The following is a 72,089-nucleotide window of genomic DNA, read 5'->3' on the forward strand; positions in this document are numbered from 1 at the left end:
TCACTGAGCATGCGCAACACTCACTATACACTGGCAATATACTACGTACGCGCAGTAATTTTTTTTTTTCGTTTTCAGAAAGAATAAACAATTTTCTAACTGCATAAAAGAATTTGATTAGAAATATAAAAGTAGAGAGTGATCAAAACAAAAATGGACAAACCTATATACTTTTTTTCGCTTTCGGAAAGGAAAAAAAAACATTTCTGACTACATAAGAAATTGATTTAAAAATTTTTTTTTTTTTTTTTTTTTATGTGAACCCCAAACACGAGAGGTATTAGAACCTATAGTACTTAGTACCGTGCTTGGGTTGGAGGTTGAGAAGACGAAAGAAGATATTTGTTGACATTGGACTTGAACTTCTGTAGATTATAATTTTCAGGAAATACGGATGAAGGAAGGTTGTTCCAGAAAACGGCAGTTGAATAAATAAATGAGGAAGATGAAAAGTTGGTTCTGTGGGTTTGAAGTTGGACGGTAAATGGATGTTGGCTGGTGGCGGCACGTGTTCGGACTGTTTTGAAAGAGAGAGCGGGAATTACAGAAGCCAATTCAGAAGAACAGTGCCCATGGAAGTATCTGTAGATGAGGCATGCAGCAGAAACAGTGCGTCTATGAGAAAGCGAGTGGAGAGACTCTGTTAGAGATGAATCATTAATTAACCTAACTGCCCTCTTCTGAATGAAAGTAGACAAAGTATTCAAAGTATTTTATTATTTTATTTTTTTTTTTTTTGGCGGGCTCCAGGGTTTCCCCTATTCGCCGCTGAAAGTAATCTATACATTGTGCACAATTTATAATGATTAATTATACATGAAAAGTACAATGATTAATTATACATGAAAAGACTATTTACAGTGATGGTACATAAAAGACTATATACAATGATGGTACATAAAAAGACTATATACAATGATGATACATAAAAATACTATATACAGTGATGATACAGTGAAATACTGGGCTTCGGAGTCCAGCAGACTGATCAATACATCAGGTAAGTGTAATCCAAAGAAACAGTTTAGCATTTTACTGAACCTCAGGAGCAAGAATTCTTTTTCTCCGTTTAAACAATTTCTCTGCATAGGTGGAGAAGGCAGTGTAATATTCAGAACAGTTAACCAATCTCGGCAGTTCGGAGCAGTCAAATATATTTGTGAGAAGTTGAAAGTCTAGTCTTAAATCGTCGTACAGAGGACAATGAAAGACGAGATGCTCAACAGTTTCTTGAGCACCGCAACTACAGAGAGGAGTGTTACTTAATCCTAGTGAGAACAATTTAAAGTTAAGACTTCCATGACCGGTATATAAAAACGTAACGTATAAACCAGTACTGAACCAGTCCATTTTCTTGTCGTAATCAACAACCTCGGGAAAAAACTTAAAGGTCTCCCTACCCAAAGTAGAGGTGGACCAGGTATTTTGCCATGCTCTACAACATTCATTTCTCATTCTTTTAATGTCTACATTTTCTTGCAAGTCAGTATTATACGTTATGCCTTTTACAATCGCAGGAATATTTTTTCTTCTACAATATAAAAGATAATGTAACATTACTTCATATTGGATTGGCAGTCGATGACTGAGGACCTGGAGAGCAGTTGTAGAGACAGTTCGACAAGCTCTACTTACAGCGAGAAGGAAGAATCTTTGTGCTTGAGTAAGATATTTTTGAACAAGGGAGTTACCGATTCTGTATCCCCAGGCCCCAGCCGCATAACACACAATTGGTATAAATATACAAGAGTAGTATAATTTAATGGAAGATTTCTTTACACCAAAAGTACTCCTGGTAATCTTAATAATTTTATAGGTCATAGCTTTTATTTTCTGAAGTACATATTTTGCATGGTAATTGAAATTAAGACGGTCATCAAAATAAATTCCTAAGTATTTATGCTGCCGAGTGCTCCTAATCATTTCTCCATTCAACTTAATAACAGGTGGTCTATTCACATCAAGAGAGCCTTTTAGCAACATTTGTTTTGTTTTATTAGTAGAAATTTGAAGTTTATGTGTTTGACACCAGATATCCAAGTCCTCTAGAACTTCATTTGCTCTGCACTCTAGCTCCCGGCGGGAATTACCAAAAATCAGAATAGCAAGGTCGTCTGCATAAGCTATCTGAAGGATGTTGTCTCGATCAACCGAGAGCCACCCATCAAGGACCATGTTCCAGCACACAGGGCCAAGAACAGAGCCCTGAGGGCAGCCCCTAGAAACAGATCTGGAGACTGAACAGAATCCTGAGGAAACTGTGATGCTGCGAGAATCAAAGTAATTCGAAAGGAGACGGTAAATAGGAGCAGAGACCCCGGCCTCTCTGGACCTCGCCAGGACACTCGGCCACCAAACAGTGTCGAATGCCCCTTGGAAATCAACAAAGAGACCGAGGACATATTTAGAATTGGAATTTTGAACAGAACTCAAAACCTGACGAATAGCATCAACAGAAGACCTTCCACGTGTAAAGCCAAATTGAAGTGGGGAACTTAGGTTTCTGTCTAAATAGTAATTTAGAAGACGAGAAACAATTAATTTTTCCAAGACTTTGCCAAGGATGGGTAGCAGTGCAATGGGCCTATAAGAGGCCGGATCATTGGAGGGTTTGTCAAAGGACTTAAGCAGAAGTTTAAGTCTAGCCTGTTTCCAAGCCAGTGGGAATAATCCTGAAGACAGACAAGCATTCAAAAGATTTAATATAATTAATGGGCATTTTTTCCAAAATCTTTTAAGTACAGAAACCTCAAGGAGATCTTGTCCAGGACATTTACCATCCCTTAAAGTTGAGATAGCAGATTCCACCTCAGTATCCGTAAAAGGAGCTTCGGTTCGGGGCCCTTGGTAAGATAAATGATCTAATCTCATTGTAGTTTGGATGGTGTTTTCACAGGAGGCAGTGTCCTCATGGAGCAAGCCGTCCAAGATAGCATTTATGGACAAACTCCAGTCCAGGGTTTCATTACCATCTACAATAATAGAAGAAAGAACATCGCCGGGATGAACCTTGTTAGTAACAAGTTTGTAGGGTAATCCCCACGGATCTTCATTTATGTTATGCTGAACAAACCTTGCCCAGGCAAGTTTCTTCTCTTGGAAAATGGTATTGAAATAACTCCTTCTATTGGATTTATACAACTCACCAAGTCTGTCAATCTCATCTCTGGGCCTGTTAGCTCTCTTTGCCCTCTGAAAATTACGACGAGCATTTTGTAAGTTTCTTCTGAGAATTGTGAGATTTGGGGTCCACCATGAAACACTATTCATTTTTCGTTTTTTATTTTTTAGAGTGGACTCACAGACAGTGATTAGAATCTCTTGAACTCTAGAAACCTGTATATCAGCAGGAAGCGAGCCAAGTTGGACGATTATTTCTTCTGAAGTAAGCTCATGTACCTTTGCATCAAAGATATTCCAATCAATGTGTTTTGTCTTAAAACGCGGGAAATCAAAACAGCACCTAATAACCCTAGGATTGTTGCTTAAACTGATCATAAAAGTGATGACATTGTGGTCGCTCGAGCACCACGAAGTATGGCTAAGCCAGTTGGAAATGCCATAACCAAGAGTAGAGTTTGAAAGGGTAATGTCAATATAAGATTGACCCAGGGAAGAAACAAAAGTAGGCGGATGGCCTGGGGTATTCCACAGAGTGAGGTTATTGGACTGAATAAGCTCCTCCAAAAGCTCACCTTTAGAGTCTGTAGTGGGGCTATTCCAAAGCTGGGAGTGAGCATTAGCATCCATCATAAAAATGACGGGAAAACCAGATAAACAGATCAAAACGTCTTCCATGTAATTTAGAAATGGCTCTATGGCCTGCCCAGCCTGACTACATTGAGCGTACAGAGAAACCACATAAATTTTTCCAAAACAGCCTTCCAAGCATGCACATGCGGCATGTGTGGTGCAAAGACTAGAAAATTTTGTTACAGTAATGAGGGGGTCAGCAACCACCAGGGCGGCCCAAACCCTGGTGGCGTTACCACGGTCACCGACCGTAACAGGGTTTGAAGAGATAATGCGACAGCTGAGAGGGAAGCCCTTGACCACACCCTTATAAGAATACAGTTCTTGTAACCCTAAAAGTTGAAAATTGTGTTGGACCATTAACTTAGAAAGATCACTTAGAACCGATAAAGACCGTTGACAATTTAACTGTAAAGTATATACACAAGACTTTCCAGAGTTAGGTAAAGTCGGTCCGAATTTTTGTTACCTCTTGGGCTTTCACAAATTCAGGACACTTAACGTCCTTAAAGGAATGGTCCGCATTCCTCTTCTTAAGCCGACAATTTGGGCAAACAACAGGTTCCTCCATTTTAGGACAGTCTTGAATTTGATGACCCAGGTCACCGCAATGTCCACAGGTAAACTCGGACTGGTGGCAGTTTTTAGCCGTGTCCGTAGCCAAGACATTTAAAACAGCGTGATGCTGTGAAAAAATCCTTCATACCATGGACGGACCATCCGACAAAAACCTTGAAATTTGAAGCCAAGAACGCTTTCCTAATTTTATTTGGGACCTCAGGAACCCAATGTTGATTGTTTTTGTTCCGAGACCTGATTTTAAAACGAACCTTAACAGACTCGAAATCTTCCTGGGAAATCTCATGATCCACAAGGTTTTTATTGAATAAGTCCTCCAGAAAATCAGAATCATTGACATCTTTAGGTATGTCATGTATTATGACAGTGGGATTTAATTTTTTAGGGGAATCCACAGAGAATTTTAACTCCTTGAACTTAGGGCAGGATTTAAGTTTATTTAGATCCTTGCTGTTGTCAGTTTCGATTAGAACTCCCTTTTCTCTTATTTTTCTTATTGATTTAATCTTTAATTTTTTAAATTCAGGTTTAAGACTTTTAGAAATTTCAGCTTTAACTTCCTCACTAGTTTTACAATTACTATCTGCATTTGCTTTAACTATGAGTACGTGCTTTGTTTGAACATCCGGTAAGTTAACAATACTCTGAAATTGTTTGCCAGCGCCTAAGGCAACCACACCCGCATAGGTGGGAGCCGGAACGGTTGGCAAGACATTTTGTTGTTTCCTCTGAATTTTGAGATCATTTAATTTTGTTCTCAACTTTTCATTTTCTATAGTTAGATCTATCACTAACCTTTCCATATTGTTCCAATTTTTGGACATCTCAACAAACATAAGAGGTGTCACAGTAGAGCCCTCTATAAAAACATCAAGCATATTTGCTTTTAATCCAAAGAGATAGTCAAGAATAGCTGCACTACCAGTTTGTTCACAATCTTGAGAGTCATTAAACGTATGAGTAGTATTTAAAGGTCCTTTTATAGAGGGAAATTTGTCTTCCAGTGTTTTTTCCATTATAGCTAGAGGTTCCTTGAAACTGGTGTCTGGAACTTCAGAGAAAGTCAATTCACAAGACAACTCGGCTATTGAAGCACTACAATCCGACATTTTGGACGACAGAAATTTGTATGGGGGAGGATCGTCAAAGCTTTCCAGGAACACGAAGCCGCCTTTTCCATTAGGCACTGTGCAAGGGCTTTGTGACTGACGCTGTGCTTCGCCCTACGGCGAGACGTCACTTTAAGAGACTTCACCTGAGGGAAGGGGGGGATTATCACTCCTCTCTGGCCTTGACTGGAGCTGCAATCCAGTAGGCAGAAATCCGAACTGCTGAAAAACGACGATCTTCCACTGCAGAACGTGCCTGGTTCGATTAAACTTACACACAATTTAAAAGCGTTATAATAAACGGATCCGGGAGGTACTCACCTTGGGAGAGGTGGAACCATTTGGCCGTTGCACTGTAACATGTGAGAACCTTTTAACATTCACTTTTACTATAAAAATCGAGTGACAATCAGGAGCACTTAACACAACCGCTTCACCGTGTCCACGCCCGATGAGGAGAGCTGAAAGTAGATATTTACATTTATTTACACACACAATTCTATATACATTCTCAAGATTTATATACATCCATTTATATATACATGATACAAGATTTATATACAATTTATATACATTCTCACATATATATCCATTCGCGACATGTATACAGATAAAGTGTATTTGTAAGTTATTAGCGGCTTCCAGGGTTCCCCCTATATCCGCCGTTTGTTAGGCTTTTTGCCAAGTTGCCGGCTTAGAAAAGAACTTAAAAGAGCATCAAAATTTCACGTATATATTTAACACAAAAAAAAAAAAAAATTTCTTTAAATTTTTTAAGTTTTTTGAATTTTGAGAAGAAAAAAAAAAAAAAAAAATTCATCTGATAGATAAAATATGTAATTAGGTGTGCATTAGTGTTGTGTTTGCGTTGTGTGTTAGCCGGCACCTGGCATTTAGCAGTAGGGGGCTGTGGCAGGTTTGTGTCACAGCCCCTCACTCCCATCCCTAGCCACATGGAGGCAGCCAGGATCTACTTTATCTTAAGAGGACACGGACTGATCCGGTCCTGTGGTTAAGTTTTTGGACGTCTGATGTCCCATCAAGTTAATCCTGTGTGGCCGGGTAATGCATCAGGGAAGGTCCCCTCAGAATTACCAGGGCACACTTTTTTGGTTTTATTTCCCCTTAGATATGAAATAAAATAAAATAAAATAAAATAAATAAAACAATTAAAATAAAGTAAAGTAAAATAAAATAAATAAAACAATTACAATAAAGTAAAGTAAAATAAAATAAGATAATTAAAATAAATAAAATAAAGTAAAATATATTAAAATAAAATAAATAAAATAAAATAAATTAAACTATAATAATATAAGGACTATCATTTACTTTTCGATATCCCTATACCCCATCTCTCACAGGGCTCAGTCCTGGCCAAGAGTGGGAGGGATGTACTATTCCATCTCTTGCAGGGCTCAATCCTGACCAAGAGTGGGAATGATGTGATCAGTTCATATTGGTACGCAATCTGGCATGGTAGTGTCCATTTCTTCTTGTCTTTCTTTTTCCCCTCTCTTTTCCATTTTCCTTCTTCTTCTTTCTTCCCTTCTTCCCTCCTTCTTCCCTCTCTTTTCTTTCCTCCTGGATATGTCCTTGTGTGTACCTTTTCCTATGCAGTCTTAAGCATGGGCACTGGGTATGTTGTTCAGTGTTATGCCCCTTGGTATTAGTCTTTTCTTTCCCTTTTCCTCTTGTTCTTCTTCTGAAAGTAGACAGTTATAAAACAATAAAGGAAATAAGTAATTATTGTTAATTTTTAATTATTATTTTCAAAGCCCCTAGTAGAACTCCACGTTGTCCGCCACCACCCCTGGGAGATGAGCCAGGCTGTCCACGGTACTCTGGTTACTCTCCATCAGGGATCGCCTGAGCTTCCTGACGGAGAACAAAAAAAAAAGAGAGAGAGCATTAGTGAGGGAGATAGCTGAAAGATGGGGATAAAAAGGAAGAAGGCGTCAACTGCGAACACTGTATTTTCTTCGCTTTAAACGTTTGAATTAACGAAATGCTGTTTTTCCCTAGGCTAGTGGAGAAAAGAAAAGCAAAGAATAAAGATACTTTCTTTGCCTTCATCGATTTAGAAAAAGGCTCTGTTTAGAAAAGACTCCGTTCCAAAAAAGGAATTATGCAAAGCCCTTCAAAATATGTCAGTTGATCCAGAGCTTGTGGAACTGATTAGGGAAGCGTTTCCCAAACTTTTTTAGTCACGGAACACGTTTCATCTCACAATATATTAACGGAACACTTAAGAAACACAAATTTAGTGGAAGTGAAAAAATTTTTGCTAATATTTTTTTACATACGACGCATTGGTTTGGTCGTCAGGAGCATTTTTTGTTTTTTACATTTGGATACTTTTCTCGGCAAACATATTTCCAAAAGTCTTTTTCTGGTGCCGTGCCAGAGTATAAACAAGAATATTTTTATTTGAATTTTGGCTTTACATGTGTTGGAAATAAAGATGCTCTTTCTGGACGACCAGTGCGTCGTATGACAAAAAAACTTTAGCCAACAGTTTATTATTATTATTACTATTATTATTAGCCACATGGAAGCCTGAAGCTTATGCTGCACCAGCCTAAAAAAAAAAAAAAAATTCCCCTTTTTTCCCTGAGAGAGAGAGAGAGAGAGAGAGAAGAAGGAAATCACCAAGAAAGCAAAAAAGAAAAGAATGATGATATCCAGCTCAGGACCCTGGGTCTGCCAAGCATTCACCAGATGTGATCCCCTGGGGTTTTCTTTGGCTTCCACTAAAAAAAACTTGTGTTTCGTAAATAGAAAAAAGAAATGCAAGTGAGATGAAAAAGAAAAAAAAAAGCGAGATGAAAAGTGTTCCGTGACTAAAAAAGTTTGGGAAACGCTGCCCTAATCAGTTCCACAAGCTCTGTATCAACTGACATATTTTGAAGGGCTTTGCATAATTCCTTTCTTGGTACGGAGTCTTTTCTAGGGGCTCATATCTGGTGAGAATGGGCTTGGCACACCCAGGGTCCCGAGCTGGATATCATCATTCTTCTCTTTCTTGGTGATTTCCTTCTACTTCTCTTTCTCTCTCTCTGGGTCACAGGGTATATCAATTTTTTTTTTTTTTTTGGCTGGTACAGCATAAGCCTCAGGCTTCCTTGCACCATACGGCTAATAATAATAGTAATAAACGGAGCCTTTTTCTAAATCGGTGAAGGCAAAGAAGGTATCTTTATTCTTTGCTTTTCTTTTCTCCAAAGCAAACAGTGTTCGCAGTTGACGCCTATATTTCAGCTATCTCCCTCACTAATGCTCTCTTTTTTTTTTTTTTTTTTTTTGTCCTCCGTCAGGAAGCTCACGCGATCCCTGACGGAGAGCAGCCAGAGTACCGTGGACACCTGGCTCAACTCCCAGCGGTGGTGGCGGACAACGTGCAGTTCTACTAGGCAGTGGTTTTCAACCGGGGTGCCGCAACGACATTCCAGAGGTGCCACGTAATTTGGGTTTAAGTTACTTAAACTTATTATTTTTTTAATTTTGTTTATTTCATTATAAAAAAAGTGTACAGTATCTTTTTTAATTTTGTGGTCATCTATAATTGATGTTTACTTAGTACCTCTATATAAAGAATAAAATTATATACTGTATATATATAATTTGTATTATCAAATGTCATTTTTATAATTATATTATTGTAATAAATATCATATAACATTTATATTTTTAATATTATATATATATATATATATATATATATATTGAGAAAATTGAGTAGGGGTGCCCCAAAATAAAATAAATTACTTAGGAGTGCCGTTATTAAAAAAAGGTTGAAAACCACTCCACTAGGGGCTCTGAAAATAATAATTAAAAATTAACAATAATTACTTATTTCCTTTATTGTTTATAACTGTCTACTTTCATTTTTAAAATCAATTTTCGTATGTAGTCAGAAATTTTTTTTTATTCTTTCCGAAAACGAAAAAAAAAAAAATTCCTGTGTGTACGTAGTATATAGTGAGTCTCGCGCATGCTCCGTGACAATTCGCAGCACATAGACTAGTAGATATAGTCTCGCGCATGCTCCGTGACAATTCGCAGCACATAGACCAGCAGATATAGTCTCGCGCATGCTCAGTGAAGTCGGAACTTCTCCGTCAGATATGGACCAGCAGAAACGGAGAGTGTCGCGCATGCTCCGTGACAATTCCTAACACAGACGAGCAGATACAGCTGCAGTCGGAAGAAAGAGTAAGTGTTGCGCATGCTCAGTCAAGTCGGAACTGCCCGTCAGAATACGATTCACGACAGTTCCGAGCTGCGGTGACTGGATGGCTGACCGTGACTTACGACACTAAAGTGCAGTACCATTATTATAATAATAGAAAAACAAATACAGAAATAATTATAACAATAGTAAAAAAAGACTACTTAAAACAAAATTTCATGTTCAACGAATACTAGAACTCGAGACACAGAAGCAATCACGTAGTAGCAACTTTATTAGCGTTGGGCATGCGCATTATTACTCAGTGAGTTTTGATGGTCACAGATCGCCTCGTTAGTTTTATGTCCTGAAAGTGAGGGCGCTGGGAGTAATTGAGTCCACTCTGTATCTTACTTCTCTGTGTAGTAACATATACTACTCTGCCAGTTACCTAGTATCATACTACTCTGTGCCTAGTATAGTATATCTCGATTTGTTACTACTCGGTGGAGTATACAAAAGTTTCTTATAAGCGATTTGTTACTACTCGGTGTAGTATACAAAAGTTACTTATAAGCGATTTGTTACTACTCGGTGTAGTATACAAAAGTTACTTATAAGCGATTTGTTACTACTCGGTGTAGTATACAAAAGTTACTTATAAGGGATAAATCAGTAATATCTGTGTTTCGTTGAATACTGTAATTTTTTTTTTTCAAATTTGATGCATAAAGTTATTAATATTTCGCTGTTATCGTTACACAGTATGATACTTCAGAAGTAGTAACTGAAATATTCTGCTCTCAGTATTGTTTAGCAAGGATTACTAGCTACTGCGTCCTTTGAATAATCAAACGACTGACTGTACAAATAATTCAGTCTCAAATCTGTAGCTCTGATTTGCTGTAAAGAATAAAGTAATTGTATTCGTGATATTTTTTGAATACTTATTGCAGTCTGCATTTTAAGTGAATATGGCTTTTCAACCACCTAGTGCGTTACAAGGTGATTTTATTTTGGTTATAGTTTTTATTGTTGATAATGCTAGATGTTAGATTTATGCATAAGTTAAAAACGTACCAAAAAAAAAAAAAAATGTAGAATATGATAATTCATATAACTTCTGCCTGTTTTGATTTGCATTTAAGTTTTTGTGTTGAATTATTATATTATATATATATATATATTTTTTTTACAGTGATTGTGAAAACCATTCTGAAAGAATTTCTTAACTCATTAAATAAAATTGTTTAGGAAAAATCCCCATTCTGTGTGAATACAGAGAGTCCAAATGAGTGAGGTTTTACAGTAAAAGGGATAAAAAGAGAAGGTGGGGAGTATACTACAGATCATAAGATCACAAAGAAAACAATGAAAGCAACTTTAATACAAATGGAATGGACAAGCATATATGAACATCCTGAAATAAGGGATTTCAATCTGTTTTCTATTGACTGGAACAGTTGGGAGGGTGATAATAATATCATTAAACCTTATTTGTCATTTCTCAGATAACTGTAAGTGGTCCAGTTCATTTTGAAGCAACATAGCCAGGTTTTGGGTCAGTAACCACTCTCCTACATCAGACTTAAAGGTCCTTCTGTGATAACAGAACAACCTCATTAAAGACAATTATGTAGGGGACTTAACATCACATACAGCTGGGCTTGACCACATTTTTGAAAACAATATGGTTAGCTTCAGGCAGGCAGGTAGCTTTTGATAACCAAAAGTCTGCTTTCCCTTTGTCTCACCCTATATATTCGGCATACTTTGTATCATTATAATGAAATTCAGACTTAACAGGTCCTTCTGTGATCACAGAACAACCTTATTAAAGACAATTAAGTAGGGAATTTAACATCACACAGAGCTGGGCTTGACCACATTTTTGAAAACAATATGGTTAGCTTCAGATAACCAGCTTCAGGTAGCTTTTGATAACAACCATTAGTCTGCTTTCCCTTTGTCTCACTCAATATCTACGGCATACTTTGTATCATTATAATGAAATTCATTCCTTATCTGTGATGCCAACATGGGTCAGCTAGCTATTTGATATCCCTATTAGCCATTTCAAATTCACATGGCCAGAATCTCAAATTCATTCATTTTGTAGTAGTAGTAATAGTGGCATGTGATGCAAGAAAGCAAGTGTATTTTTGGCTGAAGCTTCTGCAGCATCAGCCAAAAAAAAAAATTCACACAATCATTCCCTCTAAATGTTTGTCCAGTTCCTCCTTAAATGGCGCCTCTGTAGCCAGGTGGGCAGGAGCAGCAGTGCGTAGCACATGCTTCTTGATTAGACTGGGGTTCGAGCCCGTGAGCCACCAAATATGGAGAATGCGGAAAGGTCAGGGAATGGCCACCGCATATTCCCGGAGCAATATGGCCTTAGTTGCTAATGCTCCTAAAAACCAAATAACAACAACCTCCTTAAATTTATTTAACCTATCAACTTCCACAACGACAGATGAAAGTCTGTTCCACCAATCAACTACCAAAACAAAAGGCAAATTTCCGCACATCTATTCTACATCTGTCTTTCCTTAATCTGAATTTATGCCCCCTTAGGTTTGTAATCTGAACAAGTGAAAGAATCCCATCAGAATTCAGCATGCTCAACCCATTCAAGGCCTTATATACCTCAATCAGCTCACCTCACAGGTGCCTAGTCTCCAGCCATTGCAATTTTCAGAACTTAAGCCTCTCTTGATAAGAGGATCCCTTCATTCCCCTCACCAATCTTGTTGCCTTTCTCTGTACACGCTCAAGCAAATCTACATCCTTCCTAAAATGTGGCCTCCAGACCTGTATGCAGTACTCAAAGCGTGGCCTGACCATTGCCTTATACAGAGGGACAATCACCTCCTTTTCCCTGCTAACAAAATTTCTATATATCATTGACAAAACCCCATGACCTGCCCTGGCAGCCTAACTACATTGCTCAGAAAACTTCATATCTGACTGCACAATTACTCTCAGGTCTTTTTAATTTTCTACCATCTTAAGTGTAGTACCACACAGTTGGTACATTTCTATCGGGTTACTTCTACCCATATGCAGTACTTTGCATTTGTCAAGGTTAAACTTCAGTTGCCACTTCTCAGCCCATCTGCCCAATTTTTCTAGATCCTGTTGCAGTAGCACACTGCCATTACTGTCATTAACGACCCTGCCAACCTTTGTATCATCTGCAAACTTCGACACTAAGCCTGATATATACCTTCATCAATGTCATTGATAAATATACAAAACAACAGTGGACCCAACACTGAACCCTGTGGAACTCCACTAATAACATTAGTCCACGAAGAGCAGCACCCATTGATTATCACCCTCTGTCTTCTCCCACTCAACCATCCTTTTATCCATTGTAGCAACTTACCCTTAATACCATTCTGCTCCAATTTGTACAGTAGTCTTCCATGTGCAACAGTGTCAAAAGCTTTCATGAAATCCAAGTATATGATATCAAAATTATTTTTTGAATCCAGTTCCTTTGTAACTACATCATAATAACCAATCAAATTTGTCAGACAAGGCTTTCCCTTAACAAACCCATGCTGTGTCTGAATTACTGCTGCAGTCTTGTCTAGATGATCTTGCAATGCATCTTTAACCAGTGACTCCATTATTTTACCTGGAACAGAAGGTAAACTAACTGGTCTGTAATTATTTGTGTCATATAACATTTCCAGCATTACTGTATGTATAGGTTAAATTTTCATATTTTATTACTGTTTACTACTTTGATACAACCCTCATACTAAACAAGTTTTATAGTTATTTAAGCAAGTCCTAATTGTAATATTCCTAAAAAACAATTTTACTAATTGTGATTACTATTTAAGAAATTCGAACTAGGACTCCTACCTGCCACCATTTAAGTAGGTTATGTTAGGTTAAAGCTTTGTGTGCATGTGTTATTCGTTTAATATTGTGTAATGTGACAAGGTAAATGAGTGTAATATGATTTTTTTTTTTTAATAGAAATTCAGAATAGGAAAATCTTAGAAGAACTAGAACAACAAAAGAAGCAGTTGATGTTAAAACAAGGGCAGCCAGCACTTGGGTAAGTGATGTTGGAAATTTATTTCCATTTCTTCCGAGAAATTCACTGCTTGTAAGTCGTTTTTAAACTGGTTGTAGTTGTAATGAAAAAATTTCTTACCAGTCAGCTGTTCAATTATCATGTAACTAAGAGAAATTCCTGAAGCCACGAAGAAAGTTAAAATAAAAAAAATTACTAACAAGTTGCAACCTTAAAACATAATGATTTGGTTGTGGTTAAGGCTTTCTACCAAAATTTGCATACTCACTATATATTTTCTGGAACATGGGTAAAATCAGTATTGGTTCTTGAGGCTGTCACAGACATTCTCTCAGGTATGCCAGGCTACGTTTGCTACCTGGAAGTTTAAAATGCTGATGGAACCATTTTGCTTAGTGGAGGCATGAAGTGGTGGACCCCATGTTTAGTCTCCAGAGCAAAGCTCTGGCAACCCTCCCATCTCTTTCATCATGCAGTGTGGTTGTTACCTTCTAAGGTTATGATGGATATCATGGCAAGATACAATCTTCCTTACATTTCAAGGTTACAGACAGACAGATCTACAATGGTGTTTGCGGGCCAGCCAATAGATAGTTCACCAGACTGAACCTATTGGTAACTCTCTAGGAGGCTTCCGGATCAGCTAAAGTATAATCACACTGCCTCTACTCTGCCAGATAGCAACTGGAGGGAATCTGAACAGTGTGTGTATGTGGGGGGCATTGTTGAGGTCACTTTATGTCAATTAGCTGGGTATGTTCTTGCCATACCCAAAATTTCATTACTTCATACAGCATGTCAGGCCACACCCCTGGCGCCTCCGTAGCCAGGTGGGAAGGAGCAGCAGTGCGTAGCACACGCTTCTTGATTAGACCGAGGTTCAAGCCCGTCACCACCAAATACGGAGGATGCGGAAAGATCAGGGAATGATCACCGCATATCCCGGAGCAATATGGCCTTAGTTGCTAATGCTCCTAAAAACCAAAATAACATAACAGGCCACACCTTGAGTACTGTGTACAGGTCTGGAGGCCTCATTTTAGGAAGGATGTAGAGTTGCTAGAACGAGTACAAAGAAAGGCAACAAGATTGGTGAGGGGAAGAAAGGGGTGCTCTTACCAAGAAAGGCTTAAGTTCTGCAACTTGCAGCGCCTGTAGAGTAGGCACCTGCGAGGTGATCTGATTGAGGTGTATAACTCCTTGAATGGGTTGAGCAAGCTGAATGCTGATGGGATTCTTCCTCTTGCTAAGATTAAGAACTTGAGGGGGCACAGATCGAAATTGAGGAAAGACAGTTGTAGAATAGATGTGCAGAAATTTGCCTTTAGCCAGTGGGTAGTTGTTTGGTGGAAGAGACTTTCATCTTTTGTTGTGGAAGTTGATAGCCTAAATAAATTTAAGGCTGAACTGGACAGGCATTTGGAACGAATGGAGGGATGAAATGGGATGGGTTTTTTTTTTTTTTTTTTTTTTTTTTTTGGCTGATGCTGCATAAGCTTGCTTTCTTGCATTGTATGTCTCTACTATGCTAATGTCTTCCCCACCTTTTCTTACTACTAAGCACATCATAATAGAACAAACTTATATGTAAATAAGATCTAACACTTCTCAAACACTTCCTCATTTATTTCACAAATATACATGGTCTCAGTTCTAATCTCAATGATGTCAGTTTCCACTTAAAGTCTGCCAAACCCCATGTACTTTTTTCTGACAGAATCACAGTTATCAGTTGATTGAACCACTGCTCATCTCAGTTGTCTGAATTATTAGATGTATGACTCCTTTCGCTTCAGTGGTGGTACTTGCATGTGTCCATTCTGATATTTCCTGTCAGAGACTTAGTAATTTAGTATCTCCTCATCTTGATCTTCTCTAGCTTAAAATCTCTCTACCACATCCTGCCAAAGACTTAGTAATTCAGAATCTGCTCTTCTTGATCTTATCTATCTTAAAATCTCTCTATCACATTATGTGATAGAGAGATTTTACCCCTAGAGAGAGAGAGAGATCCCAGGGGCTCACATCTGGTGAGTATGGGCTCTCTCTGTGATTCGGGAAATTTTTTTTGGCTGGTGCAGCATAAGCCTCAGGCTTCCTTGCACCATATAGCTAATATAAATAATAATAATAATGTCAAATTCATCTGTTGCCTTTATCGTTCTCCCTACTCCACTAAACACCTGGAACTCTTTAATGTCCTCTCTTTGAAACTTTACTTTCTCCAGTCCAACTTTCCTAACAGTGAGGTAATTTTCCTTGGTGATTTTAATGCTCACAACTCCAGCTGGCTTTCATTTTCTAGTCAGAGAGATCCAGCCAGCTGAGATGCTGAGACTTTTGCAATTACTAATGACCTTACACAGATTGTTCATTTACCTACCAGAATACCAGACTAACCATGCAGCCAACACGCTTGAGCTTTTTCTCACAAACAACCCTTCTAAGTACACAGTCAAGGTAAGTGGTCCTCTAGGCCCCTCAGATCACAACTTGATGATCTCTTCTCCAGTGGAGCCTTTCTCTTGTGGCCATTCTCTTGGTATTCTTGCATTCTTGGTATTACAAGAATGCAAAATAGGATGGTCTGCAAGATTTCTTTTCTTTGGTCTGATTGCTGTTTTGAATCTTCTGATGTAAACGTTTGCTCAGATCGTATCAGTGAAATTATTCTTGTAGGGATGAAATCCTTTATTCCACACTCCACCTTAAAATCTCATCGTTTACCTAAACCTTGGTTTTCCAATAAATGTGCTAAATCTGTTTAAGATAATGTTGTATATCACAATTGGCTTGTATCCAAATCTCCAAGTTCATTTTCTGCCTACACCAAAACTCGCAACACTTGTAAAGCAGTTATGTCCAAACTTGATTTCGAACAGGCTAAGAGTAGAAAACTCTCTTTGTGCCCAAATGGTAGTCAAGCATTCTGGTCTCTTGCCAAAGCTGTTGGCTGCATCTTTTGCCCATCTCTATCAAAACCACTTGGTTCTTTGCCACTTCAGCCAAGAATAAAGCTGACCTGCCAGAATCCTACTTTTCTTTCAACTCATGCATTGATGATCTTGGTAAACCACCTCCTACCATTCCCAGTACACTCCATTCCATGCCTTCTGTAATCTTCCGTCAAAAGGATGTCAGAAGGATTTTGAACAATCTTGATGCTAAGAAAGCTCCAGGCCCCTGATGGTATTTCTCCACTTGTTCTCAAAACCTGTGCTCCTCAGCTTACTCCTGTTCTATGTTGCCTATTTTCTCTTTCTTATTCCAAACGTGTTTTCCCTTCTGCTTGGAAATTGCTGATATCCAACCAGTTCCTAAAAAGGGTGACAAATCCCCCCCCATCCAATTAACATCCCCATTGCACTTATTTCTACTCTTTCTAAAATAATGGAGAAATCAGTTAACCACCAACTCTTAAACTATCTAGAAACCTTCCATCTGATCAATGATCACCAGTATGGATTCCGTCAGTGTTGATCCACTGGTGATATTCTGGTTTGTGTTATATATCTGTGGAAAAGTTTGGTGAAACTCAAGCGGTTACGCTTGACCATTCGAAGGTTTTTGATCTTGTTTGGCATAAAGGTCTTTTAAATAAGCTTCCATCTTATAGTTTGCCAACTGTCTTTTGTAATTGGTTATCCAGTTTTCTCTTGGACCACTCACTGCGGGTGATGGCTCTCTGTCTTCTAATTTCTCCACTAATGCTGGTGTTCCCCGAGGTTGAGTTCTTTCTCCCACGTTTCCATTGACCAGAAATCCTATCCATATTTCTGCTGATGATAGCACATTGCATTCGACCTTTCAGTTTGAGAATGTTTGCCCTGCGCAAACAGCTTCAACTTCTCAATTGTCTGCTACCAATTCCTTAAATGCTGATCTCCAGTGGGGCAAAGATAACTTAATTGATTTTAATCCTTCTAAAACTCAGTCTTTTCTTATCTCGCAAAAAAAGGATTCTTCTGCTCCTATTCTTATCTTCGATGACACTTTTGATTTCTAGGCAAGATCATATATCTTTATTGGGGATTACCCTAACTTCTAATCTCTTTGATAAGCACATTACAAATATTGCTTCCTCTGCATCTAAAAAACTGGGTTTTCTTCTTTGCCCTCAGCATTACTTTTCTTCCAAACAGCTGTTTACTCTGTACAAATTGCAAATCCACCCTACCATCGAATATTGTTCCCACATTTGGGGCAGTGCCCTAAAACCTCTCAGGCATCTAGATTCTATTCAAAAGAGGGCAGTTGGCTAATTAATGACTCATTTCTAACAGTCTCTTCACTCTCTGTCTGGTAGGCATTCTGTTTCAGCTGCATGCCTTTTGTGTTGTGACTTCCATGGGCACTGTTCTTCTGAGTTGGCTTCTGTAATTCCCACTCTCGTTTCCAAAGCAGTTCAAACGTGTGCCACAACCAGTCAACATCTTTTTACTGTCCAACTTCGAACTCACAGAACCAACTCTTCTTCCGCATTATTTCAACCTCTGTTTTCTGAAAGAAGCTTCCTTCATACGTATTTCCTGAAAATTACAATCTACAGAAATTCAAATCTTTTATCAACAAGTATTTTTTTTTCATCTTCTCAACCTTCAGCTCATGTATGGTACTAAGTACTATAGGTTCTAATACCTCATGTTTGGGATTATCAAGGGAAAAAAAAAAAAAAAATATATATATATATATAAATTGAAAAATTAACTAATTGTGATAAAAGGAAAATTAACATCATTGCTGCAATAATGCATAATCCACCACATGCTGCTTATAATAATTTGAATAAAAATAAATAAAACAAATGCCAGTAGCATGGCAAATCAGTAGAGTGAAAATAAAATAAACCATACATAACCAAATGAAATGGGAGTGATCAAGTAAAGGATATTGCAGACTGAAACGTTCCTAAAATAATTTTGTATAATATATATATATATATACGTATAGGAAGTCTTTGGTGTATAATTATGATAGTGTAAAATAGATGGAATAAAATATAATTAAATAGGCCTATAAAGGCTGATAATATGCATATATCCTTGAATTAGAGCTTGCTCTAGTTATTACAAAATAAAAATTGAAAGGAATATTTTTTTAAAACTAAAAATTTTAATCTCACTGTGAATATAAAAGATAATAAAAAAAATATATGTGAAATCCATTAAAAGTTTTAAAACACTATGAAAAACTACTATAGCTTTCAACTACCCATATAGTCTCTCCCAATGACAATAAGACTACCTTTTCTGGTATGCTGTTAAGCCCAGATGACAGTATCACTAAAAAAAATAAATACTAAACTCTCAGTGTTTCTGAAACTTGGCAGATGTAAATTCTGATCTGCCATTTGTGGTTGTATGCTAATGAAGGGAGAGATATATGTTGTCTTCTCAAATTAGTGGCACACGAGAGAGAGGAAAGATAAATTTGGTATGTTTAACTACATTTTACGATCTGTAATTTTTATTATTATTGAGAAAAATTATATGGGTAGTTAGAAGTTATAGCAGTGTTAAAAGTGTTTTAAGATTAAAGTTTTTAACAGATTTATCATATACAAGGTTTAATCAAAAAGTTCAGTGAAAGTGGCAAACCTTAATTTTATTCAGTGATTAATGTTTATTTTCTTCATATTATAATCTCCTCCTCTTCAACCACACACACACACGCACACACACATTTCTGTTTTGCCTGTCACTGATCAAAACGTTTTTGGAGGCCGCCTTTTGTAAATTTTTTAGGTAGTCCATCGTGTATTGACTCATCATTTTCCTTTCATGTCCTGCTCTCTTTTTTTTTTTTTTTTTATGAAAAAATTTTAGGATAGCTAAAAGTTGCATCTTATTCACCAAATTGAGTGAATAAGATGGATGCAGTACAGTAGGAATGTTTGTGCATTGTCATAGTGAAGGAGCCAACTGTTTCACCATTTTTTGGGTCATTTAAACTGGATTGCATCTAGTGGAAAGTGGAAAGCTTCATTAACATTGACACCCCTCAGAATGAATTCTGATAACACCCTCCATTAGGACATTCTTGTGATTTTGGATTCCGCATCTTTTTTTGGCCTTGGGGACAACATTGTTTTCCATTGAGGACTTTGAACTTTGATCTCTGTGTCATATCCATACATCCAAACCTCATGACCTGTTATAATTTTTGTTAAAAATGCAGGATCCAACACATCTTGCTGAAACAGCTAAGATGAAATGAGGACTCTATTGCTGTCTTTGATCTTGAGTCTGAATGTGTGGAATAAACTTGGCACTCAATTGCCTCATGCCCAAATCCTTAGTCAGAATGGCTTTGAACAAACTAAAAAGACTAGTTTTATTGCAGGCTAGTTTATATCTACCATAGGCTTCTGTATCACCTGATAATTTATATGCATCCCACGCATTTTTCTTCTCTACCACAAGTCTCATCAGTTCATCTGACATCCATCTAAGTCTAAGCTTCGAACAGTATTTCTTAGTTGGTATGAAAATCCTAGCAGCTTCTACAGTTAGTTCCCTGAATGCTTCACTATTTAGAATTTGCTTTTGGCAACATCACCAGGTGGTCCCACTGTACAGAATTTAAAAACTGTGAGACCACTGTAGTCACCCTTATAAAAGCAAAAGCCCTTCCCTTTGCCTTTGACAGTAATTATGTCTTTAAGTAAATCCCACATCAGCATACTGTGAGCACTGCCACCCAGAGGATCTTTTACTTGCATGTTCTTTATTCATGAAGAATCACTGCTGTTAATCAGATCAAGAATACTGCTTCCTCTTGTTTGAATCTCTAACGTGCTGCTAAGAAAACAGTCATTCAATAAATCCACAAGCCTTGCTAGTGTGTGAGTGACTAAATTTCAGTCAACATCTGGAAAGTTAAAATCTCCCATTATAAGATATTCTGATTAACTGGCCCACTCTGTTTCTCTGTATAGTTGTTTGTTATGCTCATCACAATCATTAGCCTATAACCGTTGCCACCATAATAATAATGCCTGATCACTGCGTGTTTGATGTCATCATAAGAAGTACATAGAGCTATATCACTGCACAGAATTGAGAAAAGCAAAGTTGAATGTAAACCTACTTTATTTTCTGTGCATAATGGGAAGATAATATATGTTGCAAGGGACAATATAAAAAAATAAATGAATAAATAAAAAATATCAGTTTTGATACTTAAGTGTGATAATTTTTGTTAATCATAACATTCTGAAAAAATGAAGACACCGCATTTTATAGTTAACTATTTTATTATATTTTGAATGTTTTAACATGTAATTTGTAATCCATCTAATGTATGCATTTATTCTTTAAATCTAATAATTTGATTACTATAATTGAATAGAAATGATTTTACTTTTAAATTTAGCTCATTTTCAATGTTTGAAGTTTACGTTTATGTGTTGCTTTTAATACATCATTTTTCTTTTTACAATAATTGTTGAGAAAAATATTGATAATGGTATTAATTAGAAAATTTTAAATTATTTCTCTGAAATACTTTTTCTGTTAATTTAAATATTATCGCTTACAATTGCTACAACATTATAACCAATTTTCTTCAAGCCCACAATATATTTTTTCAAAACTGAATGTAATCATTCTGCAGTAATTTTTTTCATGGATAAAATATAAATAACATCTTTGTAATTTGACAATAAGCTTTGAATCATAAATACATATGCACTTGTAGCTGCATCAGTACTATCAAAAGAATTTCCTAGTGTGTTTCCGCCTTTGTAATCAATATAGAGTTTCAGATGAATTTCATCGATCATTAAACTAATTTTGCATTCTGAAGAATTTAAAATAGCCAATTTCTGTTTAGCAGCATACATCAGAAAATGATTCTCTTGCCGGTCATCTGGAATTTTTGGATTTAAAGAAGAGCAGAGCCTACGAATAGTACTTGGATGAGGAAGAAGTAGGAATGCAGAATGCTGTAGAAATTTGTAGGCATGTGGAGATATCAAAAACACCAAAGACGAAAAAATTAATACTTTGGTGGAATATCTGTATGCATTCTTTTCACAGTGTAACAAATGTAATTGTTCGCATATGAATTTAAACACTGATGCTCTCTTGCTATTAATGTTTCCCACAATTGAATTCAATAAACTACAAGCAGCATTTAAAACAAAAGAAATATTATTAACATCACTTCTGTTGGCAATTGCTGGTATCTGTTCTAAGATATCAGTAATCTGATTGAAACTGTTCACCTTCATAGGAAGTTCCATTGACTTTGACTTTCCTAAATTATGAATTTCAGTGCACTGTACAAATGCTGATAACATCAAATCTTCACTAATTATGACTGAATAGGCAATGGAAGGCACTGGCTGAAATATTAAATATAAAAACACAATACAGTTATTTTTTGAAATAACTTGCCAACATTCAAGTGCTGTGTGTCTATTCAGGCACTCTGCTAGTTGTGGGACGAGCTTTTTCATAATCATGTTTACTCTTAATACTATTTTCCCAGGGTCTTCTCAAAGTTTTTTTTTTCATCTAATCTTTGCTTCTTCTTTTCGGGACTGTCTGTAAATGCCTGTGATGACAAATAGCTTGGACAGTTCGGAAAATGTGATGGAACAGCTCCGTGAATTAATTTTGGATGATTGAAATCTATGGCGATTCTCTTTTTTTCCCTATCAAATTTAGATACCCGTCTAACTATCTGGGATTGCTTGAAATGAATCTCACATACCTGTAACAATATGAAATATATAAATAAAATGTTATGCTCTCTTCCGAATTTTACTTTACTTGTTATTAGCATTTCAGAGGCTTAGACAATTGTTATTAGCTATTACAACTAAGGATACCTCAGTCCACGTACACAGGCCTATAGTTTATCAAAGGTTGCATATAATTACATTTTGTGTACTAAAACTTTCAATAAATAAAATTAATATTACGTATCGTACAAATATTGAGATTTTTTGATTTCTTAAACAAGCACGCACGCACTTTTCTTCAGTGTATCCAATACATGAAAGGAATATTTTATATATAAATGAAACCACAAAAGCCGAAATTCTGACAAAAATTTACTTCTGTATTCTGAGAAGAATATATGTTTCATATTCTTATATATTATCATTTCGTTATTGTTAAAATACTCCTATTTAAGATAACTGCTATTAACATACACAACTTATTTTAGCAAACTTTGAATGTTCAGATGGCACAAAGTCTTTCCTTGGTATAGCTTTCAACCATTTGTAATTGTTAAAACAGTATCCTTCAACGGAAATCCAAAGATGTGTACTTTCAGACAACCTTTATAATTTCCACAGTATCCAGGAACACAACATTTTCCAGGCATTATTAAAAATTTCAAAGCACTTTTATAAGATGAAATAGCACAAGGCACAGCCACACTGAAACAGCAATGCTAGTAATGAACAAAGGCAACGAAGGGGCTTAAGCTCTATCTACTAGAATTACTGTAGTTCTTGACCCTTACCTCTCAGCCCACTTAGAAACAATGGATTAACCCACTGATGATTTATTGATAAGGCATTATTGTTTCAGTGGCGACGTTATAACACACTCCTACTCTCACTTTTTTTCTCCAGTACTTATATCCCTACAATGTCTGCATTTGAATGACTTAATACTTCAAATTCTTCCACCCCTTTTATTTAAGTGTATCCCATCCCTGGGAGAGAAAAAAAAGTCTCTTCTATTAACAAGAACAAACCTTGCTGAGAAAAATTCAACCCCATAAGCCTTGCACAATTTCTCCAGTGCCAAATTGATTGGCAAGGCTCTCAACGTATACTGCCTACTATTATGTCTGGGCAGAATTGCAGACACTTTCAAATTTAATTCTAACTCACGACTTTTTCCCAACATTGCCCTGTACTCGTTCATCAAATCCTCAGATCTACTCTTACTATCATTAGTGCCATTGTGCACAGCAGTATCACCTTTTGTGAACTTAAAAGATATCTGCTCTACAATGTCATCTACTTTCTAGTATTACCTATTGTTATCTGGAAATGTTCCATTTTACAATATACAACTAGCTTATGATTGCAATTTCTTGAAATAAAATTCTTCAGAATAAATATTAAAATTTATAAATTGTAAAATCTAAATAATAATAACACTTAGTCCACTTTTAATATCAAAGTCAAAAATTTCAGCCCAAATATGACAAAAAAGGCCTAGACAACAAATAGCCTAATCTAAAAATAAGTGAGATAGACTCCAGTGCCTTCTAAATGAAATACCCTGCATCTTGAAGGGCATTATAAAAATTATAGTTATAAATCAAGGCTTATCACTGGAAAAAGAATTTATGGGTAAAATAAATTAGCCACTAAACATTATATCTTGTTTGTAGTGTAATTTACTTCTTCAGCAGAATGTCAGAAATTCTGTGATCAATAATTTCTCATATATCTAATTTGGTAAGTCATATAATTTTGAAAAACCAACTATATTCAAAGATATTTCAAAATATATTGTGACAGATATTAAGAGTTTACTATGATTATAATAGTATTGTGCTTACTATTGTTTAGTATTCTTTTAATAAAGTTGACATTAACAGCATCAGCTTTACTGTTACTCAGCATTGTGCCAGGTTCTGTGATCAATTTGTCAGGTATGTTTCTTAAGTAACAATGTATCTCATAACTTTAGTCTGTCTGTACACATAAAAATCAGTTTCACTCTATATGAATAGATTTAGAGAATTTGATAGAGTGCAACAGTATCAAAAGCTTTCCTGAAATCCAAGTATATGATATCAAAATTATTTTTTGAAACCAGTTCCTTTGTGACCACATCATAGTAGCCAATAAAATTAGTTTGACTAGATTTCCCCTTAACAAACCCATGCTGTGCTTGAAGTATAATTGCAGCCTTGTCTAGATGACCTTGCATTACTTCTTTTACCAGTGACTCCATTATTTTCCCTGGAACAGAAGTTAAACTAACAGGTCTGTAATTACTTGTTGCCCTTTGATCCCCTTTGTGAATTGGGGATATATTTGCACATCTCCAGTGTGGAGGAACCTCTCCTGAATCCAAGGATGTTCTCATAATTATGGTTAAGGGTTTGCTTACTTTCTTTGCTGCCTCCCTTAATATAATTGGATAAATCCCATCCACCTCATGTCCCTTTCTTATGTTTAACTTCAATAATTTCTCTTCCAGTTTACTCTCATTTATAAAAAAAATCATTTAGCTCCCTTTTAGAGTTTGATAAACTTCTGGCATCTGCTTCCCTAAAGAATTCTTCATGTGTGGATGCAAAATAGACAAAATAGTAGATGCAAAATACTCATTCAGTTTGTCAGCAACCTGAGCAGGATCATCATCTGTCAATAGTTGATCAATCAATATCAACTGGGCCAATGTGATTCATCACCTTCTTTCTACTCTTTACATAAGTAAAGCAGTCTTTGCTGTTTTTCTTTGCATCCTTTGCAAAAGATTTCTCATTATCTGCCTTAGCTTGCTTAACCTCCTTTGTGGCTTGATTAGAAACTAGTCTATAATCAAGTCACAAAGTTTCATCTGATAATTTATATGCGTGGGATATAAATCTGTGTATCACCTGATAATTTCTTTGCATCCCATGCATTTTTATTCTCTGCCATGAGTCTCATTAGTTAATCTATTTAGGTCTAAACCTTAAACAGTATTTCTTAATTGGTATGAAAAGCCTAGTAACTTCTATGATTATTTCCTTCACTGCTTCCCATTTAGAATTTGTTGTTGGTCCCACTTTATAGAATTTAAAAACGGTCTGAGATCACTGTGGTCACCCTTATGAAAGCAAAAGCCCTTCCCTTTTCCCTTGATGGTAGTTACATCTTTAAATAAATCCCACATCAATACAGTGTGATCACTACCACCTAGTGGTTCTTTTATCTGCAGACTAGCAGTAGAGACAGAAAGAGAATGTGGGACATAATGGGTTACTGTAGCAACATATGAAGCATTATAAGGGTGAATCAAAGAAAAACAGTTAACTATAGCATATTTTAATGCCTTATATTTCAGGTAACCTTACATTATTTCTTAGTATTCTCCTCTTTTTTAAGTATAGTTCTTTCACTGGTTCACCAATGACTATGATGGAAAAATTTGGACTTCTTCATTGCATATTGCACATCATGTTCACAATGAACCCAGGTTCTGCCCTATTTCACTTCAAATATCTAGGTGGGTGATGGCTACTTAGTAGATATTGGGGTGATGACCTCTGTGAATGGGCTTAATTGTTGACAATCACACATGAGATTTTGAGCAACAGATGTGTCAAAACAGGTACATTAACCTTGATGGTTAATGTACCTGTTTTGTAATGTATGAATATTTGAATTTAAAAATTCAAATATTCATACATTACAAAAGATGCTTCATGGTCTTATTTGTCTGTGTGCACACTTAAATCAGTGCCACCCATGCTGTACTTCACAAATCTTTAGCATTGATTCTTCCCAATATCTATATTTTGAACCACATAAAATGAAAAATACAAGAAGACGAGTAAAATAAATTAGAAAATACTAGTTAATAATTAAGTACTATAGATAGACTGTGTATGTATATGTGATTTCTTTTATTTTCTTTGGAAAAAAATTTTTATTGTATTATTTTATTCCAGATCCTCTGTTTTGCCATCTACCATTGGAGTTCCTGTGGTAAGAAATTTCTTGTATTTTCATTTAGTCTCTCTCTCTCTCTCTCTCTCTCTCTCTCACACACACACACACACACACACACACACACACACACACACACACACACACACACACACAGTGTGTGTGTGTGTGTTAAATTTGGCTTCCAAATAGTCATACTGTCCTGCTTCACATTTTTTTTTGTTGAAGAAATGTGTTGGAGAACATAATCTTTGCTAAGAAAATCCATATTGGGTGTTGTAGTATAATTCATCACAGTTGTATATGTTTTGTTTGTTTTTAAGCTTAGTTGTTCTTTTCTGAAAGATTTTAGTGCAACAGCTATTCTAATCATGGTGTGCCAGTTTCAGTGGTGTCTAGTAAAATATTTAAGGGCAAAGGCCTCATGCTATGAGGTAGAATGACTAACATGTAGGTTAGTGCAAAAGCATCATTTTAACGTAGCCATCTACCAAAGTACTGTAGTTTAATTAATTAAATTGGCATTGTTTTGGTTATATCGCATATTGTGAATGCCTTCACGAGTTGCCATGGTATTGTACTATCTTGAATAAATAACACTTCACCAGTGGAGAAGACTACTGTTATTTATTCTCAGTGGATACCGCCACCCAGACAGCACCGTTTCAAAGCTTGTTGGCTTCTCTTCGGTGGGTGGGCAGGTACCCTGGTGTTGCAGTAGCGACAACCCAGTTATGAAGTATAACTTCTCAATATGAGAGATGCCTGATGGTGTGCAGTGATATAGACTATAAAATATGCTGACTACGATGGTGGCTACGTTAAATGTAGATATCAGATATGATGCTTTTGCACTAACCTACATGTTAGTCATTCTACCTCGTAGCATGAGGCCTTTGCCCTTAAATATTTTATAGTCTATATCACTGCACACCATCAGGAATCTCTCATATTGTGAAGTTATACTTCATAACTGGGTTGTCACTATTGCAACACCAGGGTACCTGCCCACCCACCGAAGAGAAGCCAACAAGCCTTGAAACGGTGCTGTCTGGGTGGTGGTATCCGCTGAGAATAAATAACAGTAGTCTTCTCCACTGGTGAAGTGTTATTTATTCAAGGTAGTACAATAACTTGGCAACTCGTTGTGAAGGCATTCACAATATGAGATATAACCAAAATGATGCAATTTAATTAATTAATTTAACTTCTTTGGTAGATGGCTACGTTAAAATGATACTTTTGCACTAACTACATGTTAGTGGTGTTTATCTAGTTTATGTGGTTTGTTGCATATTATATTTGTAAGTGTTTGCAAGCTGATTTGCATGTTGTGTGAGATGGAGAAGGGCCTAAAAATAACTCACAGGTATAAAGAGAACTTTAAGGATTCCTCCAGTCTCCAACTGGATTTGAACTTAGATCTCTCCAAACAAGTAACATGACCACTATTTATCCATAGAAGGTTTTGAGCTTGGTAAATTTATTCCAATTTAATTTCCTTTTCAGTGATGCTTCTATAAAGCAGAACATATACTGGATTCATGGGATTACATGATCAATTAATGTTAAAGATACATTAGACCATATTATGATATGATATGGCAAGAGCAATCACCTTGCTGCTCCCATAAACAATCTTCTCCCCCAAATCACTTGGGAGCAACAAAGCTTCAATGATGGGATGGATATGATCTTCCCACCCCTAATGATATCAGGTTTTGAAGTACAGATATGATGATGTTAATATTCACCACAGTCCACCATTTCCTGCTAGTTATTTTTTTATGCTTTATGTGTGAGATATTTTTAGCAATCAGAACTGGTGTACTGTGACCAAAGTAAAAAAAAAAAAAACTGTTTATACTCTGGCACCGACCACTAGATTAAAAGACTGTACAATTCACAGTTACTCATTTTTACAATGAATGCAATTGTTAACTGTATCATACAGACTTGAACCATGGTCCCCTGAAACTCATGTGTGTTGCTTCTGCACTACCATGCTTGATCACTTGCTATGTTGGGTAGTCACTATTCCAAAATATCTATAAAAATCAACTAGTTGCTATAATGAAGCATTTTGTGGCAAAGTGAAAATAAATATTTTCAGTGATTTTTTCCTATTTACATATCTAAATATAAAATATTTCTATAAATATTTGTAATATTTACAACTGTTTCCATTTGCTTTATGGTTGATATGGGTTGAGTGCTACTTACGAAACATATTATATCAATAAAAATTATATCAATTATATCAAAAATTATATCAAAACAAATTATATCAATAAAAATACACTTGAATCCTTCTATAATGAACTTCTCTATAAAAAAAAAATTGTCTGTGATGAAATTTTCTGGCAAGCCAGAACATTTTTAAGAAAAATTTTCTGATTTTTAAGAAAATTACTCTTAAATTTACCTCTATGTAAAAATATAATACATAAAAGTTTTTGACTGTGAGTCTTCTTTGTTTTCTAATTATGTTAGGTAGGCTTTCTAAATATGATTGAGTACAGGTGGCACTTCACCTTTCTTTGTTAAGTCTGGAAAGGTTAAGAAATTTGAAATTGGCAATCAGTTCAACAAAAGTTAAGAAAGAATCTATGAAACTCTACTGGAAACCTGTTTACTCAGTTTTAGCAATTTTATAGTCTGCTCAATCAAGTGGATTTGTAACCTTATTGGATGTTGTTAGATATGGCATTAGATTTTATACTACAGACCTGAGTGCATTCTATCAGTGAACAAATTGCTGCCAGTTTTTATTAGCCATCAGAGCTCTTCTTCATTTTGTGATCTGCCGACAGTCATGTGAATACTTCCATTCAACAATTTAGTGATATTGCCAACTGGAAGGTTTTGTAAGTTGTACACCACTGTTTACAAATTTTATATTGCTAGATGCAGGAAATTCCCCTGAACAAGGAAATTCCTGTTGTGTTGAAATGTCAGTGAGTGTAAAACATTTGCAACAATAACAGTTTTCTATTATACTATCCTTTATATTTCCAAATGCAGGGAATTCACTGAAACAAGTCAGTGAGTGAAAAACACTTCTTGAAACAATAACAGTTTTCTGTTATACCACCCAACATAAAATTTAAACACTAGTGCATTCTGATGTGTATATGGGTTCTGAACACAGTTCTTCTTGTCTTTTGTCCTGTGATTTTCAAAAAATTCAGTAGTTTCTCTATAGTGAAATTCTTCATAAGAAATTTTCTGTGATTTAAGCAGTTTGTTACAGAAGGGTACACCTGTGGTTTTATTCATCCATTTAAAAAAATGAAATATTACTTGCATTTTACCCCTTCTTGTCTTGTATATAAAAAATCAATTAAAGGATGGATTTATTCAAGTAAAGTGAAGTGAATATAAAGTTTTTGTTCCCTGGACTAAACACATTTCAAGTATTTAAATGAATAGACTGATTTTTGTTTGATATATTTCACAGACTGGAGTAGAATCCCATGCATTAAGTTCTTCTCAGCGAGCTGCTTTACAGGTATGTAAAATTAACCAAAAATGAAATATGTCCTTTTGATGCATCCGTGATAAAATTCTCTCACTTGTAATAATATTCTTATAATATGTAAAATGTTTTTTAATAATTGCAGATAAATCTGGCATTAAGATTTCTTAAACATTGTTTGGTTTTAAATTGGGTCTCTTAGAGGAATTCAAAAGTCTCATGACAAATTTCAGGTGCATGTTAAGGGATCAATAATTTAAAAAAAAAAAAAAAAAAAAAAAAATTATTTATTAATATATTTTTTTTTGAAAGGCAAGTCCTGTGCACAAAAGTACAGTACAACTATGTTTTTCCATTTCTCAATTATCCAATGCTCCAGGTTATATGAAGGTTAACCTTTTGAGATCATAACAAGGTTTATCAAAGGGAAAATAATAGATAAAGAGAGATCTGTCTGTTATTAATTTCAACATGACATTTTCATTGAAACCAGAATTTTGGTGTGACAAAACATTTTCTGCTAATGAGGACTGGATAGATAGCTGGAGAAGAGGCATGGTGTTCAACAACTAACAATCACTGGGGTCGTGGGGGGGGGGGGACTTCCATGGAATATCCCTGTCATCCAAAAATTTATAAAACAATTTTTTAAAATTGTTAAAGAAAGCAATTTCTCTCATCATCAAAATTTTAATTACAATGAAACCAACCTCTGTTTGTAAAATAATGTCAGATAAAACCTTGGCAGCTGAAAGAGAAGCAGCAGTTCTGAATATTAGAAAAGCAAAAAACATTTAAGCTTCCATTAATGGTTGTAGGAAAATATGCAAAGCCAAGAGCATTTAAAAGTTTCAGCAATATCAGTTCTCTTTTAGTGTACTACCATAATCAAAAGAATGGTTCTTAGACCAATTTATTCCTAAAGTGAAAGAATTTCTCAAAAGCCAAAATTTTATCCTCAAACTCTTCTCTTAATTGATATATTATTTGAATTTCCAAGAAGGTGATATTAAATGTTTATTTCCCCCCAAGTAGTATTGCCCTTATCTAGCTAATGGATCAAACAGGTTCAAACTCATCACTTTTGTCTTGAAATACTCTCAAGATATGACTGAATCCCTGAAATATATAAATGCCAAAGACATCATTTACTGGCGAGGAGAATGTTGGGACCAAATACAACCCAAAGTCATAGTGGAAAATGCAGTAAAATTTGGCAGAACTGTTATATTCATCAAACAACTAATGATATCACAGAGGACCAATTTTTAAATACATTTTAACAAAAAAAGGTTGGGAAGGTGTAGATGAGTCTGATGTGATGAAAGATTGGCTTACAAAAGACAAAAATCAAACAGTTATTGATAAAGAAAATTTTTAACTTGACCAAAAATGAAAAAGAACATACCATGACTTTGTTAGTCCCTTCAGTGTAATCCAATGGAAGGTTTTGAAGCAGCTAATTATTTACATTATGGCAAACAAAAATCTCTCTCTCTCTCTTTTTTTTTTTTTTAGAGTAAATTATGTTGAAAAGATGAAATTCTACCAATTATCATTTATTTTTTATTATTTTTATTTTTTTATTTTAGTATTTGTTTGTTTTTGAAATACATATTTTGTTCCATAAATAACATGTAGGTACATATAATATTTCAGTGATAATAAACTTGTAAATTACTATGTTATAACTGAAATAACTCAATTTTGCTTTCCAGGTTATCTGACACTTTCACTTATGTGACAGTTTGTTGGTCCTGTAATAGTCATACAAACAAGATTGTACTGTTTAGTCCTATGCATTCTAGTACTACTGACACAGGACATTAATTTCTATAGATTGTAATTTTCAGGAAAACATATGAACAAAGGTTGTTCTAAGGATTAGAAATGGAAGGGATAAACAAAGTAAATATGATGAGCTTAAAGTTGAAATATGAATGGAAGTTGTCTATTTTGGATTTGGTGGGGCAGAAGAGATGAAATTAAAGATGCCAGTTTAAAAGTGTCCATGGAAATATCTATAAAAAAGGCATGCATAAAAAACTGAACATCTGTGTGATAGGAAGTGGAAAGAGTTTATAAGTGAGAATCATTACTTAACCTGACTGCTCTTATTTCAGCAGAGGCTAGGAGTTTTAAATGTTTTGGGGCTGCCACTACAGATATGAAAACAGTATTCCATGGTAAGATGGATTATGGACCTGGAGCTGCTGTTCTCAATTTGTAGTAGTGTTTCTGTGCTTTTTGAAAATTTGGTGTTGGTCCAACTTTTCTTTTTGAAGTAATCTTGAAAGTCTGTAAATGGAGGCTGGGGATAGTGGAATCAGAATTGCTTTTGAACCTTCCCAGACACTAATAGAATACTTGCTGGAAGTTTGGTACTAGTCTAACTTTTTCTCATCAAGTAATGCCCAAACATACTTGTGTGCGTGTGTCCACAAACTTTACAAAACTAAAACATTATTATGTGAATAGGATCACTTCCAGGTGATAAGATATCTTAAAGTTTTTATTTACTAATTGAAAAGATGCACACTGCAGCAGATAGCAGAATGATTGTAAAACTAAATTGTTAAAATATTGCAAGGCTGAAAGTACTAATTTCGTACAAAAAATACTTTCTTAATTCTAAAACCTCAGTAATTCAAAATTACTTTTAGCTCTACAATCAAACATTTTTGTTTGATATAATTAAAAAAAAAATTGTAAAAGCAACCAGTGAAATTCTTTAAAAAGAAGGGAGCGAAACCAAACATTTGGAATTATCCCTATGAGAAACAGTTTAGATGTGCTCTTCAGAGCTTAGGAAATAGATACCTTTGGGGGAAGGGAAATTTATTGAAATGTATAAAGCCCTGAGAGAAGCAGTAAATGAATGAGGAAAGAATATTCTCACAGGTGAATGAGACAAGAATCAGAGGGCACAACTATAAAACCTTAGGAAAGAACAGTAGGCTAGATCCTGTGAAATTAACCTTTGGGTAACATGTTTTGTGGAATGTTGGAATAAGTTACCCACAAGGGTTAGGACAGAAAATTTGACAAAATTTAAAGAATTGAACAGATTTTTTGACAATGAGAATAAAAGTTTTTTTTTTTTTTTTTTTTTTCCCCAGATGCAGAATAAGTTCACTTCCTCTCATTATTATGCCATTTTAATACTAATTGCCAAGATAGCCAGACATACCACACACTGGACTACAGGTAGTTCCCCCTTTACGAGTTCCCTGGTTTACGAGGTTTTTTTTTTTTTTTTTTCAAAAGTATCAACAAAATTGAAAATATGAACATTAATTGCAAAAAATGAATGTTAAACATTCATAAATATTGCATTTCAAACTATGCGCGTAGCTATACAATACAGTGTACTCTGCTTTACGATATTAATCCGTTCCAGAGACACTATCCTATGGTGAAAATGTCGTAATGTGAACCCAATAACACATTGTTTTTTGGTAATTCGTTCCATGACCTCGGAAGTTGAAATTTGGTTATATAACTCTCTAAAAGGTCATTTTTATAGTATAAATTGTATTAGTTATCAAATCATTAAAATGCGCTACATTTTCATCATCATCATATGTTCTGTTATAAGAACCAATTTTGAACGGCTTTGTGATATTTTTGTCAAGTACATTTCTGGAGGTCACGACTATAAAACAATAAAAACAATTTGCACTTTCCAGTTTATTGGGCTTTTCTATTAGTGCAAACAATTATAAACAGGTAGTAGACTCGATTTATTGTATTTGCAAAAATCCCGATAGCTGGAATTCTGTGGGTTTTTACGCTATTATGGTGTTTCCCCTTTACAGAAATCTTCAATCGTATAAAAAACATAAACAAATTTTCAGAATCTTCTCTTCATTCTTTTTTTTTTTTTTTTTTTTAAAGCTTTGTAAACTTGTTGCTCCATGCAAATTGTGTTAGTTGCAATTTGTGCTTTACGTTAAAAAATGCTTATGCAATCTCTTGAAATTTAAAAAGGAAAGAGAAGATTATCTTGGAAATAAATGCCTCTTGAAGCATTTCTCAAGATGACTCCTTGTGCAACAAACCAACGAATGCCGAGTCAATAATGAGTAATCAACGAGTGTGCATTTAGTCGATGATGGTGAAGAATAAACATTCTTTAACATTTGTAAGTCATAAATAATTTCTCTATTATTATAATTTGCTTGATTTTACAGGCCACGTTTTCATTTCTTTGGATAAATCAATCATTGTTTAAGCAAACTAATTAGCTAATTTCATTGTTGATAACGTAACCCCTATTTTTAACATTATGTCTACGGGAAATAAATTCCCACTTTACGAGCGGGGTACACTGTATTGTATAGCTACATGCGTGGTTTGAAATGCAATATTTATGAATGTTTAACATTCATTTTTTGCAATTAATGTTCATATTTTCAATTTTGTTGCTTTTGAACGAATTAACTCGTAAAGTTGGGAACTACCTGTACTTGTGGCTTTCGTAACTGGTCTCCTGCAAATGCCTGCATTTTTGTGTCAGTTCACTACCATTGGGCAATTTTCATTAATTGGGTCTAGTGCTTACTGAATCTAAATACCAGCCACATTTGACTGATAATCGTCATGACTGTCTGTTTAGCTGTGAGTAATAAACCTGATTGTTCGAAAATAGCTGGCAATTTACATTGTCACATTTCCTGATAATCCCCCTATTTTAATAAATATATAACTGAAAAATTTTCTTCATTGTCTTTCTTTTAATCATTAATTTGAAAGATATTTAATTAAAACATAAATTTTTAAGCAAAAAAAATTAGAATTTTTTATGAATGTGGCAAGGAAAAGTCAATTTTCTCAAAAATTAAATATGAAACGTAGCTTCCGCTCTCAAAGGTTAGCCACCCCTGATATACAGCATGCTGTTTGAAAGGATATTTCACAAGATCGGGCCTTCTGTTACTCCAAGATTTTATTTGCTCGCCAGTTCTTTTCTCCTGTTGACTATATACTTCCTTTGTTCATTTTACTAATGCCCCTCCTCCATTGTTTTATATCTGATTGTACTTCTCTCCCAAGGTGTTTAATTATCAAGGTTTGCAGTCTACACCTTCTAACTTATGTGCCATTCTTCATATGGACATCATTTAGTGCTCTTCATCAATCTGGTACCTTCCAGATGTCATTGCCTCTCTCGCTCTATATCAGATGATGATGAGACTGCATTTGAAATATTATAATTAGATCTGAAGGCTGCCTCTCTCTCTCTCGAAGCTCTAGAGCTTCGAGAGAGAGAATGACATCTTACTTGAGCTGTGACTCGGGGGAGAACTGAGGGGGAGCCATTCTCCAATGCATCACAGCCTAAAAAAATGTGTAACTTGTGAAATGTTTGCCGAACTCTCTGGAACGGAACATGACATTGCCATGGGGGATGTCTTTGTGTGTGCACGATGTAAGGAGGAGTGTAAGGAAATCAAGCGACAACTCAGCGTTGTTGGGCCTATATGAGAGTTTGAAGGACAGGGTGGATGCCCTCGAAAGATCTAAATTGAGGGGCCCATCAGGCTCTCAGCTGCCCACATCAATGCCAGAGCTTGTACTTGGTCATCACGCAACACAGCGGCAACCCCCAAGGCAGAATGCGCTGTTCCCTCAGGAACTAGTAGTTGTTGGAGACTATTATCAGGGAAACGGGAAACATGCTTTGTAAAAAGGATAGGTGGAACAGGACCCGGGGTATGTCTGCCAGGGGCAAAGGTTGATGACGTTGTAGAGCGGATATCATCTTTTAAGGGCACAAAAGGTGATATAGTTGTACACGTTGGCACTAATGATATTAGGAGTAGGAGACCGGTAGAATTACTTAACAAGTACAGGTCACTGTTGAACAAAAGCCGAGAATTAGGGTTGAATTTGAAAGTGTCTGCAATTCTGCCCAGACACAATAGAAGGGAGTATATGATGAGAGCCTTGTCGATCAATTCGGCCCTGAAAAGAACGTGCAAGGCTCAAGGGGTAGAATTTTTTTCAGCCTGGACTGTACTTGTTAACAGGAGAGACTGCTTCTATAGGGATGGGATACACTTAAATAGAAAGGGTGCAAGAATATTTGCTGATGCTATCGAGGCAGTGTTAGGTGGGTCGGAAAACTGCTAGCTTGGGGGATACAAGGACTAATAGTTTAACAGTAGCCATAGGCAGAGGTGAAGGTGATTCTTGCACAACTTCTATTAGAATAAGTAGCGACCTGGAGCATGGGGTGTTGGGGGTTTCAGGGACGGATGGCGTTCATCCTGAAATAGGTGGGTATATGGGATGTGTTAGGGTAACTAAGAATAGGAGTAGAAGCATGTATGCTTGCATGTATACCAATGCTAGAAGTATAGTAAATAAATTTGATGAATTTGAAGTGTTGGTCAAGACATCAAAGGCGGATATTGTTGGGATAGCAGAGACGTGGTGTCACACAGATATAAGGAATGCTGAACTGGAATTTGGGGAGTACAATGTGTACAGAAAGGATAGACAGGATAGAAAGGGAGGAGGTGTTATGCTGTTAATTAAGAAAAGCATAAAATCAAAAGAAGTGCATCCAGTTGATATAGATGAGCAATGCACTGTTGAGTCAGTTTGGTGTGACATAAGCACTGCGAAAGCAAAAATAAGAGTAGGAGTGTGTTATAGGCCTAATGACTCGAATGAGTACAATGAACAATTGTACAGAGAAATAGTGGGCTAGTAAATCGGAATGTCTTATAATGGGGGATTTTAACTTCCCAGATATTGACTGGAACTTGTGGGTTGGTCACTCACACACTAGTCAGACTTTTGTGGATTTATTGGATGATTGTTTTCTGCAGCAGCATGTTCGAGAGGTAACCAGAGAAAGTAATACTCTTGATCTGGTTATCAGCAGTGATCATTCGTGTATTAAGAATTTGCAGATAAAGGAACCACTAGGTGGCAGTGATCACAGTGTACTGATGTGGGATTTACTTAAAGATTTAATTACCATCAGGGGTAAAGGAAAGGGTTTTTGCTTCCGTAAAGGTGAGTACAGTGGTCTCCGACAGTTTTTAAATTCTGTACAGTGAAATAAACTGACGATGTTACCAACAGTAAATTCTAAGTGGGAAGCATTCAAGGAATTAATCGTGGAAGCTACTAAAAGTTTCATACCTATTAAGAAATATTGTTGAAGGTTTAGGCCTAAATGAAACTAATGAAACCCGTAATAGAGAAGAAAAATGCATGGGATGCATATAAATTATCAAGCGACTCAGAAGCCTTTGGCAGATATAAGCTAGTCTGTAATCAGGTGACAAAGGAGATTAGGCAGATTACGAGAAATCCTTGGCAAAAGATGCTAAGAAAAACAGCAAGGATTTCTTTACTTATATAAACTTTAAAAGGAAGGGGATGAATCTGATTGGTCCACTTGACATCGATGGTTCGACTGTTGATGATCCTGCTCAGATAGCAAACAAACTGAATGAGTATTTTGCATCTACATTCACACATGAGGAATTATTAAGGTTTGAAAATGGCAGAAGGTTATCAAATTGTAGCAGGATACTTAATGATTTTGTAATAACTGAAAGCAAAGTGGAGGAGAAATTGTTGAAGTTAAACATAAGAAAAGCACCTGGGGTGGATGGAATCTATCCAGTTATATTAAAGGAGGCGGCAAAGCAACTAAGCAAACCCTTAGCCATAATTATGAGAGCGTCCTTGGACTCAGGGGAGGTTCCCACGGAATGGAGATGTGCAAATGTATCCCCAATTCACAAAGAGGGATCGAAGGGTGACACGAGTAATTACAGAGCAGTTAATTTAACTTCTGTTCCGGGTAAAATAATGGAGTCACTGGTTAAAGATGCATTGCAGGATCATCTAGACAAGACTGCAGCAATAATTCAGACACAGCATGGGTTTGTTAAGGGAAAGTCTTGTCTGACAAATTTGATAGGATATTATGATGTGGTTACAAAGGAACTGGATGCAAAAAATAATTTTGATATCATATATTTGGATTTCAGGAAAGCTTTTGACACTGTTGCGCATGGAAGACTATTGACAAATTGGAGCAGAATGGTATTAAGGGTAAGTTGCTACAATGGATAAAAGGATGGTTAAGTGGGAGAAGACAGAGGGTGGTAATCAATGGGTGCTGCTCTTCTTGGACTAATGTTATTAGTGGAGTCCCACAGGGTTCGGTGTTAGGTCCACTGTTGTTTTGTATATTTATCAATGATATTGATGAAGGTATATCAGGCTTAATGTCGAAGTTTGCAGATGATACAAAGGTTGGCAGGGTTGTTAATGACAGGAATGGCAGTGTGCTACTGCAACAGGATCTAGATAATTTGGGCAGATGGGCTAAGAAGTGACAACTGAAGTTTAACCTTGACAAATGCAAAGTACTGCATATGGGTAGAAGTAACCCCAGAGAAATGTACCAACTGTGTGTTACTACACTTAAGGTGGTAGAAAATGAAAAAGACCTGGGAGTAATTGTGCAGTCAGATATGAAATTTTCTGAGCAATGCAGACAGGCTGCCAGGGCAGGTCATGGGGTTTTGTCAATGATATATAGGAATTTTGCTAGCAGGGAAAAGGAGGTGATTATCCCTCTGTATAAGGCAATGGTCAGGCCACGCCTTGAGTACTGCGTACAGGTCTGGAGGCCTCATTTTAGGAAGGATGTAGATTTACTTGAGCGTGTACAGAGAAGGGCAACAAGATTGGTGAGGGGAATGAAGGGATCTTCTTACCAAGAGAGGCTTAAGTTCTGCAAATTGCAGTGGCTGGAGACTAGGCACCTGCGCGGTGATCTGATTGAGGTATATAAGGCCTTGAATGGGTTGAGCACGCTGAATTCTGATGGGATCCTTCCACTTGTTCAGATTACGAACCTAAGGGGGCATAAATTCAAATTAAGAAAAGACAGATGTAGAATAGATGTGCGGAAATTTGCCTTTAGCCAGCGGGTGGTTAATTGCTGGAACAAACTTCCATCTGTCGTTGTGGAAGTTGATAGGTTGAATAAATTTAAGGAGGAACTGGACAGGCATTTGGAGGGAATGGTGTGATTTTTTTTTTTTTTTTTTATATATGTTTATATATGTATGTTTTTTTTTTTTTTTTTTTTTTTCGCTGATGCTGCATAAGCTCATACATTTGCTTTCTTGCATCACATGCCACTACTACTACTACTTCCTTCCTACTTGTCTCTAATTTGCAAAGGTCCTGTAAATCCTAGACAGGGCACTATGTACCTTCCTCACTGCATGGTGAACTTCATATTTGATTGTCATAACCCCTAATTTTTTTTCCTCATCAGTTTCAGGACCTTTGCCCTGAAATTGATAGGGGCAAAAAAGTTCTGAGATTTCATTTCATGAAAAAACTAAATAAAATTGCTGTATAAAGAGTGGTCTGATTTTAATAAAATTTGGGATGGCTGTAAAAGTCTTTTTAAGAATTCATCCACTGCTGGGACTCAAGTTACTATGTGTCAGTGTTCCCAACCGGTGGTTTGTGCTAAAAATTCTGCAATGGCATTTGCTTAGCTTTACATAGATATAGTTTTGTAAACTACAAAATAGTTTATTATTAATTTATGAGGTTCGGTTCAAAATTTATATTTAGTTGTGGCTTGGGTCACGTGCCCTTACATGTCGAACATGCACAACAGGGTGTTAGTGGGGGGGAGAGGATTGGTGCGAACACCAACTGCGAAGGATTTTCATTTTCCATTAATCCATTGTTTCATGTCACGATTTGACATGATTTGTCTCATCCATCAATTCAAATACCAAAATTACATAATTTTGTTGTTGTTTAATTATTACCAAATTGTGTTTAATAAATAGTTTTAATTATCCTGATTACATTAGTTTATTTTTGAATTTATCTAAGGATTTCATAAGTTACAACTTCGTGTTCATAGAGCCTTTGTTATTGATAATTGTGGAATGAATGTTGTATCTTGTAACTAGTAAATTGTGGTGTCAGACATTGTAATTGTTAATTGCAATGTTTTAAATTGTAGAAAATAAACACTTTGAGGGTCCTAATCACATAGGTTAGCTTATTTTTGTATTTGGCTAAACATTTAGAAAGTATTTCTATTATATTATATTGTCATATGAAAATGTAATAGAATGGTAACGTTACTGCCATCACTGGAATAGTGTAGCATTATTATACTCATCTCTTTGTGTGATATTTTTAAACTAGACTAAAATCATATCTTAGACAATATCAGCAAAGCAAAAAAACCCAAAGTAGCAAAAATGCTTTGGCTTGGAAAGAACTGCTGGCCATTCTCTTGTAAATCAAAGCTACATACAGTGTGCATTTGCAGAGTTCTCTCTAGTGGTAAATGATATGGCCAAAGGGGATGTCTTCATGTGCTTGTTGTAGGGAGTGCGATGAAATTAAGCACCAATTCAGCATTCATTGTGATGGACTTATATGAGAGCTTGAAGAATAGGGTCAATGCCCTCAAAGGAATTAAAAAGAGGGAGCCATTAGGCACACAGCCACCAGCACAACATTTGAGGCTAGTGTATCACGTGACATTACGTCCTCCATGGCAGAGATCTCTGGTCCCATAGGAGATTGCAGTTGTTGGTGACTATTGTCAGGGAAATGGGAAATATATTTTGTTAAAAGGATAGGTGGAATAGGACCATGGTATGTCTCCCAAGGATAAAAGTTTATGACTTGTAGAGTCATTTTGGTACATATTGGTACTAATGATAATAAAAGCAGGCATATAAGGACTTATTTAACAAGTACAGGGCAACATCGAGAAAAAGTCACGTTAGGATTAAATTTAAAAGTGCCTGCAGTTCTGGCCAGACATGATAGGAGGGAGTACATGATGAGAACCTCTTCACTCAGTTTGGCACTGGAGAGATTGTACAAGGCTCGTGGGGTAGAATTTTTCACAAGATCTGGTGCTTGTTAACAGGAGGCATATTACAGGGATAGGATACACTTAATTAGAAGAGATGCAAGAATATTTGCTGATGCTATCGAAGCAACATTAGGCAGATCAGAGAACTGCTAGCTTGGAGGTTAAACAGATTAATAGTAGCCACAGGCAGAGATGTGATTCTTGCGCTGCTTCTGTTGGGACATGCAGCAGCCCAGAAACTAAGGTGTCAGTTTATCAGTAATCCCAATCCGTTCTGGGATCGAGATTATTGATACACAGTTGACACAGACAATTTAATGTTATCTGAGCAAAATGTTAATTATAGTCAGGGAAAATCAACAGGTAGTTCAGGGTTATTTATTAGCTCCCCTCTTCTCTCTCTCTCTCCTTATACTTTTCACCTAACATAGTGTATTATTATTCTTAAACCAACAATTTATTGATGAGAAGGGATGGCTGGATGTGGAGTGGCTATTAAGTGATCTTGATCAGCCTGTTAATTTTCTCCTTACTATAATAACAACACCTTAATGATAAAATTTACAATTAAAATGGTCATAACATTTCTCTTATTACTGTAAAATAATTCACGATATATTCTAGATATCAATTGGGTTGTACTGTAGCAAATGTAATGTCATTTTTTGAAAATTTTTACATGGAGAAAAAAATGACAATGGTTTTTGGTAATTCCTTCAAATAGGGAATAAAACTGGGCTAATAGTTTGCAATCAGCAAAAAATCATGTACAGCCACTCCCCGACTTACGTAATGATTGTGTTCCACGGAACTCTACACGTCAGAATTTCCCTAAATTTATGCAGCACTCGCAACCATGCACACTGAATTTGATGGCAAAAAATAAATGTTTGATGAACATGTAAATAGAATTATTTATTCAATCTTTTTATCTCATGTGCAGGGAAAATTACAAAAGTGTGCAATTACAAAAATTTTACTTTAAAGTTGTGGAAACCAGCGCGACACTTGAACCTATTAAACCACCCGTTGCTTGCCACAAACTTGGCTTGGGGTTTGCTGTACTTATTCTTAACATCATCATAAATACTTCATGCTTTTGCTTGAATGGTCACTAGACTCGGGCACTCGCTTCTGAATCTGATTTTCCATCCATATTTAACACACACCAACACTATGTATATTTCAGTGCACTTGCATCATTTATACACAGCCAATTATAGATTAGGAAATTTGCAATAGCGGCATCGTTTAAGTTACATCTCATATTGTGAACACCTTCACGACGAGTTGCCATGACATTGCACTACTTTGAATAAGTAACGCTTCACCCGAAGGAGAAGACTGTTGTTACTTATTCTCAGTGGATACCACCACCCAGATGGCACCGTTTCAGGGCTATTTGGCCCTTCTTCGGTGGGTGGGTAGGTACCCAAGTGATGTAATGATGACAAAACAGTTGTGAAGTATATCTCCACAATATGAGAGATGCCTGATGGTGTATGATATAAGTTAGGACTCTAATGCATTAAGGGCTTATGCCTCAAGCTGCAAAGAAGGGCCAAATAGCCCTGAAACGGTGCCGCCTGGGTGGTGGTATCCACTGAGAATAAGTAACAACAGTCTTCTCCTTCGGGTGAAGCGTTACTTATTCGAAGTAGTGCAATATCATGGCAACTCATCGTGAAGGTATTCACAATATGAGATGTAACTTAAACGATGCTGCTATTGCAAATTTGCTAATCTATAATTGGCTGTGTATAAATGATGCGAGTGCACTAAAATATACATAGTCTAACTCTTTCGCAGCTTGAAGCATAAGCCCTTAATGCATTAGAGTTCACACTCCAACACTTATTCACATTGCTGGTTTTGGCATGTTTGCTTTCAGATGCTACTGCATTACATAGGGGAAACCCTGGAGGCCATCTCAAAAAACAAGAATACCTTAAATACCTTTTCATCCACATTATTAATAGCTTTTCCATTTTCGATATAGCACTTGAATGCTGTTTTGTGATCACTGTTGATCTTAAATGCATTGATCCTTTAACATGTTCTTTTATACACGTACTGTCCTTTAAAATAGCATTCACTGTTGAAGTAGCGATACCTAATTCCCATGCAATAGATGAAAAACTTTGTTCTGCTTCATACTTCTTAATCATTTTCATCAATCATTTTCATCTTCAATCAATTTTGTTTCGTTTCCTAGCACTGTCACCACTTGCACTTTCTGTTGGTTGCTTTCCCTTCATCATTGTAATAAGTAAATAGGAATGAAGAGAAGATTCTGAAAATTTATTTATGTTTTTTTGTATTATTGAAGATTTCAGTGAAAGAGAAACACATTTCACCAATAATAACCCACACAATTCCAGTTATCGGTATTATCGCAAATGCAATAAGATAGTTTACTACCCATTTATAATAGATTGCACTAACAAAAAAGCCCAATAAACTGGAAAGTGCAAATTGTTTTTATTGTTTTATGGTTGTGACCTCCAGAAATGCACTGTAGAAAAATATCACAAAGGCGTTCCAAACTGATTCTTGTAACAGAACATATGATAAGCCGAAGAATGCACTACATGAAAGTGTAGTGCATTCTTCGGCCTAACTGCATAGCCCTTCCTCAATAATAGCATTTATAAACGTGTTGGCCCTGTGTTTTGTTTTTGCATCTTTTAGTTCAAAGTGATTTTTCTGTTGTGCTTATTTGACATAAATTTATATAAAACTAATTCAATTTCCATTATAAAAATGACCTTTTAGAAAGATAAATAGCTTAGTTATATAGCAGAAATTTCAACTTCCGAGGTCTTGGAACGAATTACCAAAAAAAACCAAAATGTGTTATTGGGTTCGCATTATGATATTTTCACAATACCTCCATTTATTCCTTATGGGATGCAGTATACGTTTCCTTATTTTTTTTCAGTTTGCACTGGCCAGCAAAAACTTATATAAGTCGGGGAGTGCCTGTATATCAGTGCTATTGTTTATTAATTTTATGATTTGTCTTTGAGAATTATGATGGATCTATTTATAATTTATCCTGTTAATATCAGTTTTGGAGTAACTCATAACATATTTATAGTTGACAACCCACTTAATTAAACCAAGATATGATGGAAATATTTGTAGTGTTTTTGATAGCAGCATAACAAAATAAAGCTATACCCACTTATTTTTATGACAATCAAAAAAATTATTTAAACATTTTTGGGAGGGTGGGCTAGTTTAGTTATGCTCTTAAAAACATATGAGAAATATTGTTATTGTAATAATAAAAATATTGAATTTTTTTTCATATTTTTATTATTTCATAGTGGCAAGAGATGGGCAAATTTTAAACTTGATTTTGAAAAGCTTGTAGTATTTATACTGTTTTCAAATTTATGTTATTACATATATTTGTTTGTTATACTGATGATTTTTTTTTTTTAATCTCCCTCCAGCATGCTCATTCCAATTCTGTGGGATATTTTATTATTCAAGATTCTTCATTTGGAAACCTTATACTTCCAGTTTTGCCACGATTTGATAAATAGTTTTGGGTGTACTTATGTATGCACCATTCTTTTTTGAATATTAAGCATTTGGACGATTTATATAGAATATTAATGGACATATTTGTATAAATGATTGTAAATTGTATTTTGTGAAAAAAAATATTTTTTCCTTTAGTGTTTAGTTGAAATTTATATAAGTTTTTCATAGTACAGATATTGAAATTACAGATATTAAAACATATTTTAATTAATTTTTGAAAATTAAAACTCCCTTTACACCTGCTGATGAGTGAATGCAACTTTAAGAACTGCAAACTTCAACGAACACTGCAGTTAGACATCAGCTTGTCAGTAACAGGAATGCATGCTGCATAAAAAATGAAACATGCACATGAACAATTTGATTTCAAATGATGCAGCAGCGTCACAAAGCCAAAGAACATTACCGACTGGAGGAAAACGCATGACAGTAAAGGAAACTTGCTATCAATAACTGAACACGACAAATGTCAATCAGTGTGTATATATAATTAGGTTTAAGTTAATTATAAATTTTTCCTAATTGTATGACAATTAACAGACATTTCTGGAATTTTCTATGGAGAATTCAAAGAAAATATTTTCAAAAACAGCTACTGGGAGTTTCACCTGTGCAGATGGAATAGATGAAGCATAAATTGTTGAAATACTGTTGGGGTGGACTCAGACTCTCATGACTGATTTAGGGTTAAGTGCACTACGTGAGAATGTAAGGTTTACAATCTATTTGCATTACCAAAACTGTTTATGAATATGTTTGTCCATAGTCTTGCTGTCAAGTTTTGCATCTTCAAAGGTGTGTATCATATCTTTTAGAAAGTCTTAACAAGGAATCAAGTTTATGATATCAGCCAGAATTAAATTTAATTTTTAATTACAAAATTACCTACTTGAATGAGATGATTACTGTTTTTGGCAGAGTAATGATAAGGTAATAAGTGCTCCTATATGAAAAACTTTATTCTCACACAAGACTCTGATACACATCACTTTTCTACATAGTTATCACACGTTTAAGCATTTTTCCATTGTGACACCAAAGTATCTATCCCAGGATGGAAAACATTTGTGTCAAGCACCTTTACCAGTAAATGGCAGAGTGCTGCACATAACCATTGGTTGCAAATTGCTTGTCAACTAGGTACTGCTTCAGGAGTCTAAAGAGATTGCAATCAAGTGAGATTGGGACTGTGTGATAGATGGTCCAAACACTCCCCCAGTCATGGCACCATAACAATTTACAGGTGCAGTTGAAAGTGTATGGCTTAGATTATCAGGCAACAAGGTGTTGCCATGGTGCAGCAACCCAAGACTATTGGCAATGAATGGCTGTCTGTAACAGTAGTGCTCAAGAGGTCAAGAAAACAAAATAGTGTTTGGGACCACAAGGGTCCCAAAACACTATTGCCATGACCTCCTTTGCTGCTGGCATTGCATGAATTTTTTTACAGGGATAGATGATGGGTGTCCCCACATTGTGGTTGCTTTTTCTTTTCTAGTATCATGTGATGCACCTGTATTTTGTCATCTGTAAGAGTACACTGCAGGACCCACACTTGTTTATGTTAATAATGCTTAAATTCATGAGAGAGGAATCCATTCAAAGAGTTCTTTTATCAACGTTCAAGTTTCTTTGTCTCCCAGTGTGCACAGATTTTCATTTAATCATGAACAGTGCACTGCAAGCTACCCAATCAGATGTTAAACTCATCAACAGTTTTATTCAGTTTAATGTCTCTGTCTCATTTCTAATTGAGTCATCTGTAGTGGATATGCCCTGGTGTCCAAATCGTCACTCATTTTGAACCTTAAGTCCTGCTATAAAGTCTTTCAACAAACCTAAACTTGTTTCCATGACATAAGATTTGGTCTTTATGCATACATTGGCAATGAATTTCTTCTGCCTAATACCCCTTAAAATGACCTACACTTCTGACCATGTTTCTAGTAATTTTTCCTTTTTGCAATTGGTGTTTTGGCAATAAAACATGCTTGTGGGCTCATTATCTGGTCAAAACTGCCTACAACATGCTGTTACTTCAAGAAATAGTAAAACAATTGATAAAATTTATTTAAAATGGTACAGTTGGTTTATTTGAAATACTGCTTTTTGTGGAACAAAAATTAACCTTGTCTTGTCGATCAATTCGGCCCTGGAAAAATTGTGCAAGGCTCAAGGGGTAGAATTTTTTTCAGCCTGGTCTGTACTTGTTAACAGGAAAGACTGATTCTACAGAGATGGGATACACTTAAAAAGAAAGGGCGAAAGAATATTTGCTGATGCTATTGAGGCAGTGTTAGGTGGGTTGGAAAACTGCTAGCTTGGGTGAATATAAGGACTAACAGATTAACAGTAGCCACTAGCAGAGATGAAAGTGATTCCTGCGCTGCTTCTATTGGAATGAGCAGCAGCCTGGAAAACAAGATGCAGGGTATTTCAGAGACTGCTGGGAGTCATTGCAATACAAGTAAACACATGAGTTGTGTTAGGGTAGCTAAGAATAGGAACAGGTGCTTGCATGTACACCAATGCTAGGAGTTTAATAAATAAATTTGATGAATCTGAGGTATTGTTCAAAACATCAAAGGCAGATATTGTTGGGATATCAGAGACGTGGTGTCACACAGATATAAGGAATGCAGAACTGGAATTTGGAGAGTTATTTGTTTGGTTTTTTGAGCATTAGCAACTAAGGCCATATTGCTCCGGAGATATGCGGTGGTCATTCCCTGACCTTTCCGCATCCTCCGTATTTGGTGGATCACGGGCTCGAACCCCAGTCTAATCAAGAAGCGTGTGCTACGCACTGCTGCTCCTGGCTACGGAGGCACCATTGGGGGAGTACAATGTGTACAGGAAGGATAGACAGGATAGGAAGGGAGGGGAGGTTATGCTATTATTTAAGAAATACACAAAATCCAAGGAAGTGAAGCCAGCCGATCGCTCGACAGTGCAGTGTCGAGTCAGTTTGGTGTGACATAAGCATTGGGAGATCAAAATTGAGAGTAGGAGTGTGTTATAGGCCTAATGACTCTGATGAGTATAATAAGAAACTGTACAGGGAAATAGAGTGGGCCAGGAAATCAAAGTGTCTTATAAATGGGGGATTTTAATTTCACAGATATTGACTGGAATTTGTGGGTTGGTCACTCACACACTAACAAGGCTTTTGTGGATTTATTGGATGATTGTTTTCACATCAGCATGTTCGGGAGGCAACTAGAGGGAGTAATACTCTTGATCTGATTATTAGTAGTGATTCTTCAAGCATTAAGAATCTGCAGATAAAGGAACCACTAGGTGGCAGTGATCACAGTGTGCTGAAGTGGGATTTACTCAAAGAGGTAACTACCATCAGGGGTAAAGGGAAGGGTTTTTGCTTTTTTAAAGGCGACTACGGTGGTCTGAGACAGTATTTAAATTCTATACAGTGGGACCAACTGTTGCTGACCCCATATAAACGTGGGAAGAAGGCAAAGATAAAGAAGACGGTGGGACCAACTGATGATGTTACCAACAGCAAATTCAAAATGGGAAGCATTCAAAGAATTTATCTTGGAAGCTACTAGGCTTTACATACCAACTAAGAAATATTGTTCAAGGTTAAATGGATGTCAGATGAACTAATGAGACATATGGCAGAGAAGAAAAATGCATGGAATACATATAAATTAATGGGTGACATGGAAGCCTATGATAGATATAAGCTGGTCTGTAACCAAGTCACAAAGGAGATTAGGCAGGCAAAGGCAGATTATGAGAAATCTTTGGCAAAGGATTCAAAGAAAAACAGCAAAGAGTTCTTTAACTATGTAAACTCTAGAAGGAAAGGGATGAATCAGATTGGTCCACTGGATATTGATAGTTCAACTGTTGATGATCCTGCTCAGGTGGCTAACAAACTAAATGAGTATTTTGCATCTATATTCACACTTGAGGAGTTATTCAGGGAGAGGAATGCCAGAGGTGTATTCAACTCTGGCAGTGAGCTAGATGATTTTGTAATAACTGAAGAAAGTGGAGGAGAAATTGTTGAAGATAAACATAAAAAAAGCACCCAGGGTGGATGGGATCTATCCAGTTATATTAAAGGAGACAGCAAAGGAAGTAAGCAAACCCTTAGCCATAATTATTAGAGCTTCTTTGGACTCAGGGGAGGTACCCATGGACTGGAGATGTGCAAATGTGACCCCAATTCACAAAGGAGGATCAAAGGGCAACACAAGTAATTATAGACCTGTTAGTATAACTTCTGTTCCAGGAAAATTAATGGAGGCACTGGTTAAATAAGCACTGCATGATCATCTAGACAAGACTTCAGTTATAGCTCGGACACAGCATGGTTTTGTTAAGGGAAAGTCTTGCCTGACCAATTTGATTGGATACTATGATGTGGTCACAAAGGAACTGGATGCAGGGAATAACTTTGATATCATATATTTGGATCTTAGAAAGGCTTTTGATACTGTTGCACATGAAAGACTGCTGCACAAATTGGGGCAGTGTGGTGGCATTGGAGGCAAATTGCTGCTATGGATAAAGGGATGGTTGAGTGCGAGAAGACAGAGAGTGGTAATCAATGGACACTGCTCACAGTGACTAATGTTATTAGTGGAGTCCCTCAGGGTTCAGTGTTGGGTCCATTTTTGTTTTCTGTATTTAGTGTCCAAGCTTAATGTCCAAATTTGCAGACATACGAATGTTGCCAGGGTTGTTAAGGACACTATGACAGTACACTGCTACAACATGATCTAGAAAAGTTTAGCAGATTGGCTGAGAGGTGGCAAATGAAGTTTATCATTGACTAAAGTACTACATATGGGAAGCAGTAACCCTAGAGTAACGTATCAAGTCTGTGGTACTACACTGACAGTGGTAGAGAACGAAAAGAACCTGGGGGTAATTGTGCAGGCAGATATGAAGTTTTCTGAGCAGTGCAGACAGTCCTGCAAGAGTAGCTCATGGTGTCTTGTCAATGATAGACCGAAATTTTTCTAGCAGGGATAACGAGGTGATTATCCCCTTGTATAAGGCAATAGTCAGGCCACACCTTGAGTATGTATACAGATCTGAAGGCCTCATTTTAAGAAAAAAAAAATAAAAAGGATGCAGAGCTGTTGGAACGAGTACAGAGAAGGGCAGCAAGATTAGTGAATGGAACAAAAGGTTGCTCTTATGAAGAAAGGTTTAAGTTTTGCAAATTACAGTGACTAGGCACCTGCAAGGAGACCTGATTGAGGTGCATAAAGCCTTGAATGGTTTGAGCATGCTCAATGCTGGTGGGATTCTTCCTCTTGCTCAGAGTTGTTGTTATTGTTGTTGTTATTTGGTTTTTAGGAGCATTAGCAACTAAGGCCATATTGCTCCGGGATATGCGTGGTCATTCCCTGACCTTTCCGCATCCTCCGTATTTGGTGGGATTGCTCAGAGTAATCAACTGAGAGGGCATAAATTCAAATTGAAGAAAGACAGTTATAAGATAGATGTGCGGAAGTTTGCCTTTAGCCAACGGGTAGTTGGTTGGTGGAACAGACTTCTATCCCTTGTTGTGGAAGTTGATAGCCTAAATAAATTGAAGGCTGAGCTGGACAGGTATTTGGAACGAATGGAAGAGTGAAATGGGAGCTTTTTTTTTTTTTTTGGCTGATGCTGCATGAGCTTGCTTTCTTGCATCATATGCCTATGCTAATGCTAATCTTCCCAACAGAATGTGCAGAATCTGTGATGCACAATTGCATAATAAAATAGTTACAGAAAATAATTAAATGACAGTATTTTATAAGGGGATAAGTAATGAGGTATCTCATAACACTTTGTAACAATTATAAATAGTACAAGGGAAATAGAAGGGTTAACAAGTACTTATTACAACTAATGCAATTAAAGTTAATTGATTAGAGTATCATTCATCGAAGAGAAAAATATCATTTTATATGACTTTTGAACTTTGTCACCTTTCACAAGAGGGTCAATTGTTTGGCTATTCCTAAGTTATTTTTAAGCTTATAGTCTGTCAGCCTCTGTTCTGTTTTTCATTTTGTTTCATTTTGGAAAACGGCTGCTCACAATTATAATTACTACTGATTAGAGACATTAAGAGTGGGACTGTATCCACCTATTTAATTTTCAACATTAATAAAATGATGGGGAAAATCACATGGGTTGATATGGTCCACTCCTAAATCCAGAAAAATAAAAAAAACCAGTTAGATATTATATGAATCACAAAACTTAAAATCTTACTTTGAAATAAGAAATAAAGGCTTAGTGCCGATTTTTTTTCCCTCTGCATGGTAGCACAGACCGCAAACTGTCCACGAGTCATGGGTTATCTGCCCCTTTGTGTTTTTGTAGAAACCACCTAAAAATGGCATTATTAAAGCTTGCACCTTCTGCTAGCTTCATTGTTTTTCTAACTTGCATCACTCAGTTGCTGAAATAAAATCAGCAATAAAATATTATGGAAATAATATTTATTTAATTCATAATTCGTAGCCAGTTCACCTGGGGTTTCTTTTTATTATTATTTTTTCCCCTTCAGTTAGAGTTATATATGAGGGTTTATAGTTAAAATGTTTCTGCTGAACAACCCTTATATCCTTGTGACTTTAATAATTTATATAAGAGCCAGCAGCTTTTTTTATTATTATTATTATTATTATTATTATTATTAGAAAACATTGATTTAACTGAAAATGCATAGCCAAATATTCTATAATAGTTGATGATATAATATTATTTTCATAATATTTTATTGGAGAATCATTCAGAGATTACTAATCATGCTATACACCAGATCCAAATTTGGAGTACCTAACTGTTATCTACACTGAATACCAAATCCGAAGTTTTAGCAGATGTGTTTCTTTCCAAATGAAAATTTTTGAATATATCGTGGTACATTTCACAAGCAAAGATGCTAAGCTTATTTACCGGTGTTGTTTTTTTTTTTTAATGAAACTTCCAAACACAAAAGGTATTAGAACCTATAATACTTAGTACAAGTTGAAGGCTGAGAAGATGAAAGTATATGTTGAAGGCTGAGAAGACGAAAGACTATACTTGTTGACATTAGACTTGAATTTTTGTACATTGTAATTTTCCAGAAATACAGGTGAAGAGAAGTTGGAGAGATAAATGACAAAGAAGAGAAGTTGGAGAAATAAATGACGAAGAAGAGAAGTTGGCTCTGTGAGTTTGACTGGTTGTGGCATGTGCTAGGACTGGTTTGGAAGAGAAGAGAATTACACATACCAACTTTTGAATATGAGCTTGAGAGAGTTTATGGGGACACTGTCCCAGATATGGGAACAACATTCCATGGTAGGGTGGATTTGAAATTTGTACAGAGTGAGCAGCTGTATAGAAGAAAAGTAATGCTGAGAACAAAAAAGATTTTTAGAAGCTGAGGAAGCAATATTTGTGATATGCTTATGATATGATATGCTAATAGGTTAGAAGACAAGGTAATCTCTATTAGAGATAGGAGCAGCAGAACCCTTATTGTGAGATATGAAATAGAACTGAGTTTTAGAAGGATTGAAATTAACTATTATTATATTACTCTTTTTAATTATTATTTTTAAAAGAGTAAAATTAATATTTATTATTTTACTTTTTTCTTTTTGGCTGGTGCAGCAGAAGCCTTAGGCTTCGCTGTACCATGTGGCCATTACTAATACTAACTAAGTTATCTTTGCCCCTTTGGAGAATTACATGGGGACTGGCATTTATGGAACTGGTAGTAATATTTGAGAGGTTGATGCTATTTGTGCTGGAGAAGTTTTCTCAAACTGGAAGGTGAAATCCAATGTGCTGTCATCAGCAACACTATGGATAAGATTTCCAGTCAATGGGAGGTCATTAATATATAAAAGGAAAAGAGTTGGAGAAAGACCTGAAATTTGGTGAACACCAGCATTACTGAAGAAGTTAGAAGACAGAGCCATCTACCATTGCGCACATTAGGGAGAGTTAGCTATTAATGGATTTTTCGAATAATTTAGAAAGAGTAGAGGTAAGTGCAGTGGAACGATAATTGGATGGTAGGGATTTGTCGCATTTTAGGAACTGGCTGGATATGAGCAATTTCCAAGTAGAAGGAAAAACATCAGTGAAGCACAAGTTTTGAGAACAAGTGGAGAAATACCATTAGGATCATGAAGCTTTCTTGGCATCAAAATTCTTCTGATGTCATTTTGATGGAAGACTACAGGAAGCTTTGAGTGAAGTGTACTGAGAATAGTAGGTGGTAGTTTACCAAGATTGTCAATACTAGAGTTAAAATAAAAGCAGAATGATAGCAAGTCAGCTTTATCTTTATCTGGGGTAGCAATAGAACCATCAGGTTTTAACAGAAGTAGGACTAAAGATAGGCAAAAGTTGCGGCCAATAACTTTGGCAGCAGATCAGAATGCTTGACTACGATTTGGAAAGGAAGAGAATTTTTTACTTATAGCCTGTTCAAAATATAATTTGTACCGATTAATAACTGCTTTACAATTGTTGCAAGCTTTGGCATGGGTGGAAAATGAATCTGGAGATTTGGATGCAAGCCAATTGTAATATTCAATATTCTTTTACAGTCTTGGTATATTTATTGGAAAATGAAGTTTGGATAAAGGACGAGATTTTAAGGCGGAGTGTGGAATAAAGAATTTCATCCCTACAAGAATAATTTCACCGACACGATCTGAGAAAACAATGATATCAGAAGATTTAAAACAGTACTACTACCAAAGAAAAGAAATCTCGCAAGTCATCCCATTTTGCATTCTTGTAATGCCAAACAACACAAGACTGACAAAGGCCACAAGAGAAAGGTTCCATTGGAGAAGAGATCCAAGGTGATTTGAGTTGCCTAAGGACCACTCACCTCAACCATTTAATTGGAAGGGTTATTCATGAAAGAAAGGTTAAGACTGTTGGATGTGTGGTTAGGACTGTCCGGTATTCTCGTAGGTAAATGAACAATCTGTGTAAAGTCATTAGTAATTATAAAAGCCTAAGCATCTCAACCAGCTGGGTCTCTGTATAACTAGAAAACCGAAGCCAGCTGGGTCTGTGTAACTATAAAACTGAAGCCAGCTGGATGGAATCAGTTGTGAACATTAAAACCACCAAGAAAAATTACCTCACTGTTAGGAAAGTTGGACTGGAGAAATTTGAGCTTCAAAGAAAGGAAGTCTGAGCTCCACGTGATTATAATTCTGTCAGGAAAAGTAAGTGAGGCTTGGCACACTTTAAATGGAAATGGGTATCACTGAGGTTGGAACTGAGACCTCATATACATGTGAAATAAACAAGCAAGTAAAAAAGTAGAAATAAACAAGCAAGTAAAAAAGTAGAAATAAACAAGCAAGCAAGTATTCAGGAGGTTTAGATATTTTTTCAGATGTTTGTTTTATTTGATTAATTGTGATGTATTTCAGTAGTAAAGAAAAGATGAGGGAGCCATGTTGCATGAAGTAATGAAATTTTTGTTATGGCATACATACAGCAAGAATATACCCAGCTACTTGACATAATGTGGCTTCAACAATGCCCCCTGGAAGCACACACTCTACTTAGACTCGCTATCTGGCAGATTAGAGGCAACAAGATTATACACTAGCTGATCCAGATGCATCCTAGAAAGTTACCAATAGGTTCAGTTCAGTAGACCAGCTAATGGCCAGCCTGTCAACAGCATTTTAGAGCTATACCCTCAAAGTATAAGGAAGATTGAATCTTGCCATGCTGCCCATCATAACCTCAAAAGGCATTAATCATACTTCATGATGGAAGAGATGGGGGAGGTTGCCAGAGCTTTTCTCTGGAGACTAAACATGGGTTTCATCACTTCAAGCCTCCAATAAGTAAAGTGGTGGTATTGCACTGGTTGGTTAGAGTCATCTACCACCTAGTAATGTGTGGTAACACAGAGGGGTGATATCCTTGTGTTGTGTGGGCAGCACATCTCAACCTTTGCTTACACTGGTTCACACCTGGATAGTCACCTCCAGTATACTAGACCCAAGTTGGACATCAGCGCTATAGTGAATGTAGGGAAAAAATCCAAAAGCAAGCACTTGGTATACTTTATACATTATTTTTAGAATAAAAGCCAGAAATAGTTTAAAATGGTACTTTATAATTTCATTCTTTATTCTGGCATTATAATAGATAACAAAGAATAACATTTTTAATAATAGTCTTATTAATTTATCCCAACTACCTCGCTTCTGACACTTGGTAGTATAAAGTTAGTGAAGTCAAAAGTTCTACAGAAAATCTACCCAGGAACAGACATGTACTTCTTCAATTTTTAACTGAGGTACAGTTTTAACCGTACTTTTACAATTAAAATTTAATTAACAATGCAAATTGAAAGTAGATACCATATTTGAAAATACCAAAATTAATACTGGTGTAATTTTCAGATATTTGAACTTTTAAGGTTTTTTGATGCACAAAGCACACCTGCTGGAGTTTAAGGACCTGTGGAAAAAGTACAGTTAGTCCCTCTACTTGCAAAATATGTGAAAAAAAAATTTAGTACTGGATTAATATGCACCATCCTATCAACAGATGTGGGATGGTTGTAGTTAAGAACCAAACAAATTTATTTAAAGAAGCTGATTAGTATTTTGGCCTATCAAAAGTAGTTATTACAATCAAAAGTCATAATAACTTCAGTTTGTCATGAAAGACTTTTGTAAAGTAGAAAGCTGGTGGTAGAGCATTATGAGCTCCACTACCAACCAAAGAGGGCCATCTTGGTTTTGCTGTAATGCTGTATTCCAGTTCATGTGAAAGATGTTCAACTGATTTGAGGTTGGGACTCTGTACTCTACTGCAATGGTCTGGTGTTATTTTCTAAAAACGACTCATCCACAATCCTTGCTTTGTGAGGATCACTTCCATAAAACTGTCCAGAACATCAATGACACTTCTCCCAACTTCACAGTTGGGACAACATACTCAGTTAATAAGCATTGTCCAGGCATCCTCCATATTCACAGATCTCAGAGTGGGAAAGTATGTAGCATTACTTGTTGCTCTGATGAGACTGACTGATCCAGATTCAGTGTACTTTACACATTGCAATCAACAATATGCATTTTTTTTTTTTTTTTTTTTTAGGATTGTGGGCAGCCCTTTTCTTCCATAAAAATTTGTGACGTGCAGTTCTCCAAACTCAGATTTCCTAGAATCTGATAAACCAGCTGATTTGAGGTACATCAGCTCTTGCCAGTCACTATTTTATGCCCACCTGGCACATTTCATGTGTTCATTGTTGCCCCTGGGATTCCATTTCTTGGCAGTTTTCTACCTGGAAATGTTTAATTCCTGAGCAATAGCACAAACTCTTAGCTCTTTCTATATGCTCATTATTCAGCATACAAGTTTGAAGTGAATTTACCTTCATAGACCAAAATATTTGCATATGTTATAGCCACACAAGGATTTCCTACAATCAGAGGAACTTTTTATAGGATAGTGTACAAAAATGGGAAGCCATTAGTAAAATTCATCCCTGTGTGAAAGATGTACACTCACACAGGGATGGATTCCCTTTGGATTATTGCCTTTCAAGTTTTTGAACATTGATATTTACATTAACTACAATTATCCTTTATAAGTGTATGCAATTTAGATTAAAAAGAGATCATGTATCCACTTGTTTTTCATCAGTTAACTAAAGGAATAAAAGAAAATAAGTATTTAAACCTTTATGGAACCTTATTTTTGGAGTGTATATCCTTTCTTCATTTATCAGGATTGTTATTCTTATTATATTTGAAGGTACTGCATTCCTGATCAACTTGATGATGCCTATCAAACAATTATAACAACTTTTCATATGAAATAAGTAATTTATATCTAATGAGTTTAGACAGTTGTTTGGAGTTCATATTTTGGCAGTGTGTAACAACTCCCACTCAGGTTCTGCTGCATCAATTACATTATCTTTTAAAATGAGACACTTGTGATTAAGAATTTAGGACACAATACATGTTACAGCCATTATGCCATTCTTTTTTAAATGAAAAATAGCTCAAAATGTATGTCTTGAGCATCATTATTTGAAAAATTTCCTCCATGTTCTCCCTGTAGGTGCCCTTATATGGATATTTTTTATAGAGACAACTACAAGTGGGTAGCAGCAATTCCAGATTAACATAACTATGTGGTACCACACTGAAGGTAAAGAAAAAAAAAAGGGGGGATGTTAGTGTAATAAGACATGACAATCTCTGAGCAGATGGGATGCTAGGGCAGCTTTTGGGATTTTGTCAATGATATTAAGGAATTTTGCCAGCACGGATAAGGAGGTAATTATTCCACCACACAAGTGAGTATTGCATACAAGTCTGGAAGCCTCATTTTAGGCTGTAGATCTGTTGGAATGGGTGTAAAGGAGAGCAAGGAACAAAAGGGTACTATTACCAAGAAAGACTTCATTTCTGAAAATTGCAGCATATGGAAATGAAGCACTTGTGACAAGATCTGATTGAAGTGATAAAGGTTCTAAATGGATTCAGTAAGCTAAATGTCAATGGCTCTAGCTCAGACAACACACATAAGAGAATACAAATTTAAACTGAGGACAGATGGATGGTCACAGGATAGATGTGTAGAAATTTGCTTTTATCCAGAGAGTAGTTGATTGTTGGAACAAACTTTTATCTGGTGTTGTGGAAGTGGGTAGCTGAAATAAATTTAAGGAAGAATTAGACAAATTATTAGAGCATATGGACAGGTGATGTGAGAGGGTGGTTTTTTTTTTTCTTTGCTTTATAAGCTTGCTTCCTTAACAGTATAGTTGGGTCACCCTGTGAACACAATCACATAAAGACATATATATGATAAAGATCACAATTCAGTTGAGGAAAACTCATTTTAACATGAGTTCTCAACTGAAATAGAACAGTAAAATGTAGAAAAATATCAATTATTCCTTGCTTTTTTTTTTTTTTTTTTTTGTCATTTTTAACAATTTCTGTGGTTTGCTAAAATCTGCATGCACACACCTTATAAAGAACTATAACCTTCAATTTTTGTCTGATAATTTGTCTTGGCACTGTCTCAGTGATTAGGTGTTCAGATTCAGAAAAGGTTAGAAACAAAACAAAAAACTTGCACTTACAGTTGTTTATTGCTATTATTAAAATAATAAACCTGAAAAGAAAAATATAAAGATATGCATAAAATTAACTTTCAGTAGCTGTGCTTAGATTTTAAAAGCATTGCTATTACAAGTATGTGGATAAACCTGCAAACTGGACAATTTTAGATACCTCTATCCAAGAACAGGTTAGAAATGTATTGCACAAAGTGAAAGTGTTCTATCAGCCTATAGAGACAATTTAGCAGAATCCTACAAGGATTAACATGCTTATAAATTTCTTGTAACCCCACTGATCATAAAAACATGATCCTGGTATAATGCTGCCTACTTAATTATCTACATTATGTACATACAGGATTACTTTTCTGTACAGTATCCAAGGGTCTTCTGAGTTTTGTTTAGAATTTCATTTGGTGAAAGCTGTGATCTGCGTCTTACAATGGTATATCCAAGCTTACGCAGGACACTTCGGCAATTTTCTTGTATCCGAAGAACCTCTTTAAAATCTAAACGATGATACCAGCCTATAGCTGCTCTGGTTGAATTCCGTACTGTCTTATAGGCAGAAGTTTGATAGTAACCAAAACGTGAAGATTTAGATGTGATCCCACGAGTGTGGGTATCTAGGAAATGCAACACTTCTTTGGGAATCAAATTGATACCGAGAAATTTAAAAATTTGCCTTGTTGTCTGTGGAGGTGACAAAGCAAGATCCTCATATCGTAAAAGCATATATTGGTTTGGATACTTTCTTTGAAGCGTACAAACATATCTGAGATCATATTCAACAACTCCACAAAATGAATGTGATGAAGAACAAGCTTTTGATTTATCACACCACCTTGCAATATCTGCTTGCATGCGTGAATTCATTGTACCACGAGGATCTCGAATGAGATGGATAACTTTCAGATTAAGATCTTTACTCTCTTCTAAAAGTTGAAGTGCTTGTTGAAGTGGTAACCTTATGGTCTTGATGATACGCATAGTTGTAGACCTGCATTGTGAACCCATGAAACATGCATTATAACAAAGAGCTCTACTTCGATCTTGGGAAGTACAAGTCTTCCAGTAGTGTGTGCTACGCTGGAGAGTAAATAGGTTGTTATAGGCCCATTCCGGAAATGAATCCCAGTCCCTGTAGTCACAACTGAAGAGATCATGTGTTAACTTTGTGGCAAGAGACATTTGTGATGCATTTATCCTACCGCCAATATAATGTAGAGGCTCAAAGTGGTAAAAAGCATCTGAATAGCTCTGAAGTAAGTCACCAAGGAAAGAAGAACCACTACGAGCATAAGAAAGAATGAGGACATGGATCTCGGAATGGTTGGAAGCTGTTCCAGTGGTAGTTGTTGAACAATCTGAAAATCAGAAAAAAAAAGAAAAAAAAAAATGCTGTTTTATAAATGCATTTTTTACATTAACTGACATTATCTTGAATTATTAAACCTTTATTCAGGAAAAAATCAATGGTGTTATTCTGAACAAAGGTTTTAATGATAATTTAAGTATTTTACCCCCAGTTGAAAATACTTTGTATATGTTATTTTGAAAACTTTTAAAACATCTAAGTGTATAATAATCTACTTTAATGGTATTTCACAATATATGATAGTAAAATTAAAATGAATTATATTTTAATAAAGCAAACTGTCACACATGCAAACCTTGAAACATAGTTCAGGCTTAAAATATTTCAACATACAAAGTGGAACTTTTCATGAAGTGCAAATTGCTTCAGAAAACATTAAACTCAAATGCACTAACCCTGAATGCTGCAAAAATACTGGCAGAAAGGTGTGTGAAGAATATACATTGGATCAATGGAAAAAGTTTTGTAATCATGTAATAAAAATTCAAAATTAGTATTGAGAAAGTGAAAGAAGAATAGAAATAAAGAACTTTCCAGAATAATAATAAGTACAAGATGCTCTAATAAGCACCCTGATAATTGAACAAACAAACAAAAAATTTAAAAAAAATTTTAAATATGCTTTATTGATTTTCATACTAACATGCTTGATTTTCCTGTTGCACCATATGACACATGTTAATTATAATTTGCAATAAATAATGTCTCTACTCTTATTTTTCCCTTTCAATCTAATATCTAAAAGGATTTTTTTTTTGCCCTTTTATACTAAAGTAAAACAGATTTTTAATACAGGGTGTTTCAAAAATGATGGTCAATAATTTAAAGGTGAAAAGTACAAACTAAAATAAGCAAAAAAGTCCCAGTGAACATCAGGCTGCAAATGAACCGTTTTCGAGATAATGCACATTTTCTGTTAAGATCCGCCACTGAAAGCTGTGAATCCTTTGCAGTTCTATTAAACATAAGATGATACATTTTTAATTTTTGGTTTCAACACCAAAGGATTTTACAGATGTTACAAAAGGTGTTCAAAATACTGTCCTTGCATCCGTATGCAGCTTTATAGTCTTTTCTGCATTAAGTTGCAAATCCTCTCAAGCATTCCTGGGTCATTTCTGATTTGCTGAAAGGCTCCTTCAACCCGATACTGCAATTCCTCAACTGTGTTAATGTCAGAAGTGTACACTAAGCTTTTTACATGACACCAGATACAAAAATCCATAGGATTTAAGTCTAGTGATCTGGGCAGCCACATTACAGGCCCACCTCTACCTCTCCACCGTTGACCATACCTTCTAGTTAGATACTAAGTCACAACTCGAGCAAAATGTGCTGGTGCACCATCATGCATAAACCACATGTTCTGGTGTTGCTGAAGTGGAACATTATCATCATCAAGGAGGTCTGGAAGAACATTCTGCAGGAACTGAAGGTTCATCTCTCCTGTTTGGCAGAAAGTGTGGTCCAATTAGATGGTCTCCTAGTAGTCCTGCCCAGACATTCAACGAGAAACGTTGCTGATGTCGTGACTCGTGAATTGCATTAGGATTTTCGTCAGACCAAACGTGACAGTTATGAAAATTAAAAATACCATCATGAGTAAACCCAGCTTCGTCAGTGAACAAAGTGTTGTTTAAGAACTGGGGGTTGGTTCAGGACACACTGTTGTTGCATCTACTGGCAGAAGTTCACTCTGGGAGGGTAGTCTGTATTGCTGAGACCTTGTACATGCTGGATATGGTAGGGGTACAGTAAATTCTTGGATTTTGTTCTATTCTTTCTAACACCCTTTCCTCAACATCAGGTGTTATGCTTCTGGGCCTACCTGCTCGTACTCCATGTGCAAAGTGCCCATGTTCTCTAAGGCATTGATGTACCCTGATGAATGTGCACCTGTTGGGCTGCCTTTGGCGGAGAAATGCTTCTTGGTACAAACGTGCAGCCTCGAGTTCACTGCCGTTGGCATTACATACATGAAGTGCATGTCTATATACTCTTTCCATGTTGACAATCCTTTGTCAAGTACTAGTATGCCTGCTACGTCTCAGAGCATTTAGAGAGGGGAAAAGGGAGAGAATGAGCATAACCTAACCTAAACAAACAAGTCAGTGGTGGATCCTAACTCTGTACAGTTCACCTTGTCAGTGGTGGATCCCAACTAGAAATGTGCAATATCTCGAAAATGATTCACTTAAGGACCCATGTTTACTAGGCTTTTTTGCATATTGTAGTCTGTACAGTTCACCTTTAAATTATTGACCATCACTTTTGAAACACCCCGTATAATGGTTTCCCTCACAGATTGGTCTTATCCAGCATCTTACCTTGTTGATGGATGAGAATTTATTGTAACTTCTTCACTGGTGTGGAACACCTTCAAATCTCAGTGGCAAAACTCTTGGAAACGTTGCATCCCACAGTTGAGGCTGCACCTATATTGAAGCAACATTATTGTATTGTTAGGTGTTCGTTTGATTTTTTTTTTTTTTTTGAGCTTGTCCAGTGTCTCAAGGAACAGGACTGAATTAATTGTCATCTCTTTTCCAAAAATTTTTGTAGGGCAGAGGGGTAACACCCATAGAATCCCAAAAAAAGCAGCTAACATCTCTTTGCCAGCTGATGCCCTAGTCTGCTTTTTTTTTTTGGACATGGAGATGTTCTATAGTGAAATTTCATTGGACTGTCTCTTGTTTTTTCAATCATAGTGATGAATCCAGAATTTATCTCCAGTCACAATAAACTTTAAAAATGCATCATTTTTAGCAATCAGAAACTCAACAACTGCATATTCAAAGATGCTTCTATTTAAAACAGTGCAAATTGCAATGAACAAGTCCTTGGAAATGCTACTACCCTCATAAAATGTTTTTAATAAATGAAGGCAGTAACACCCACCCAAACTATTAGCTAAATGGAAAACCTAGTTGGAACTTGCTGCATCGTCTAAAGTGCTAAGAGCATTACTTCTAACTTTTCAACTTACCCTTGTATTGTAATCATGGTGTTACTTAATTGTTATCATAACATTTTGATACATTCATTCAATCTTTGAGATTTCAAGAGAACTTGAAATCTCAATAAAAGTCTCTACCTGGCTGCCTCCACGTGGCTTGGGATGGGAATCAGGAGACCAAGTGTTCCTTGCCCCCTGGCTGCGAAATTCCAGGTGCCGGCACTCAACATAACAAAACACACAAGTACATTACATAACACAGTTGCCGGCCTTGGCCTAGTGCCTTCAGAACTACAGCAGCGTATAGGGGAAACCCTGGAGGCCGCAACAAATAAATAACATTTTGATAGCAGCTCAACACACATTTTTTATAGCTTCTCTAAAGAAAACTTGTGGTGTGTAACAAATTCTGACAAACTAAAAAAAGAAAAAAGGTTTCTAGTCTTTTCTACTTCCAGTTCTGATTAGCATTATATTAAATAAGGATAGTCACAAAAACTATTAATAAACAAGAGAGCTAATTACAATTTAGAAAGATAACTACTGCTTATTTCTTATTTATATATGCTATGCATTTATGATAACATATATAGGGTGTCCCATAAGTTTGCTTCTGTAGCAGTCTGTTATTTGACAAAATGCTGAAAGAGAAAGAGGGAAAAAATTGTTGCAAAGAATGGAGTTTTCGATCTGAAGTTTTGAAATTTTTTACCTAGGAAAAGCTATTACTGTGCTACTCTCTCATAGCATATCAGTAGTGTGGCCAATGGTAGCAATCTGTTACAAGTCAGCTAAACCAGTGTGGAACATAACAGATGTTTGTAGAGACAAATTTTCATATTTGTGAAATATGTTCCACATTGAACATCATAGATGTGTACCACACTGAAACTATTTCTGTACAAGTCTGATACAACACAACAGTTTCATTCACTATTAGTCTTTATTGTAGTACATTTCCAGAGAGTCATTTTGACTCTCTGGAAATGACAATCTTTTGCACTTTTTGTCAAAATGACAAATGTCAAAATGACAATCTCTTGCACTTTTTGCAATTGATATGCTAAGAAGGTAGTACCATAACAGCTCATCCTACATGAGAAATTCAAACTGAAAATTCATGATTTGCAACAATCTTTGCTCTTTCGTTTTTCAGTATTTTGTCAAATAAACAACTTCTATTGAAGTGGACTTACAGAACACCCTGCATATTTTGGCAAATAAAATTTACAGCAGAAAGAGAGAAATAAGGAGACAGTGGATTAGAAGTGAAAAGAAATGTTAATACCAAAGAAAATAGTCTGACAAGAGTCAGGTCAAAACAAATAATTTTGACTTACCTATTTCAATCTTGTATATGTCATGTCATCAAATACCAAAGACAAGACTGAAGTCGCTATGATGTAGTATGGCTTTCTGAATATCAGGCAAAGAAAACAATTAAAAATCTGAGAGAATTAGAATACAAAAAAAAAAGTAAGTCTCAGGTAGAACAAAGGGAAGAAGAAGAAGAAGAAACAGAAAAATTAAAATGCTGAAAAAAGTAACAAAATAACAATTTCAAATGGCAACTTGAATCTAAACACTTCAAAAAGGGCAATGGCTATTATCCACAAAGTATTATTTCTAGCTGACAGGAAATTCTTAATTCCATTGAAAGTATTGTAATTTGTCGTGCCAGTGGCATAGTAAGACCACAGCAAATCCAAACTCAATATTTTTAAAACTCAATATCTCAATCTCCCACTCAAACTTTGCTTTCTCTCATATGCATAATATATGATGAATTGGAAACAAAGACCTTGCTGAGCCAGGCAATATTTGAGCTCCTGTTCTAGTCAGGGTTAATTTGTTATTTTTTATTAGATAATACAGTAGGCTCTAATCCTTATAATCTCCAGAGAACAATAGTCATGAGCATCAAGCCAAAATGTTAACCCATACTGGTTCTGTGAGTGACATACTTGCCTAAGAAATAAACATTGCAGGTTCAAATACTTCCTCTGGTATGGATGCTGTGATTGTCCGATATTTTTTTTAATGTGAGGTATAAACAGTGCAATGTGATTTCAGCAATTGAATCACCTTAAAAACTAAATACATATGGCTGTACTCGTCTTGCAAAATGAATGATTTTATATGTTGCAAATACATCTAAAAGACATGTTTGTTTTTTTTGCCCTTTTATAATAAACTAAAGCAGATTTTTAATATAATGGTTTTCTATACAGTCTGGGAAATATGTAAAACATATTTTATTAGAAATTAGCATTTGGAAATTATTACTAGAATATATAATGCATAAATCCAGCACGTATGGTGCTTTGTTTTTTTAAATCTGGCTAACCTATTTCCTCTCAGCCCTTGTACAACCGACTACCCTAGGAGAAATATTCAAAAAGTCTCCGATTTTTTTATAATTGAAGATTTTTGAGGTTTTATTGTGTATAGGTAGAAAATTACAAATGGAAAAGAACCAAACATTTAAACAAACCAAAAATATATACAATTAAAAAATTTTGAGTGCTGTTTTTATAAGAAATAACTTTAGCACTCAAATGGTATGAGAATAAATGTTTCTAATGTTTGAAAGCTCCAGGAAAATACTTTTCAACAGGTTATTCTTATATTATAAAAATTAAAAGGCAGTTAAATAATGGAAGGAGACAATATGGACAATTATAAAAAGTATCTATAAAGTTAACCTATTTGTATATGTCTACAACAAAACCACTAATTGATGGATGGCATATATATTTGATGTCATGCTACTAAAAATAATACAGACAAGAATTGAGAAAACTTTAGTTGAATAACTTGGAAGTCACTACTGTGGCAATGAGTGCATGCTGCTGATACTGAGGTCAGGATAATCATAGCACGTAAAACATCACATAGTTGTTTACAATATTGTGTGTAATGCTTGCTTTCAGGTCTACAGAATGTCATCACCTTGGTTATACTCTGTGTGTAGGACAAAAATTCCAAAGCAAAAAGTCATAGGTTCAAATCAGATGGCTGCAATGTGAGGAGATTAACTAATAATCCACTTATGGGTGAAAGATGCCTCAAGCAGTTGTGCAACAGTCAGAAAATGTGAAGGGGTATCATCTTGCAAAACAAAAATGGTCATCAAAGCATCCACACTATTAGGGAGGTAAGAGATTCAGGGCTTCCTGGGAAGATCACTTCAAAAAATAAAGGACAATGATGAAATATGCTATAAATTTGCACTACACAGTGACTTTAGACGAGGGCAGTAGGCATTATTTTGCCCAAATCCTAAAAGGTATCAATATGACATCTGTCCATAAAACATTCCACCGCTATATGTTGTACTACATAAAATTCCATTCATATATTAGAAAAATGGAGTACAAATGTCATTAAAATTGCCAGAACTTGCTGAGCATGGATAATGGCTTTTCACAACCTTTTGAACAATGCCACAGGACAGACAAAAAAAAAAAAAAAAAAAACAAACATGACTATGCTGCTTATATTCAGCTGTAATAACGCACTTACAATCACAATCACTGGTATGCAATCAAACATATGTACTCCTGTGGTGACTTTTGGAATTATTAATACATATTGTATATTTATTTATTTTATTTTTAGTTTAATTTTCACCTGCATTATCTCCGTGTCATGCGTAACAAGCACATGAACAATTTTTCACCAATTTGTTTTATGTCTATTATACACTGTATTGCATTTTCTATATCTAATACAATATGAAAGTATTTTTTTTTTCAATCATTTTGGTATTAAAACCTGTTGTTGGTCATGTGGGTCATTTTGATTACACTGTTCCCTCCCCCCACTATATGTCACTGATGAAAACATTTCATTCACTCAGGAGTACCTTACAGTGCTTTCAAAAGCTTTTTCTGCTAGTTTTGCTATTAAAATTTAAGAAATCTTCACTGAATAGAATCAAAATGACAGTATCTTGTATATGATGTCACACCATACCAGAAATCTTACAAATTGTAAATCCGAATTTATTAAATTTATATAAGAGGGATTGAAAATAATTTGTCTATACTAATATTATGTGTAATTTATGATTTTTTAACATAACGGCAACAGTTTGTGGGTGTGTGAAATGCATACTGAGTTATACTTTTATTTTTCAAGCCTTACTTCAGTATATCTTAAGTAAAAAATAAAAAAAAAAAAAAAAATTGCTTGTTAGTGTCCAATAATCTTAAAATAGCTATTATCTAACTGAAAATGCTAAAATTACTACAAAAAACAATTGCCATTAAATACTTCAGTAGTGTTATTAAGCAATATATCATATTGACAATTAACAATTTAGTAATAATTAAGCAATAATAATTATAAATGTTCTTTAAGATTTCACAGAAAATGTACAGCTCATAAGTTAAGTGATAACTAACAGCACAAGGTGTATATAACTAAAGTGACCATACGCCCTTTATTACAAAGGACAATCCTTTATTTCAGGAAGCTATCCTTTAGATTTATTTATTTTTCAGAAACCTACTTTTGTCCTTTATTTTTGTTTAATCATTTAACTTTTATTGTACGAATGGAACCACTTAATACACGGTCTGATTGCATGAAATCCTTTTCTAATACTTGCTTCTTATAACGTCATGGCTCACTTAAAATGCGTTGGTGTTTCAGAGAAAATGTACAGCTCAGGGAAGACCCAATGTAGCAAGTATGCTTCACACAGAAACGTTCAGCTAATTTTAGTATCGAAAATAGTATCAAAGCAGCAATTACACAGCATTTACAGACAACAAAACACAAAGAAGCCAATATTAGGACTTCATCAAGTAAACTGATAACCTCATTCTTCAGAAACAAAACTTTTGATGACAAAGTGAAACACATGGCCCAGAAGCAACTTGGTGTTATCACTCAGTGCAACATTCTTATTCATTTCATTCAAACGACAGCACTTCAAAATTAATGAGAAAGTGTTTTTATGAAAAGTATTCTTGTGGTAGGACAAAAATGGAAGTTATTGTTTGAAATGTTTTCGGTCCATACTCAGTTACTTACATACTCAGTTACAAAGCTGATTTATCTAAAGTAAATTATATTATCATTTATTCAGACTGTTCTAATCATGGTAATATAAAGTTGTGCTCGATTCTTGTAAGGTATTTTTTACCAAACCAAAGTATTAAAGTTAAGGTTTTGTGTGTAAAACCAGGCGAAAATTCTGACATAATAACAGCTTGCATCAACGAATCGCTGGACAGATATGAAACTACTGAAAAATTAATTACTTTATGTGCAGACAATACTAATTGTAATTTTGGTGGTGCCCAAAGAAAAGGCGAAAACAACTTTTTCCATAAAATTCAAAAAATCTTCAGCAATAAGCTGATTGGTGTCAATTGTGCCAGCCACATATGCAACAACTGCATTAATATTGGTGTAGAATGCCTCCCAGTTGATATTGAAGTTGTATTAGTGAAAATTTGTTCATACTTTTAAATCTACACAAGTAGAATTAAAAATTTTAAGGAAATATGTGCTGATATACACGTTCAGTATAAAAAATTATTAGGCAGAAGCAGTCCCAGGTTTATCAGCACCCTGTGCAAGATTTTTTGGTGCACCTTCTTCGACTTGAAATTTACAGCAAATCAGTGAATTTTCAGGGCATTTTGCACCCTCTAAATTTTGGCATCCTGTTCGGGGGAACCGCTCGATCATGCCTTAAGCCAGCCCTGCTACTGGGTTAAGGCAAAACTAGATGGTTGACTATTCTACCAGCTTTAGAAATGATTTTGAAACTTTTTACAGACAACAAAACACAAAGAAGCTGATGTTAGGGCTTCATCAAGTAAACTGATAACCTCATCCTTCAGAAATGAAACTTTTGATGACAAAATGAAAGCCGCTAAAATTGTATTTTTGGAACAAGAAAGATGTCACACAGTTCTCAAAAACTTTTTTAACGATCTCTTAGCTGAATCATGGTTATTTTTTTGTTCACAGTCAAGCTTCAACTTTTCATAAACATATTTTAAAAATTGAATCTCATTTTAAAAATTGAATCTCAAGATATTTCTGTGTGAACCTTTTGTCAATTTAAATGAATTGAAATTAAAGTTGAGTGAATGAAAACATCAAGAATTTTTACCAAAGATTATTAAGAAAATCATTTTAGAATCAGAAGAAAAACAAAACAACATTGATGTAAAATTATTTAAGGGATCAGTTCAATCATTTTACTAAACCTGCATTGATTATTTGAATCAATGAGATAGCACCTTCCTAGAAATGGAAGTACTGTATTTGAATGGATCCTTTTGTGAGAAATTCCATAGTGGACGAAGGTTGAAGAGAGCGTTTCTTTTATTTCAAATAAAAGAAAATTGAATATTGACAATGGCAAGTTATTCAATGAAGTTTGTTGTGTTAAAAATTATGTTACTAAGGAAAAACTCGAAGAGTTGGCGACAAAATGAGGAAATAACCTGCCATCATAAATGGGTTGAAATATTTAGATATTTTATTGATAAACATATCTTTTAAAAATATTTTAAAAATCGTAAAATTTTACCTATGTCTCGTCGGATCAAATGCTCTTACTGGGAGAATATTTTCAGTAATAAAAATATGTGGACCAGCATTTCAACTAAAAGTTGAAACAGTGGAAGCATGCATTTATATAAATGCAATTTTGATATGAGTTGTATGCAATTTTATGACTTTTTAAAAGATGAGCATGATATTTTTAAAAAAAAGTACATTCATGCGAAAAATATGAAAATTGAGTTGTTTTAAATAAATTTACATATATTGTTTAACGTTAGATATTTTTATTCGAATATGCGTTTTGTAAAATATTTTTGTAAAGTTTTTTTTAAGTCTTGCTCTTGAACTTTCCTTTGCAAAACAAAGTAATAAGAATAAACTATATACGGTAATACCTTGCTTAGCACGGCTTCAAACAGCACGGGCTTCACTATAACATGGTTTTCAATTAAGTTTAAGTCAAAAATTTACTGTACATATTAAAATTCATTCAATAGCTTAGACATGTACTCTACATATATGCTGCATTGTTGTAGTCTAGGTGCACATACATATATGCTGCAGTGCAAACTCTGTTGTCTCACATGCACATGTGCCAAAAGCTCCCCTCGGGCAGTCAGCAACAACATGCAACAGTGTTCAGTATTATGAATTCCATCCTGACAAGACGATGTGATAGCTTTTCAAACTTTTCATTTCCCAAGTTATTTTTTACCCCTTTAAATACAGGTAAACCCTGATAATGCTGAATCAATTTATCCTGTCTAGAATAATAAAGGACAAGGTATGAGTCATATGCAACAATCAAATCTGGTTGAGAGCTTACAGGTGACCCCCGCTTAACACTGATAATTTGTTCCGGAAAAACAGAGTGCTAAGTGAGCACCGCATTCTCATAAGGTAACATATGTATTTGTGAGTTGCGGTCGGTGCCATAGGATATTTCCTAATCAATAATAAACGGTAGTGAAAAAATGCACAAATGTCGGTCAAATTATTTAATATTCAAATATTTGTACATATAAAATATTCTGCATTACATAGGTATATAATTATGTGGTAACTACTTACGTATCAAAATTAAACTTAAAATTCCAATTAAAATCATGAATTTAATTGATCTAAATTGATTTAATTTAATTGATGAATGTAATCATGAAAAATGTGTCGATTTTGGGTTCAACTTTGGCCCTCTTCCAAATAAACTAAAAGGGGTATTAATTTTAAATCCCCCGCACCGTTACCACCCAACAATAAAGTCAACCGATCCTTCCCCGCTTTGAAATCTGGCATGTTTTTTTTGTTTTTTTTTCAATATGAAACTTCTTTTAGGCATTCATTTCCACAAAAGTCCTCCTTCATCTACATTAAAAATGTGTTGAGAAGTATAACACATAATACCCCTCTTCAATAATTTTAACAAGTTCTTTTTTGAAAGTTTCGGCTCCTTCATCTGCACTTGCGGCTTCTCCCTGGATTTTAAATCTATTCAACCAGCCCTTACCAGTTTTAAATGGTTCCACATTTTTTTTAGGCGAGTTTTCTTCAGATCATTATATTGGCTAATCTCTCTCTCTCTCTCTCTCTTTTATAATATTTAACTTAACTGAATTTTGCATTGGATATTATCTTCAATAAAATTAGTTTTTCCATTTCAATCCTAATAGTCGGCCTAGCCCTAGTTGCTTGCAGTGGAACAGCTATCTTTCCCGCTGCTAAAATTAATTCTTTATTTTTTTATAATTGTTCTTACAGTTAAACTTGCAAGTCCTAAATTATGGCACACATCCGCTTGTCGTTGACCGGAATTGATTCGCTTCAAAACGTCTAATTTAATTTTCAAATTCAGTATTTTTCTTACATTTATAGTCTTCATATGCTCAGACGTTGTTGCTTTTTCACTCTTATCAGCCGTTATTAGCTCTTTGAAAATGTAACTGAGTTGGTTGCATTAATTACAATAAAATATTCGAGTAAACTGTCCGTTACGCACAATGTCTAATACTGTACTGAGTGATGACTAGACTTCGGATAAATGCATATAACGCAAATATTACAAGCAATATACTTGATTGTTTTTTAAAATGTTGATCTCGGAACTACATAACAAGTCACTGTACTGTAATTAATTTAGCGTGCCAAAAAATTTCTCAAGTCGGTGTGGGAAACGTTTTAATGCTGTTTTGGTATTCATTTTCAAGCTATCGACTCCATCAAATGAAACAATTTCGATGCCAAAGATGCAATCTGTAAAAGAGCGTTATAGTGATCTGTGACAGCGTTATAGTCAGATACAGGTTATAATATAAGAACAGCGTTATAGTGAATCAGCGTAAAGCGAACCGCATTATAATGGGAGCCTGCTGTACAATCGAAAATATATCTGCATCTTGGCCTAGAAATCACTGCTAACAACAACATGCATTCTGTTTGGCAGCATGTTTTGGCCTATTTGGCAAATGATTTCACTGGTTTTGAATCGCAAGTTCAGACAATTGCCGAAGACGTGAAGATTGGAGAAGACTTGGGATTTGAAACTTTGGACACTGCCAATGTACATGACTGCATTGGCACATGCAAATGACTTAGATGATGCAGTTCTCCTTGAAATTGATGAGCAAACTGCATATGAAGAAGAGGAAAACAATTCTGAAGTGGATAACAATGAAGTGCCATCAAAAGAATTGTCAACAGAAGAATTGGAGAAAGTTTTTTTTGGGGGGGGGGGTTGACATGACATGGCTTGTGAGGCGATTATGAATGGAGATCCGGATGTTGAATGTAGCATCAAGATATGGCAAATTTTACAAAATGGGATTCGATGCTACGAAGATGTGTACGCCGAGAAAAAAGAAGAGACAACTTCACTTTATTATTGAAATACCTAAATAAACAATAAAGCTTGTTTCTCATCTCTCATTACCTTTTCATTAATAAAATTTTTGCAATATTTTTTATTTCAAATCCTTTTAATTGGCTATCAAGCGCAAATTGTTTATAGATTTATTATAATTTGTTTATAAACTATACATTCAATTAAACACATACACATTCATACACATTCAGTTAAAACCCATTATAATTATACCTCAATCAGCATGGTTTCCCATAACACGGAACAGTTTCAGTACCAATTATCAGTGCTATGCGGAGTTTTGCTGTATATATTTTTTTTATCCTCATGAACCAGATTTGTCCTTCATTTTCTCGGGTTTGTCCTTTATTGTCTCCAAGAACATATGGTCACCGAATATATAATGCATTATTAAAAATATATTATATTACTGGAGAAATTCCTACCAAAGAATAACATATTTTCACTTTCGATATTGCATTATGCAGCATCAAAAAATAATGGTTGTTATTATTTCATCAGATTTCAATAAGGTTAGTACCTTATTGACATCTAATGACAAATATAGTGGAAATATCCTGAAATGTTGCTGGAATTTAGCTTTCAAAAATAAACACAAAAACAATGACAACAATAATATCTCATTGCAGAAGGTTACATTCATCCATGTAATGAATGTTAATTTTCATTACATGATGAATATTAATTTGGTTTGTAACCATAAGTAATATTCATTATTATACTGGCAATTTATAACTAAATGGTAGCTGTATTTCCCTTCAGTACAAATGGAATACGTTATTCATGCTGCATAATGTTGTACACTGCCCTACCATTAATATCCAGACACAGGCATATCTACAAATAACCTTTATTTAAAGGAAAACTAAAACATGAGCTGAAACCTTTAGCCATTTTTAAAAAGCCTCTAGAATGGAACACTCTTCATTCTTAGTCCACATTTTCCACAATTCAATTCTATGGGATCGACATCAGGTCTCAGCTGGCCAG

At 35.5% G+C, this 72,089-nt stretch overlaps 2 protein-coding genes across 3 annotated transcripts; one reads left to right on the plus strand and one right to left on the minus strand.

Annotated features, from left to right (window-relative positions):
• The first annotated feature begins 10,326 nt into the window (after positions 1-10,326).
• On the plus strand, positions 10,327-44,263 carry LOC150086041 (SOSS complex subunit C homolog). 2 transcript variants are annotated; one of them, XM_090373670.1, is made up of 5 exons: positions 10,327-10,617; positions 13,606-13,687; positions 26,309-26,345; positions 29,767-29,817; positions 44,152-44,263. In XM_090373670.1, exons 1-5 carry the CDS (start codon positions 10,587-10,589, stop codon positions 44,242-44,244), a joined length of 294 nt encoding a protein of 97 aa, XP_090229796.1. In that variant the 5' UTR covers positions 10,327-10,586; the 3' UTR covers positions 44,245-44,263. The 2 variants fall into 2 exon arrangements, with proteins under 2 accessions (XP_090229796.1, XP_090229797.1); XM_090373671.1 differs by lacking the exon at positions 29,767-29,817.
• A 13,453-nt stretch (positions 44,264-57,716) lies between these two features.
• LOC150086042 (carbohydrate sulfotransferase 1-like) lies at positions 57,717-60,740 on the minus strand. The gene is made up of 2 exons (XM_090374780.1): positions 60,674-60,740; positions 57,717-58,723 (listed from the first exon to the last, which is right to left on the minus strand). The coding sequence occupies exons 1-2, from the start codon at positions 60,738-60,740 to the stop codon at positions 57,717-57,719; spliced, it is 1,074 nt and encodes a 357-aa protein (XP_090230906.1).
• Between the last annotated feature and the right edge of the window lie 11,349 nt (positions 60,741-72,089).

This window comes from Mastigoproctus giganteus, chromosome 5, assembly GCF_048544385.1.
Source record: "Mastigoproctus giganteus isolate SK-2022 chromosome 5, ASM4854438v1, whole genome shotgun sequence".
Taxonomy (NCBI): Eukaryota; Metazoa; Arthropoda; class Arachnida; order Uropygi; family Thelyphonidae; genus Mastigoproctus; species Mastigoproctus giganteus.

Excerpts from the sequence above, each read along its gene's own strand:
- LOC150086041 (XM_090373670.1), top strand. The coding sequence starts at position 10,587 with ATGGCTTTTCAACCACCTAGTGCGTTACAAG. Across the intron at positions 10,618-13,605 it reads ACCACCTAGTGCGTTACAAG|AAATTCAGAATAGGAAAATC; the intron begins GTGATTTTATTT and ends TTTTTTTAATAG. Across the intron at positions 13,688-26,308 it reads CAAGGGCAGCCAGCACTTGG|ATCCTCTGTTTTGCCATCTA; the intron begins GTAAGTGATGTT and ends ATTTTATTCCAG.
- LOC150086042 (XM_090374780.1), bottom strand. The coding sequence starts at position 60,740 with ATGGAAAGAGTATATAGACATGCACTTCATGTATGTAATGCCAACGGC. Across the intron at positions 58,724-60,673 it reads CAGTGAACTCGAGGCTGCAC|ATTGTTCAACAACTACCACT; the intron begins GTTTGTACCAAG and ends TCTGATTTTCAG.